This window comes from Ranitomeya imitator, chromosome 3, assembly GCF_032444005.1.
Source record: "Ranitomeya imitator isolate aRanImi1 chromosome 3, aRanImi1.pri, whole genome shotgun sequence".
NCBI lineage: Eukaryota > Metazoa > Chordata > Amphibia > Anura > Dendrobatidae > Ranitomeya > Ranitomeya imitator.
The window spans coordinates 798635468-798707556 of record NC_091284.1 but is presented as its reverse complement, the minus strand read 5'-3'; the positions used below and the strand labels follow the sequence as shown (position 1 = coordinate 798707556).

General features: G+C 44.5%; 1 protein-coding gene across 1 annotated transcript; it reads right to left on the bottom strand.

Moving 5' to 3' along the window:
- Positions 1 to 35780: 35780 nt before the first annotated feature.
- On the bottom strand, positions 35781 to 36119 carry LOC138671772 (NADH dehydrogenase [ubiquinone] 1 alpha subcomplex subunit 7-like). The gene has a single exon (XM_069759920.1). It carries the CDS (start codon positions 36117 to 36119, stop codon positions 35781 to 35783), a length of 339 nt encoding a protein of 112 aa, XP_069616021.1.
- Between the last annotated feature and the right edge of the window lie 35970 nt (positions 36120 to 72089).

Here is a 72089-nt window from a genome sequence, read left to right as displayed (position 1 = left end):
GGATGAAGCGCTAGGCATGCTGGGACATGTAGTACAGAAGATAACCTACCGGTAGAGTGTAATAGTAGATGGCTAATATAACATGTAATATGTGTAATAATAACTGGAAATAAAGCAGTAAGTGGGAGTGTGGATAAATATACAAAACGAGGAAAAGACAGGTAACTGAATGTAACAAAATGTCAAAATTGCAGCCGGGTAGGGAGCAAGGAAGGGAAAATCCGAGGGGGAGGGAGCAGGCAGTGACATTATTTTTGTTCATGTTTTTTTCGACATTGTAATTGTCATATTCTGTCATATATTTATGCAGTTTACTGAAGAAGGTCTTAATGTTTGACCGAAACGTCTATTTTGCTGGACTGCTACTCTAAGTAATAAATTTTGATTTTCTTGACTACCACTATCCACCAAGTTGAGTGCCAAGTTATTTATTTGCTATATTTACTGGTGTGGGAAACCTCACTTGAGCACCGACACAGCTATACTTTACTCTTACTATATATAGGCACATTTTGGAAACTTATTGTTCCTTTATGGTATAACTCTCTCTACCCCACTATTGAGGCATTTAAAAAGATTTGGACATGATTTACTGAATATGATGGATGGATGGATGTCACTAAAGTCTTCTTTTGGCACCTTTTTTTAACATGTTTTAGAATTGTTTGTTAAATTAAATAAATATAGATTTTTCAACCTGTTTGAAACATATACACTCAGTTTTCTCCTTTTTTGCAATGAGACCCATAAGCCAGACCCAGAGCCATAAGCATAAAAGGGAATCTGTCAGAAACTTTTTGCTATGTAAACTAAGGACAACACGAGGCAGGGGTTAAAACTCTCAACTCAAGTATGTGTCACATATCTATGAAGCTTTAATCGCCTTGTGATTACCATTCCTGTGACTAGCTGGCCCTGTGAGCCCTGGCGTGACTCCGCCCCTTCTGTGATAAGCACCTGTATATAGCTACACACATGTAAGCCTGGTGTGAGGGCGGGGTTAGATGTGGTGTGGGCGGGGTCAGCTTTCTCAGCTCTGCTGCATTGCTAAATCTAAAATCTTTGTGTCAGCTGCACCCAGTAAACTAAGTGATACATCGTTGGATTCAAGGTCTCATTTCCTATATTATGCTGCTCTCAGATGAAATAGCAAAAAACTTCTGACAGATTCCCTTTAAGTAAAAATTATTTTAACTCCACGGCTGTTCTGAAACTAAAAGTAATGGATCAAGTCAATAAATAAGAGAGAGTGATCCAGCTCACCCATGTTGAACTAGCCAGCGAATCCTCAGCTTGGACCAAAAAACCTCACTCCTGATTGTTGTTAGCAATAGGAAAAGATAGGGATATTTTTTTTAAAAATCTCGAAACATTTTTTTTAATAGAATTCAATAAAAACAAAACATTCGCAGTGCTATAGAAAAAATGTGAGACCTTTTCCAAAATGCTCTGTTTTTATTCTATTCTACTAATAATTTTTTTTTAGGAAGGTCGGAAGGGGTATTTATCCTATTAGGGGTCATCCATAATGAACAATCCTTTTAACCAACTACTTGAGACTTGGACCTGGATCTGTAAGGGAGAAATGATCCTGTATATCCACCTGGGAATTAGATCAACCAAGTTCTAGCGGTCAATGTGGTGCCAGGTATCGCAGCCAGATCTCTCCACATCTGGTTTATTACTTTTATAGTCTATATTTGTTATGTTGTTCTCTGTAAATCTGGTAAAATGTAGAAATGGTATGTTAGGGTTCAAGTTCCCGCCTCTGCACAGGGGGAACCTCGGGCCATCTCCGCTGTAGTCTCCCATTCTTCTTCTGCCGCAGTGGAGTCTGCTCAGCAGAGACATTAGTCCCAGCATCTTGCTCAGTCTCATTCTGTGCAAAGGGTTACTGCTGCTTTTCCATCTTCTGCCATTGAAGCCAGTGCTGGGCAGCGGCGAGCAGACACTTTTGGGACTAAGTCCTGCTTTTTCCCTTCTGAGCATGCCCAGGGCAAGATCTCTGATTGGAGATCGAGGGTCACATGCTCAGATACTGCAGCAGATCTCATTGGTCCTCCAAGAAGGTCCTGTAGGTGCTCAACTTCTGTGGCAGCCTCCCATTGGTCCTTCTGGGAAGGTCCTGTACATGATGCAGCTATAAAAGGTTCGCATGACATTGGACGTGGTATATCTCGATTTTTCCAAAGCGTTTGATACCGTGCCGCACAAGAGGTTGGTACACAAAATGAGAATGCTTGGTCTGGGGGAAAATGTGTGTAAATGGGTTAGTAACTGGCTTAGTGATAGAAAGCAGAAGGTGGTTATAAATGGTATAGTCTCTAACTGGGTCGCTGTGACCAGTGGGGTACCGCAGGGGTCAGTATTGGGACCTGTTCTCTTCAACATATTCATTAATGATCTGGTAGAAGGTTTACACAGTAAAATATCGATATTTGCAGATGATACAAAACTATGTAAAGCAGTTAATACAAGAGAAGATAGTATTCTGCTACAGATGGATCTGGATAAGTTGGAAACTTGGGCTGAAAGGTGGCAGATGAGGTTTAACAATGATAAATGTAAGGTTATACACATGGGAAGAAGGAATCAATATCACCATTACACACTGAACGGGAAACCACTGGGTAAATCTGACAGGGAGAAGGACTTGGGGATCCTAGTTAATGATAAACTTACCTGGAGCAGCCAGTGCCAGGCAGCAGCTGCCAAGGCAAACAGGATCATGGGGTGCATTAAAAGAGGTCTGGATACACATGATGAGAGCATTATACTGCCTCTGTACAAATCCCTAGTTAGACCGCACATGGAGTCCTGTGTCCAGTTTTGGGCACCGGTGCTCAGGAAGGATATAATGGAACTAGAGAGAGTACAAAGGAGGGCAACAAAATTAATAAAGGGGATGGGAGAACTACAATACCCAGATAGATTAGCGAAATTAGGATTATTTAGTCTAGAAAAAAGACGACTGAGGGGCGATCTAATAACCATGTATAAGGATATAAGGGGACAATACAAATATCTCGCTGAGGATCTGTTTATACCAAGGAAGGTGACGGGCACAAGGGGGCATTCTTTGCGTCTGGAGGAGAGAAGGTTTTTCCACCAACATAGAAGAGGATTCTTTACTGTTAGGGAAGTGAGAATCTGGAATTGCTTGCCTGAGGAGGTGGTGATGGCGAACTCAGTCGAGGGGTTCAAGAGAGGCCTGGATGTCTTCCTGGAGCAGAACAATATTGTATCATACAATTATTAGGTTCTGTAGAAGGACGTAGATCTGGGGATTTATTATGATGGAATATAGGGGGAACTGGATGGACAAATGTCTTTTTTCGGCCTTACTAACTATGTTACTATGTTACTATGTTTGACACCTAATTACAATGCTCCATGTGTTTATATTTTGTGCTTCTGTTTGATTCATTTTATTTTGGAGTCGGGGACCATCACACATCACCCTCATGTCCTTCGTCTGGACATGTGCCGGATGCAGCACCTGTGAGTGTGCACATATCCTCGGAGTAAGGACTTACAGTATAGTACAGGATTACATGCAGCTTCCTTGCCTCATTCACACTGTGAGTATTCGGAGCCGTAATTTACATCAGTAAGCTAAAAACCAGAGAGGAGCAAACAGTAAAATAAAATAACTGAATCACTTTCACGTCTTCTGTGTTTTGGATCCTCTAACTGGCATCTGTTAATAAATATTGTGCCAAAATATAAAAGAGCCCTAAATCCTTAGGGTATTTGCACACGATCAGTAATTGATATAAATTGCTATAACCCCGGTCCCCCATTTGCCTTTTTAAAAACAAACAAACCTAGCCATCCTCACCCTCCCCAGGAAAGACTGTGCAGCATATATTCAATTCTATGATAACCACCTCGCTATCCTCACCCCTCACAAGCAGCTGCTGCATCTGAGTGTGACTAAGTTGTGCTGGAAATTTTCATGCAAAAAAAATATTACAGCATAGTCCAGCAAATTGGATGACATTTATATGATCAAAAAGGCAATAAAAAGTCAGTTCACTCACAAGAAGATCCATGCACAGGGACTTGTAATGGGGCGAGAGTTCGTCAGAAGCAAAAAAACAGCGAACCAGCATCAAAATCTTCTATTAAAAGCCAAACTTTATTGTGCAAAAATAGAGAAAGGAAGTTGCAACTTTATCTATAAAACCATTAAAAAAATATGCAAACGGGTTTCAGACGTCTTTCTTAATCATTCTATATTTTTGCTTCTGACGTATGTAAATCTCACAACCCTGGGACTTTTTTCTAACAATAAAGAATTTGACATGCATTGAATTTTTGAAATCTGCAGCCGTCGCTTTCTCTTGTGGTTACTATGTGTTTTATTTGCAGGTTTTCCCCATAGACTTTAATGAGAGGCAGAAAATCAACATATAAGAAATGCACATATGTTTTAACGCGTTTCTATAGTGAAGATGAATATAGTCCATCCAAAATTATCAATAAAGCTTTATCAAGGCTCATCAGACAGGAAGGTTACAAAGCAAAGTAGTTTTATTTAAAACACGATATACACTAAAAAAAGCGAGACAAACACATAAAATAAACACTCAAAAATGCAACAAAAAAATCCCACAAGTAACCTCACGTAGCTAATTGAAACAGGAAATACAGCAATTCTGCAGCGTCAGAAACTCTCCAAATAATCACTGTGGAGACACGGCCTTAGAGGATTATTCTGCTGATCGTGAGATTACAGACAAGTCTGTTGCCAGTGGAAGAGAATTTATGATATAGTCTCTTGAAGAATACTCGGGTATATAGGGGTGTTCTTTGTCTGTGATCCTCGGGGTCAGTGTGGTTACAAAGAACATGTCTTGCCCTTAACCTCCGGCGAGCTGTATATGGATACTAATAAGTGCTGTTTAATAAATAAATCCATTCTGTGGCACTAAAGGACAACTGAAGAGTATGGCTCAGTTCCTGATCGTCTTCTGGCAGCAAATTATGTTTTTCCACCTAATTCGAGAGGAGCATTTTATGTAGACAGAGACCCTGATTCCAGTGATGTGTCACTGGGCTGCTTGCTGTAGTTCTTATAAAATTACTGTTTTATCCTGTATCACTACAGGACTAGTAAATCTGCTGACATGAAGTCCTCTATAGTCAAGAGCTCTGTATAACTCCACCCCCACCATTGATTGGCTGCTTTCTGCTTGTACACAGAAAGCTGCCAATTAGTGGTGTGGGCGGAGTTATTGTGAGCTCAGCATTCAGAGAACTGCTACATCTACAGAATGTAAAACAGGGATTTTATCGAAACGGCAGCAAGCAGTCTAGTGACAAATGGCAGGAATTAGGGTCTCTGACCCTATATTATGCTGCTCTCAGATGGAGTAGGTAAAACCTGGTGCTAGATTTCCTTAAATGCTCTACCATAACTAATCATCACTTGTGATATTTTGCATTCTTTATATTCCTCTGCCTCTTTTAGTCTATGTAAAAAATTATGTAATCATGACCAGTGAATGTTTCCCCAGCTACCTCAAATAACTGAAATTAAAATACATTTTATTTTTTTTACAAATCAAATGGAGGAAAAACATTTCTTTGAAATGTTCATTTTTTAAATAATTACTGTCCCTTGTCTAGCAATGCAAATCAGCCTGCAGTTAAAGGGCTCAGGGAGATGTAGTAGCCACCACTGGAAGCCTAAACCTGACTCCTGGATGAAGAGGAGGTATCTCTTTATATACTCTGTGTAGGGGAGTGTCATTCAGATTTCATGTAAACGGGATTATGTAGTGATTAGTAATGAGTGAGCGTGCTCGTCACTGCTCATTACTTGCTCAAGCATCAGTATGATTGGCATGCTCATTACTCGGCGAGTATCTTTCTGATACTCGAGCAGGAGTTCGACTCCCCACTCCGTATGTTTGATGCATTTTAGACAGCCAATAAATATGCAGGGATTGCCTGAAAGTAACTGTAATGCCATTGTCACGACTCTGTTGTGGGGTGTCCTGGAACCAGGGGCTCCTTTCCTGTCCCTAACGCTAGGAGCGCCCTAGTTCGCCCTGCTCCCCAGATCACTTCTGATGGTGAAGACGCCGGGGCCACATACCTTGCCTTATCTCCTGAATCCACCCTCAGTCTGTACTCTTCCCCCATCCTAGGAAGAGGGGAGTAGTAGTGTACCATAGTACACCAACCAGACTAGCAAGGTAATACAAATAGGGGTAAAGAAAAATACCAAAGATACAAATATACTCACACATATAACACAGGAATGGAGGATGGGGTTAAACAAAAGTAGGAGAAGAAAGGGAATTATCACACACTCAAACCTAGCAACAGTCACAGGTGAATCCATCAAATGCCTTCTCCAATGATACCCAACAACAACCTCCAGTCATGCAGCATAAACTGTCTCTGACAATGAGTGCTAGCCAGGACCCAGATTATAAACTGGGGGCAGAAGTGGGGGCTGAACTGCTAGGCGTGCTGTCCCAGGACCCGTCTCCAGTGCATCACTCTGTCCTCTCTGATCTTGCTATATAAATCCTCCTTCTCTGGACTAGTCCCAATTCATAATTCTATTCCAACTAGACTCATCCCCTAAAAAGATTGGGGTTACAGCAGGGCCGTATTTAGAGTTTCTGCTGCCCTAGGCACTTTTAGTGCCGCCTCCCCCATTGGTGAGTATGACACTACTGGCAGTGACTTCGCCATAAATCGCTGATGTGAAAGTCGCCTTTTGCAGCAGATTTGGCAGTTTTTTTGCATCTGCCGCGTAACGGATCACTTACGGCAACACTGCGTTCGGCCTCATTCATTCCTTATGGGACGTACGGACATGTGCGGCACTTGCGGTTTTGCCGCCATCCAGCAAATGCGGTACTTGCAGAAATAGAGAAAAAAACGCTGCTAGCAGTGTGTTTTTTTTGTCTCACCGCAAGTGCAAAACTGCAAGTAGCCATCACTACCTGTCCCTGCACCTTGCTAGCTCATCCCTCACCATCCCTCTGACCCAAAACTACACTATAAAGCTTTAGAAAAACAATTTATTACCTGACATATTCCTACGATAATGAGGGCTCCATGCTATGGGGTAGACAGGGACGGGCAGTCTCCGGGTCTCCATTCTCTCTCTGTGCACACCCTTAGTCCCTGCCTCACTGCCTGTGCACAGACCTCCCTCTACCAGACCCGGTAATCACTGCTCGCAGTAGCATACCGGCATAGGTGTATCTAGGGTTTCTGGCACCAGGGGCAAGAATTCATTTTGGCACTCCCCTCCGCCAAGGACATATGCGATTTGCACACTTAGTCATGTGCCTACGAGCTCCTCTCCCTAATGCTCTCAATGTTCAGTGAAAAACTGAGAAGCAGAAGAGAAGCTCGATGTCACAGGACCAGAAGTATGAAAATCACATATGAGTGAAGTGTCCATGTGACGACTACTGGAACCTGCAGAGCTGAATCCTGACATCGCAGCTTCTGAATTCTCACAACTAATGCACTGCACACTTTTAGGATTCTCCCTGGCCGGTGGACGGTCATGTCAGCACAAGCATGTGATTTGTATACTTCTGACCACATTCCGACTAGACGTGCCCGGCCTCGCTCAGTTCATTTTCATAGAGTGAGGCCACATGTCTAGTCAGCACGTGACCGCATGTATGTAAATCACCAGCACGAGAGAATCCTGACAGCGTGCAGTGCGCACTGTGAGAACTTAGAAGTCTGTAGTCACGAAGAATGACTGCAGACACATCACAAACCTGGACATCCCCTTTAATGCTCCTAACATAAATAAAAACATGAGTTAGTATCACAAATAACATTTACATCTAGGTACCTTATAGATGATGTCATCTCTGGAGTCGTTCTCCTTCTTTTCTTCATCTTGTCCAGACCCCATGATGAGTTTTCTCATCCACAGCCGTCTCTGCAGACTTCCATCTTCTCCGCTGTTTCGCAGAAAATCTCCACATGCTCTCTCCTTATGCTCTTAAAGATACAAGTGTCATTATAATGCTCCTGAATAAAAATTGCCCCTCACTATATTGTCTGCACAAAATATGACCCCCACAGTGTCCCTCTTATGGTTCATGCTCTTTACACCGACCTCTCCTTGCCATACTGGCCCCCTCGTCACACTGTCCCCTCACACTGTGTCCCCCCATAGGGCCCAGTATTTATACTGTACTCTGTCATCACACTACCCCTTCTAGGTATACTGTCCGCTCCTGGCTGTGCCCTTACACTGTCCCTCCATGCTACACCCCCACTACTCAGTTTCTATTCTGTGCCCACTCATTTTTCTCTCCCCATACTGTCTCCTCACACTATTCTCCTCCCTCCTTATACTGTCTCCTCTCAAATCCCTTCTGTTCACCATACTGTCTCCTCATATATTTACCCACTCACTTTCTACACTGCCTGCTCACCTGACTTCCCATTCTGTGTCTGCACACATCCCATCACCCACTCTCCCCGTACTCTATCTACATACATTTTTCACATCTCTACTCATACTGTGTCCACATACATTCCCTCGTTTGCTCCTCATACTGTCTGCACCCATCCCCCATACTGTTTCCTCATACATGCCCCCCATTCCCCAGTACTGTTTTCTCATACATGCCTCCATTCCCCAGTACTGTATTCTCATACATGGCCCCATTCCCCCATACTGTTTCCTCATACATGCCCCTCATTTCCCCATACTGTTTCCTCATACATGCCCCCCATTCCCCAGTACTGTTTTCTCATACATGCCCCCCATTCCCCAGTACTGTTTCCTCATACATGCCCCTCATTCCCCCATAATGTTTCCTCATACATGGCCTCATTCCCCTGTATTGTTTCCCCATCTCCCCCTTTGCTCTTCATTTTGTGTCCTCAAATCTCCCGCACATATTAAATCCCCCCATACCCACTACAAATCTCCCCACACACATTAAATCCCCCCATCCCCAGTCCAATTCTCTGCACACATAATAAATCCCCCTATCCTCACTCGAATTGTCCCCACACTCAATAAATCCCTCCATCCCCACTCCAATTGTACCCCCCCGTGCACTTAATCTTAGGTGTTTTCTGCTCCACTGGAGCACTTACCACCAGTGTTCGCCTCTGCAATGCAAGTGAGCGACGTCGGTAGAGTGATCACATGATCTGATCACGCTGCTCACATCGCTCTGACCCGGCAGTCAGAGCCTCAATTGTACTCACTTCTGTAAGATGCGAGTACAATTGATCACTGGGCAGGGGCGGACACTGACTCTGCTTCCCCCCCTCCCATCTTGTATGAATGCCTCTGCTCCCCCTCTCCCATCTTGTATGCGTGGCTCTGCAGCCCCCCTCTTCCATCTTGTATGCATGCCTCTGGAGCTCCCCTCTCCCATCTTGTATGCGTGGCTCTGCAGCCCCCCCTCTTCCATCTTGTATGCATGCCTCTGGAGCTCCCCTCTCCCATCTTGTATGCGTGGCTCTGCAGCCTCCCCTCTCCCATTTGTATGCATGGCTCTGCAGCCCCCCTCTTCCATCTTGTATGCATGCCTCTGGAGCTCTCCTCTCCCATCTTGTATGCGTGGCTCTGCAGCCCCCCCTCTCCCTTCTTGTATGCGTGGCTCTGCAGCCTCCCCCTCTTGTATGCATGGCTCTGCAGCCCCCCTCTCCCATCTTGTATGCGTGGCTCTTGCAGCCCCCTTTCCCATCTTGTATGCGTGCCTCTGCAGCCCCCCCTCTCCCATCTTGTATGCGTGGCTCTGCAGCCCCCCTCCCATCTTGTATGCATGGCTCTGCAGCCCCCCTCTCCCATCTTGTATGTGTGGCTCTGCAGCCCCCCTCTCCCATCTTGTATGCATGGCTCTGCAGCCCCCCTCTCCCATCTTGTATGTGTGGCTCTGCAGCCCCCCTCTCCCATCTTGTATGCGTGGCTTTGCAGCCCCCCTCTCCCATCTTGTATGCATGACTCTGCAGCCCCCCTCTCCCATCTTGTATGCATGGCTCTGCAGCCCCCCTCTCCCATCTTGTATGTGTGGCTCTGCAGCCCCCCTCTCCCATCTTGTATGCATGGCTCTGCAGCCCCCCTCTCCCATCTTGTATGTGTGGCTCTGCAGCCCCCCTCTCCCATCTTGTATGCGTGCCTCTGCAGCCCCCCCTCCCATTTTGCATGCATGGCTCTGCCGCCCCCCCTCTCCCATCTTGTATGCGTGCCTCTGCAGTCCCCCTCTCCCATCTTGTATGCGTAGCTCTGCAGCCCACCCCTCTCCCATCTTGTATGCGTGCCTCTGCAGTCCCCCTCTCCCATCTTGTATGCGTAGCTCTGCAGCCCACCCCTCTCCCATCTTGTATGCGTGCCTCTGCAGTCCCCCTCTCCCATCTTGTATGCGTGCCTCTGCAGCCCCCCTCTCCCATCTTGTATGCATGGCTCTGCAGCCCCCCTCTCCCATCTTGTATGCGTGCCTCTGCAGCCCCCATCTTCCCCGTCCTCCCTCATCCTCCTCCCCTGTCATACTCACCTTTCTCACACCTGTGCACCACGCCGAATGTCCCTGCATCTTGGTCCCGGAGCTGCATTGGACCATTGGAGTTGCAGGCACCGCTGGAGCCGAGGAGGGTGAGTATGATGAGTTCAAGGAGGCAGGGAGGTAGGTGGTCGGCTGGCGGTGACCCCGGTCCTTATAATTAAACAAAAAAAAAACTTACTCAGGTCCCCCCCCCCCGCATCCTGCCGCCCCAGGCACCTGCCCTCAAGTGCCTAGTGACAAATACAGCCCTGGGTCACAGGGTAAAAAAATAGTCAACTGCTCTCCCTGTACACTCTAAATTTGATTTTCTCCCCCATGAAAACTTATTTCTTATCTTATATTGTATTTGTTCCAAAATGGAGCCATCATTTCTATTAATGAGCAGTGTTCCCTCTTAGTTGTGCACTCTATACATGCTAGAATTTAAATATATCGAGTGAGTCGTCTGCCAGGGCCATGGGGTAGTCGTTACCGGGTCCTGCGGTTCACAGGGGGATGTCACGGTGGCTGCGACCCGGTCCGTGGCCCTGGGCGCCCATGTTAAAGGGAAAGGTCTTTAAAGGGAATAAAGTTTGTGTTTGTGATGCCACCTGTGGTATTCGGTCAGTGGGGACCGACGTTGCTTTAAGGGGTCCTCTGGGGTGATGTTATGGCAGCTAGATGGTATAAATTCTCCTAGGTGGAGTACGTCCCCAGGGCTCCCGATGTGTAGATGGAAGATGGTGAGGAGTTCAGTAAAGAATGAGGACACAGGTTTGCAGTCTCTTTACCTTGGTTTACTGAAGACTTCAGCATCCGCAGTCCAGAGCACCAGATGACAGGGCAGGCAGGGTCAGACCGGCTTGAAGGCAAATTAGGAGTGCCCTTACCCAGGTGGAAATCAAAAGCCTTCCTCTAGAGCCATGGTGGTGTAGTCCCTTACGGCTTTAAGCTCCACATAAAGTCCTCACAGATGTTATCTCTCTCTCTCTGTCCCCCGGGTAGGATAGGACATAACCCGTATGACTGGTGGCTTGAGGCTGTTTATAGGGACTCTAGCATGCCCTGACCTCTGAGGGGTGCCACCGTGCCTCCTGGGTGTAAGGTCAGACAGGTAACATAGAGTTCAGCTGTCCTGCTGGTCTCTGATGTAAGTGATAGAGGTCCTTACAACCTCGGTGTTCCGGCTACCGATTTCTGTGCCTCAGAAGGAGGCAGCCTGCTCAGGGCTGGTCTTCCCCTGGTATCTTCTACTGTGCTTTGCTCTCCTGCACATTCACTGCAATCAGTTCGGCTTTCTCAATGTCTCTTTCCAGGAGCTGTTGCACTGGGGCTACAAAGCTCCATAAAACCTTCTGCTGCCTCAGACTGATCCAGTCCGTCTCCTGACTGGACCTGCCTGGAACTCACTGAGTTTCCCTACAGACTACCAGTTATATATATATATACTGGCTATTGAACCCGTTCTATGCCCGGGTGGCGAGCATTTATATTGGTATATGGTCTCCATCCTGGTATGTGTTGCTTCCATCCTGCGCCCTAATCTTGTGATGTGCTGCTCCCATCCTGCGCCCCCATCCTGTCATGTGCTGCTCCCATCCTGCGCCACTGTTCTGTAATTTGCTGCTCCCATCCATATGCCCCATACGCTGCTCCATAAAGATTGATGGCCCCCATAAGATGCTCCATAGTATATGTCTCATATGCTGCTCCATAAAGGTTGATGGCCCCATAAGATGATCCATAGTATATGCCTCATATGCTGCTGCATTATGGTTGATGGCCCCCATAAGATGCTCCATAGTATATGCCTTATATGCTGCACCATTATGGTTGATGGCCCCCATAAGATGCTCCATAGTATATGCCTCATATGCTGCTGCATTATGGTTGATGGCCCCCATAAGATGCTCCATAGTATATGCCTCATATGCTGCACCATTATGGTTGATGGCCCCCATAAGATGCTCCATAGTATATGCCCCATATGCTGCACCATTATGGTTGATGGCCCCCACAAGATGCTCCATAGTATATGCCCCATATGCTGCACCATTATGGTTGATGGCCCCCATAAGATGCTCCATAGGACATGCCTCATATGCTGCTCCATTATGGTTGATGGCCCCCACAAGATGCTCCATAGTATATGCCCCATATGCTGCACCATTATGGTTGATGGCCCCCATAAGATGCTCCATAGTATATGCCCCGTATGCTGCTCCATTATGGTTGATGGCCACCATAAGATGCTCCATAGTATATGCCCCGTATGCTGCTCCATTATGGTTGATGGCCCCCATAAGATGCTCCATAGTACAGTCATGGCCAAAAGTATTGACACCCCTGCAATTCTGTCAGTTAATACTAATTTTCTTCCTGAAAATGATTGCAAACACAAATTATTTGGTATTATTATCTTCATTTAATTTGTCTTGAATGAAAAAACACAAAAAGAATTGTCCTAAAACCAAATTGGATATAATTCCACACCAAACATAAAAAAGGGGGTAGACAAAAGTATTGGCACTGTTCGAAAAATCATGTGATGCTTCTCTATTTGTGTAATTAACAGCACATGTAACTTACCTGTGGCACCTAACAGGTGTTGGCAATAACTAAATCACACTTGCAGCCAGTTGACATGGATTAACGTTGACTCAACCTCTGTCCTGTGTCCTTGTGTGTACCACATTGAGCATGGAGAAAAGAAAGAAGACCAAAGAACTGTCTGAGGACTTGAGAAACCAAATTGTGAGGAAGCATGAGCAATCTCAAGGCTACAAGTCCATCTCCAAAGACCTGTATGTTCCTGTGTCTACCGTGTGCAGTGTCATCAAGAAGTTTAAAGCCCATGGCACTGTGGCTAACCTCCCTAGATGTGGACGGAAAAGAAAAATTGACAAGAGATTTCAACGCAAGATTGTGCGGATGTTGGATAAAGAACCTCGACTAACATCTAAACAAGTTCAAGCTGCCCTGCAGTCCGAGGGTGCAACAGTGTCAACCCGTACTATCCGTCGGCATCTGAATGAAAAGGGACTGTATGGTAGGAGACCCAGGAAGACCCCACTTCTTACCCCGAGACATTAAAAAGCCAGGCTGGAGTTTGCCAAAACTTACCTGAAAAAGCCTAAAACGTTTTGGAAGAATGTTCTCTGGTCAGATGAGACAAAAGTAGAGCTTTTTGGGCAAAGGCATCAACATAGAGTTTACAGGAGAAAAAAGAGGCATTCAAAGAAAAGAACACGGTCCCTACAGTCAAACATGGCGGAGGTTCCCTGATGTTTTGGGGTTGCTTTGCTGCCTCTGGCACTGGACTGCTTGACTGTGTGCATGGCATTATGAAGTCTGAAGACTACCAACAAATTTTGCAGCATAATGTAGGGCCCAGTGTGAGAAAGCTGGGTCTCCCTCAGAGGTCATGGGTCTTCCAGCAGGACAATGACCCAAAACACACTTCAAAAAGCACTAGAAAATGGTTTGAGAGAAAGCAATGGAGACTTCTAAGGTGGCCAGCAATGAGTCCAGACCTGAATCCCATAGAACACCTGTGGAGAGATCTAAAAATGGCAGTTTGGAGAAGGCACCCTTCAAATATCAGGGACCTGGAGCAGTTTGCCAAAGAAGAATGGTCTAAAATTCCAGCAGAGCATTGTAAGAAACTCATTGATGGTTACCGGAAGCGGTTGGTCGCAGTTATTTTGGCTAAAGGTTGTGCAACCAAGTATTAGGCTGAGGGTGCCAATACTTTTGTTTGGCCCATTTTTGGAGTTTTGTGTGAAATGATCAATGTTTTGCTTTTTGCTTCATTCTCTTTTGTGTTTTTTTTATTTAAGACAAATTAAATGAAGATAATAATACCAAAGAATTTGTGTTTGCCATCATTTTCAGGAAGAAAATGAGTATTATCTGACAGAATTGCAGGGGTGTCAATACTTTTGGCCATGACTGTATATGCCCTGTATGCTGCTCCATTATGGCTGATGGCCCCCATAAGATGCTCCATTGTATTGTATGCCCCGCATACTGCTCCATAAATGTTGATGGCGCCCATAAGATGCTCCATGGTATTATATGCCCCCGTACACTGCTCCATTATGGTTGATGGCCCTCATAAGATGCTCCATTGTATATGCCCCGTATGCTGCTGCGATATATAAAAAAAAAAAACATACTCACTTATCGTCGCTGGGCGCCGAGTGCTGGGGGGCCTGAGAAGGCGGGGACACCGATGCGCTGTGGGGGTCAGGTGCCAGAGTCGCTGCTAGCTCAGGCCCCCGACACTTGCTATAGTCCCCTGTCCTGTTCCAGCGCTGTGTGCCGCTTCTTCCGGGTCCTCTGACTGTGACTGTTCAGTCAGAGGGCGGCGCGCATTAAGCGCGTCATCGCGCCCTCTGAACTGAACGTCACAGGCAGAGGACCCGGAAGAAGCGGCACGCAGCTCTGGAACGGGACAGGTGAATATACTTAACCTCCTGGCGCGTCCCTGCTTCTCCGTTGCAGATCGCGGTGTGCGTTCAGTGTTTACACATACTGCGATCTCCTGGGCTGCGTCACTCTGTGGGGTCCAGACTGCGCCGGCTTCAGACAGAGTGACGCTCCCAGCGTTATATTATAGATATATGTGGGGAGTCACCTAGCAAGTAGGATCAAAAGCTCCCCCTGGTGGCCTGGAGTGTGAATGTGTTGCATGTTTGTGGTACCTGGTTGCAGTTATCCCTTCTAGCCTTCAAGCGTAACATCACTTTCCCTGTGAGGAAAGCAATGCTACTGTGACGACCAGGAGCCTGGGGCGCCACACAAACCTTGCAGATAAGTATAGTTGTTATTGGGCTTCTTGTATGATTCTTCTAATCCTTTTTGTTCCCAAATTACTCACTTCTATGTAGCACTGCACAGGTACTGCATCCCTGTTTGTATTAAAGGGAATCTGTCGCCAGGTTTTTGCCTCCTATTCTTGCCAGCATAATGTAGAGGCACAAAGCCAGTGATGTGACACTGACTGGGCTCCTTGCTGTAGTTTTGATAAAACCTCTGTTTTATCATTAGTAGATTATCACTATACGACTAATAAACCTGCTGCCATGTCGTTTTCCATATTCATGAACTCTGTGTAACCCCGCCCCATCACTGATTGGAAGCTTTCTGCCTATGCACAGCGTATACAAAAAGCTGTCAATCAGTGGTGTGAGCAGGGATATACAGAGCTCAGCATTTAGAGATCTTGGAGATCTTCAAGAGATAAAACAGGGATTTTTATAAACAATTCAACACTTAAACCAGTAAGTGACAGATCACTGTAATCAGGGTCTCTGACTCTACATTATTCAGCTTTCAGTTTTTTGTTTTTTTACTTTTTCAGCTGATTCTGAGAAAATGTTCCCCTTTCATATCTCTCTTCTATTCTATTTTTATCTACAAAAAGCATCCTTCATTCACAAGAAAGTTGTATGTAGATGTATTACATGAATAACCCATTTCGGAGGAATTGTGTAATACCTCATTTTCCCTGTGGGGGCACTGCAGGGAAAATTAACACGTATCGTCAGTTTTCTCAAAAAGATTCATCTGATCGCTGGTTGCAAAAGATCGTATGATCACAATACAATGAGGCAAGCCTTATAATGAAAGGATTTGGAGAGAGAAGCCCAACGGTCTCTTTTAATTCCCACCTTCAGACTCGATGCGCACTGTCTTCAGCCTCGCTATGTAGACAGTACTTCAGTATAATAAATTGGATCTTATGATGTTCTTCCTGTAACCAGATAAGTAATACATCCTATTACAGGCTATAATTATATTTGTTTGACTGGTTCCAGTAGTGGAGACATCTGGGAAATCACTTAGACTCTTGCTTATGTATGTAGAAATGAATTATACCTCCTTCTGCCTTTTTTTTGCCAGTCAAAGTTTCCTCCAGAGTATTCGCATAGAGATGATGAAGCAGCAACTATATTAATTGATTAAATGTTGTTAGGTCAACAAATTGTATATCAGCTCCCGAGATAATCACCCTGCGGGTGTCATTAGGCTGAGCTGAGGTTTCTATATCATATCAATATTTGTAAAACGATGCATTTCATTCAAGTGGAAGACAGTTAGTATATAATATCACGGAGACAAAAACAAAATTATCAATAATAGAGGTGATAGAATTGATTAGATGCAAATAAAATTCAATTTGAATTTTTAGGAACCTTGCCAAAATAGCTGATCCCATTTTATTGTTTGTAGAAGATTGCATCAACCACAGGAGGCAGATATGATCTCTGGTGAGGCTGGGCGAGCTTACCCTGATTTGCAGCTTTCACATCACATGCTACATATGTAAATATATATATATAATTACGTTTTTTTCTTATTCTAAATAGCACCACTGTCTTTTTGAACCTTCTTTCCCCTTGTTTGGTGGGTTTGCGCCTGCTCTTCTCTATTCCTGAGATATGGCTCCATTTTCCATTTTTGCACTGTATGAAATCTGACAGCTTGCTCTGGCCTCTCAAACCTCCACCATGTGTTTATTGCTATGTGACTATCCTTTCTAACTATCCCTTTTTATTGTCTAATGGATTACTGCATATTAAAAAAATATGTTTTATTACTTTGGTGGTAATATACTACTTAAGGTACCGTCACACTAGACGATATCGCTAGCGATCCGTGACGTTGCAGCGTCCTCGCTAGCGATATCGTCCAGTGTGACAGGCAGCAGCGATCAGGCCCCTGCTGTGCTGTTGCTGGTCGGGGAAGAAAGTCTAGAACTTTATTTGGTCGCTGGACTCCCCGCAGACATCGCTGAATCGGCGTGTGTGACACCGATTCAGCGATGTCTTCACTGGTAACCAGGGTAAACATCGGGTAATTAAGCGCAGGGCCGCACTTAGTAACCCGATGTTTACCCTGGTTACCATCCTAAAAGTAAAAAAAAACAAACACTACATACTTACCTACAGCTGTCTGTCCTCCAGCGCTGTGCTCTGCACTCCTCCTGTACTGGCTGTGAGCATCGGTCAGCCGGAAAGCAGAGCGGTGACGTCACCGCTCTGCTTTCCGGCCGCTGTGCTCACACAGACAGTACAGGAGGAGTGCAGAGCACAGCGCTGGAGGACAGACGGCTGTAGGTAAGTATGTAGTGTTTTTTTTTTTTTACTTTTAGGATGGTAACCAGGGTAAACATCGGGTTACTAAGCGCGGCCCTGCGCTTAGTTACCCGATGTTTACCCTGGTTACCGGCATCGTTGGTCGCTGGAGAGCGGTCTGTGTGACAGCTCTCCAGCGACCAAACAGCGACGCTGCAGCGATCCGGATCGTTGTCGGTATCGCTGCAGCGTCGCTAAGTGTGACGGTACCTTTAGTGGGAGACTAATCATGAGGGTATTGTTTTTCCCTAGACTAGTCATCCCACTAATTGTGTTATTACACCTCCCATAATGGCTGGCTGAATTCTGCAGTCCGTCTTCGCTGTTTCTCTGGGCATGTGCACTGCGCTGTGCACTATCCCTAACTCTATCCCTAACCCTGACTCTATCCCTAACTATAACACTATCCCTAACCATAACACAATCTCCAACCCTAATACTATCCCTAACACTATCCCTAACCCTAACACTATCCCTAACCCTAACACTATCCCTAACCCTTACACTATCCCTAACCCTATCCCTAACCCTAACACTATCCATAACCCTAAGACTATACATAACCCTAACTCTATCTCTAACCCTAACACTATGCCTAACCCTAATTCTATTCCTAACTCTCTCCCTAACCCTAACACTATCCCTAACACTATCGCCAACCCTAATGCTATCCCTAATCCTAACACTATCCCTAACTCTATCCCTAACCCTAACTCTATCCCTAACCCTAACTCTATCTCTAACCCTAACACTATGCCTAACCCTAACTCAATCCCTAACCCTAACTCTCTCCCTAACCCTAACACAATCTGTAACCCTAACACTATCCATCCATAACCCTAACACTATCCCTAACTCTATCTCTAACCCTAACTCTATCCCATCCTTAACACTATCCCTATCCCTAACACTATCCCTAACCTTAGTCTTAACACTAGTTTTAGTCCTAATTCCAATATTTTTTGCTTTATTGATTTTGTCGCCAGGGCACATGGCCATCCTTTAGACCAGTGTTCCCCAACCCATCTTACCTTGAGAATCACATTCAGCTCTGAAAGAGGGTTGCGAGCCACAATCAGAGAACCCCTCCCGAACAGTAATGACACCTAGAACCTCCATATCGGTATAATGGCAGTCAAAAGTTTTCCCACAGAAATCACACCAGAGTAGAATACTTACATCCAGGGTTTCTCACCTTATCCTCATTCAATATTCTTACTTAAAGCTCTCCCACCACGCTAACACATCCAGCTTCAAACACCCCCTGTATCTAGCAGTATCATCCTATGTCCAGTTTAGTGCTTAATTTATCTCTCCAATCGCACAGCCAGTATGTACACATCCAGATCTGCTCTTCTGTCTGAGGCTACTCATAAAAGTCACCATCTGAAGACCTGCCCTTACTAGCTGTTTGCTAGACCTGGTGCTAATGCACCAAGGTGGCAGATAGCCGCGAGCCATATGTCATGGTCCTATGAGCCACATGTGGCTCCCGAGCTACAAGTTGGGGATCCCTGCTTTAGACAATAAAGAGGGAGTCATAGCAAAAGTATTCACATAGAAATAAATATATGGTACTAACTTATACGACCTGGTCAAGTTTTCAGATTCGTATTACCGTAAATCTAATTTTGTTAGTTAAAGGAGTGTGATCCTTAAGAAGACATGCACAAGGTAGAGTTAATGGTTACGCCCCCTTGGCTAACAAAACTAAATTTACATACAAATAAGAGATGACCATATGTCTGGAATGTAGAGGAGCAGGAACAAAAGAAAAACAATGGCGGATTCAGGAGAACAGTGGCATTTACACCATCAGAGATTGGTTGGAGCGGACACTTTCTGGATGGTGGAAGTTCAGCTACGGGAGGAGAGCAGAGACCAGCATGGGAAGCATTGGAACCAAATAGGATTTTGACTTTTTTTGTATGTTAGAACATTCTATGCTGTTTTCAGAAATTCTTTCCTGGCTTCACAAGTCCTTGACTTCCACTCAGTCACATTTTCAGTGAAAACAGCAATATTACTTGTAGAAAGAATGTGGAGTGAATGATGCTCTCTTTATCCGAGCAGACTAGTAATCTTCATGCCTTTGAATCGGGTAATCTGATATACAGAAACATAAAATTAGACTGCAAAAACGTCTTTCTGTAAATATTCTTGATAGCTAACATTTTGTGAAAAGCTGAAATGTTGTGACTCCAGAAGCAATTTTTTTTTTGTCATTTCACATGTACATATAGTAAAAAAAAAACTGAAAAATTACATAGATGAATGCCAAGAGATACTGTACATAGTTTACAAACCAGAGTAATTATTCAGGCGTTTAAGAGGTAACATAGTAACATAGTTAGTAAGGCCGAAAAAAGACATTTGTCCATCCAGTTCAGCCTATATTCCATCATAATAAATCCCCAGATCTACGTCCTTCTACAGAACCTAATAATTGTATGATACAATATTGTTCTGCTCCAGGAAGACATCCAGGCCTCTCTTGAACCCCTCGACTGAGTTCGCCATCACCACCTCCTCAGGCAAGCAATTCCAGATTCTCACCGCCCTAACAGTAAAGAATCCTCTTCTATGTTGGTGGAAAAACCTTCTCTCCTCCAGACGCAAAGAATGCCCCCTTGTGCACGTCTCCTTCCTTGGGATAAACAGATCCTCAGCAAGATATTTGTATTGTCCCCTTATATACTTATACATGGTTATTAGATCGCCCCTCAGTCGTCTTTTTTCATATTTGGACAATGTGAAGAAGAAGCCTTTTTGCATGACACTCAAAGGAAGAATTAAACAAAAGGATCCCCAATGATAATATGATTTTAAGATCTCCCAATGTTATTGACTTCCAGTCCAACATCGATAATATTTAGTTTAGATTTCTTACAGTGCTGCCACAGGTGGAACGAGTCATTACATGGTGGCCACTAAAGTCAATGAGTTGTAATTTTGAAACCTGTCGGGTCCTTGAAAGTAAGAAATGCCCATTAGTAGCCATTTTGTGGTTGAAGATAATAAATACACGTCCTAAACACAGGACCCCTTTATTAATTTATCATTTAAGGTTTGCTAAGAGGAGACACCCAATTTGTGGTCTAATATTTCCAGTTATTAAACCAAAAAGCCACTAAGAACAAGGTATTCATGGCAAAATGGTCATATATGGACAACCAACTGACCCAGAAAGCAACTACATATAGAAACATGAAGACACAAAAGAGAATAGTAAAACCAAAAACACTCAGTTTGAAAAAAATTGCAGTAATCCGCAAGTGCTAGTAAAAGATGTAAAAAACAGGGTATTTGGTTGATACGTTTTTTGCAAAAAATGTATACTAAGCTGCTCTACCAATCTTCACGGTATACCCATATCAGAGCAGTCCTAACTAATGTATGCAATCCCTATCTGATGTATTTAAAAACCTGATCATCTGTATATTACCTGTGTGAACAGAGTTCAGAGAGGAAAAATCCATGTGTGCATACAGGGTAGAACAGCTTTTGTGCAGATAGCCCAAGAGGAGTGGTGGAACTCCCCAGTCTTGTAGACACAAGAGAACAATTATGGAAACATATTCATATGGAAGAGAATGGATGGAATCTAAAGTGCTTCACAAATGAAAACTTTTTATTAGTATGGCGCTCCCCGGGAGGGCAGCGGGGTACTCGGTACCGGGTTCGGTCGCTCTTAGGCTGCCGTCACTCTAGCAGTATTTGGTCAGTATTTTACATCAGTATTTGTAGCCAAAACCAGGAGTGGGTGATAAATGCAGAAGTGGTGCATATGTTTCTATTATACTTTTCCTCTATTTGTTCCACTTCTGGTTTTGGCTTACAAATACTGATGTAAAATACCGACCAAATACCGCTAGTGTGACGGCAGCCTTAAAAGATGTCACTGTGGCTGCGACCCAGTCCGTGGCCCTGGGCGTCCAATTAAACGGAAAGGTCTTTAAGGGGATTTGTAATGTCTATGTTTGTGACACCACCTGCGGTGTTCGGTCAGTAGGGACCGATGCTGCTTAACGGGTTCCTCTGGGGAGATGTTGTTGCAGCAAGAAGGTAAAGCTTCCCACAGGTGAAGCTTCCCAGGTGTACGGCAAGATGGTGTAAGCCGTTAAATGCACAAAGAATGAGGACACAGGTTTGCAAGTCTTTACCTGGTTTACTGATGGTAGTAGTCCTCAGTCCAGGGTACTAAGTACAGGGTAGCTGTGGTCCGGCCGGCTTGGAGGCAATAAGAAATCCGTTTACCAGGTGAGGTCCGTAAGCCTTTCCTGCTAGCGCCATTTAGTTAGTTAGGTCCCTGCTGCTTGAAGCTCGGTGCAAGTCTCCTCTCTCCTATCCTAAGACAGATGTCTGTACGATAGGCAGTTTGAGCCTGTTTATAGGATGTCTTAGATGACCCGGCTCTTAGAATTACTGCTTAACTGCTTTTTACAGGCAATTGACATATAGTTCTATGCCCCTCTGATTCTGTTGCGTGTCCTGGAGAACAACACGATCTCAAGCTCCCGGTACCCGGCTTCTGCACTCTGGCTCTGAGGGTGCCCTTCCGCTGTTCCCCTCCTGAGCCCCTTTCCTCCTCTATGCTTCTTTCCTTTAAGTTCCTCCATAATTGAACTCTCCTTTTGCTTCTCTTTCCAGGGGTAGCAGCTCCCTCGTGGCTGCTCGGCCCCCACGTCTGCTCCAGACGTCCTTCAGCTACTGGAGACCAACTGTCTCCCTCCACTCTCTCTCTCAGACTCCCTGAGACTGACTGGCTCCTCCTCCAGACCAGGATACCAGGATACATAAAGTGTTAGGGAGCTCCCCCGAATCTGGGTCCAGAGCTTCCACCTCCTGGCCCAAATTCAGATGTGTCTTACCTGACAGATAGGATCCCATTTGCCTCCAAGCCTGACATCACCCTCCCCCAAAGGGAAGGCAACATCACTGCAGCAGCCGGTTACCTGAGGGTGCTGCAAGTACATATAGTTACAAGTAGAAAAATGATGTAAGAATAAGCACATAGAAGCCATAGGCAGTGCACAGGTCCTTATGAAGAGGTATGTAGTATGTACAGTACCTGCTGACAATCTCACACTCTTGAAGATATCTTAAACATCATAGTCCCCAACATGTGGTGGAAAAATCTCCATAAATATGTATGGTTAAAATGGTCAGTTAGAACATACCAATAAACACTAAACAGCACCAAAAAAGATGTCAGACCAGGAAAGGAACTCCCTGTGTCCCTTACGTGTGTTTCACTTGTCCATGTATACCGCTTCATCATGGAGCGATGGTTTTCCATTTCTCTAGCAGGACCTTATACCTTATTTAGTCACGGCAACCAGACATGTGACCGGAGTGATGTCCAATGGATGCACACCCTGCCGCCCGCGTCACAATGCCATTACCACTGGCATCAGGCACCGAGCGCATGTGCAGTAGTGTGAACGCTTCGCCATGGCATCCGGACATGCGCACCAACCGCAGAGACATCGTGGAATGGAAGGACGACAGGCGGGGACGGGCACATGTGCACATCATAAACATCGGTAATAGTACAGTGATAATGGCCCCATAATCTAGTTGGCTATGTGTAAGTGTGGGAGAAACAGGGATTACAATACTTATAGAATATACAAAAGATTGTACAACATAGTGAAGCTCTCTCATAATCCATATTAACATTCCACAAATAATGATTCATAAGGTCTTCCTGGAATGATGAGACATTCAATATTCAGCAAGCTCACCGAAGGCAGTTATCACCAGATGATATACTGTAGCAATCGATGGCATTTACACCAATATCCCACATTGTCCCCAATTTCAAATAGATACTAGTGATGGGCGAGCACTAAAATGCTCGGGTGCTCGTTGCTCGGTTCGAGCAAATTGGAATACTCGGGTACTCGGCCAGAACAATGAGCCCAATGTAAGTCTATGGGAGACCCGAGTATTTTCACTATGGCGTACCCCTGGCGTTCTTTAGAGCAGGGGTCCTCAACTCCAGTCCTCAAGGCCCACCAACATGTCATGTTTTCAGGATTTCCTTAGTCTTGCCCAGGTAATAATTGCATCACCTGTGCAATGCAAAGGAAATCCTGAAAACATGACCTGTTGGTGGGCCTTGAGGACTGGAGTTGGGGACCCGTGCTTTAGAGGGACTAGAAACTGTGGAAATTGATGGGAACAGCATGTGGAAGATTCTTGGAAGCATTGCTGACTCCCAGGTCACTGCTGTGAATAATGTTGTCAGAGTCTTACGCCACTTTTATAAAACATACAAAACATACAAAAACGAAACCAAAATGGATTTTCTTGGGAAATATGTTAAGGTAAATCATTACCAGGGTAATGACTTGTATATAAGGCAAAATAAATAGCCAAAAACAAAAATGCTCCTCCACCACTTGGGCTATGTTCACGCGTAGCGTTTTTGATGCGTTTTTCAACTTTAGCATTGCTTTCAACCAGGGCCGTATTTAGAGTTTATGCTGCTCTAGGCACTTTTAGTGCTGCCTCACCCATTGGTGAGTATGACACTATCGGCAGTGACTTTGCCATACATTGCTGATGTGAAAGTAGCCTTTTGCAGCAGATCCGGCAGTTTTTCTGCATCTGCCGTGTAACGGATCACTTATGGCAACACTGCATTTGGCCTCATTCATTCCCTATGGGATTTGCAGACATGTGCGACACTTGCGGTTTTGCTGCAATCTGGCAAATGTAGCACTTGCGGCAATGGAAAAAAACACTGCTAGCAGTATTTTTTTGTCTCACCGCAAGTGCCGCACATGTCCACAAGTAGCCATCACTACCTGTCCCTGCACTTTCCTAGCTCATCCCTAACCATCCCTCCCTGACCTAAAACTGCACTATAAAGCTTTAGAAAAACAATTTAACTGACATATTCCTATGATAATGAGGCTGCAGGCTACGGCGTAGACTGGGACGGGCAGTCTACAGGTCTCCATTCTCTCTGTGCACACCCTCAGTCCCTGATTCACTGCTTGTGCACTCTACCAGACCCGGTAATCGCTGCTCGCAGTAGTATACAGGCAGAGGTGTATCTAGGTTTTGTGGCACCCGGGGCAAGAATTCATTTTTGCGCTCCCCCTTTCCCCCCACCAAGGACATATGCGATTTGCACACTTAGTCATGTGCCCACGAGCTCCTCTCCCTAATGCTCTCAATGTTCAGTGAAAAACTGAGAGAAGCAGAAGAGAAGCTCGTTGTCACAGGACCATAAGTATGAAAGTCACATATGAGTGAAGTGTCCATGTGACGACTACTGGAACTTGCAGAGCTGAATCCTGACATCGCAGCTTCTGAATTCTCACAACTCATGCACTGCACACTTTTAGGATTCTCCCTGACCGGTGGACAGTCATGTCAGCACATGTAAAGTAAGCTGCGGAGACACCATCACGTGTTTCTCAACGCAAGCAATGAATAGCCAGGCCTTTCCCCGGGAAGGAACAACCACGGGAAGGGCAGCATCAAATAAAGGAAAACATCCAATAAAGGAAAACCACCTATGCCAAGCATGGTATCCATCCACAGACAGCTGGCTCCTAATAGCCAGTTTCCTACTCCATACTGATGAGGGGCAAAAACCCCGAAACAGCTGTCTGTGGATGGATACCATGCTTGGCATAGGTGGTTTTCCTTTATTGGATGTTTTCCTTTATTTGATGCTGCCCTTCCCGTGGTTGTTCCTTCCCGGGGAAAGGCCTGGCTATTCATTGCTTGCATTGAGAAACACGTGATGGTGTCTCCGCAGCTTACTTTACATGCATTTGCATATTTCCCATAAGGGAATGGGACAGTGTTCTGGATCACTGCGTTGAGAAACACGTGATGGTGTCTCCGCGGTGTTGGATGTTTTGGTCTCCCTGAGGTCATTCATCTGTACCTTCCCAGCCTTTTACTAGGCACTGCTCCTAATAGCCAGTTTCCTACTCCACACTGATGAGGAGCAAAAACCCCGAAACAGCTGTCTGTGGATGGATACCATGCTTGGCATAGGTGGTTTTCCTTTATTGGATGTTTTCCTTTATTGGATGCTGCCCTTCCTGTGGTTGTTCCTTCTCGGGGAAAGGCCTGGCTATTCATTGCTTGCGTTGAGAAACCCGTGATGGTGTCTCCGCAGCTTACTTTACATGCATTTGCATATTTCCAAAAGGGATGGGGGCAGTGTTCTGGATCACTGCGTTGAGAAACACATGATGGTGTCTCCGCGGTGTTGGATGTTTTGGTCTCCCCGAGGTCATTCATCTGTACCTTCACAGTCATGTCAGCACAAGCATGTGATTTGTATACTTCTGACTAGGGTTGAACGACTTTTGTTTTTATAGGATCGGGTCGGATTTCACGAAACCCGACTTTTTCAAAAGTCGGGTCGAGTGAAATCGGCCGATCCTATAGAAAAGTCGGGGGCCGGCCGAAACACGAAACCCAATGCAGTGCATTGGGATTCTAATGGTTCCCAGGGTCTGAAGGAGAGGAAACTCTCCTTCGGGCCCTGGGATCCATATTAATGTGTAAAATAAAGAATCAAAATAAAAAATATTGAAATACTTACCCTCGGACGCGCCCTTGTTGTAACCGGGAGCCTTCCTTCCTAAGAATGAGCGCCTGAAGGGCCTTCGATGACATTGCGGCTTGTGATTGGTCGCGTGAGCAGTCACATGGGCGTCACGCGACCAATCACAAGCCGCGACGTCCTCTAAGGTCCTTCAAGCGCTGATTCTTAGGAAGGAAGGCTGCGGGTTAGAACCAGGGCGCATCCGAGGGTGAGTATGCGCTTGAAGGACCTTAAAGGACGTCGCGGCTTGTGATTGGTCGCGTGACGCCCATGTGACTGCTCACGCGACCAATCACAAGCCGCGACGTCATCGAAGGCCCTTCAGGCGCTCATTCTTAGGAAGGAAGGCTCCCGGTTACAACAAGGGCGTGTCCGAGAGTAAGTATTTCAATATTTTTTATTTTGATTCTTTATTTTACACATAAATATGAATTCCGATACCGATTCCCGATATCTTAAACATATCGGGAATCAGTATCGGAATTCCGATTCCAGTTCAGAAGATCGCCGACATCATGGCGACTTCTGAATCTGGCCGACCCGTTTTGCTCAACCCTACTTCTGACCACATTCCGACTACACTTGCCTGGCCTCGCTCAGTTCATTTTCATTGAGGCCACACATGTCTAATCTGCACGCGACCGCATGTATGTAAATCGCCAGCATGACAGAGTGCAGTGCACACCGTGAGAATTCAAAAGTCTGCAGTCACATAGAATGACTGCAGACTCATGACAAACCCGGACATTCCCTTTAATGCTCCTAACATAAATAAAAACATGAGAGTTAGTCAGTATCGCAAATAACATTTACATCCAGGTACCTTATAAATGACGTCATCTCTGGAGTCGTTCTCCTTCTTTTATTCATCTTGTCCAGACCCCATGATGAGTTTTCTCATCCACAGCTGTCTCTGCAGACTTCCATCTTCTCCGCTCTTTTGCAGAAAATCTCCACATGCTCTCTTCTTATGCTCTTAAAGATACAAGTGTCATTATAATGCTCCTGAATAAATAATTGCCCCTCACTATATTGTCTGCACAAAATAAGACCCCCACATTGTCCCTCGTATGGTACATGCTCTTCACACTGACCTCTCATTTCCATACAGACCCCCTCTTCACACTGTCCTCTCACACTGTGTCCCTCCTATAGGGCCAAGTATTTATACTGTACTCTCTCATCACACTCCCCCTCCTTGGTATACTGTCCCCTCCTGGCTGTGCCCTTACACTGTCCCCCCAAGCTACAAACCAATACTCAGTTTCTATTCTGCACCCACTCACTTTTCTCCCCCCATACTGTCTCCTCACACTATTCCCCTCCCTCCTCATACTGTTTCTTTTCACATCGATCCTGTTCACCATACTGTCTCCTCATATATTTACCCTCTTACTTCCTTTACTGCCCACTCAACAGAGTCCCCATAATGTGTCTGCACACATCCCATCACCCTCTCCCCCCGTACTCTGACCACATACATTTTTCACATCGCTACTCATACTGTGTCCACTTACATTTCCCCGATCGCGCTCCATAATGTCTGCACCCATCCCCCCATACTGTTTCCTCATATATGCCCCCATTCCCCCATACTGTTTCCTCATAAATGCCCCCCATCCCCAGTACTGTTTCCTCATACATGCCCCCCATTCTCCAGTACAGTTTCCTCATACTTGCCCCCATTCCCCCATAATGTTTCCCCATATATGCCCCCCTTTCCCCATACTGTTTCCTCGTGCATGCCCCCCATTCCCCAGTAATGTTTCCTCATACATGCCCCCCATTCCCCCATACTGTTTCCTCATACATGCCCCCATTCCCCAGTACTGTTTCCTCATACATGCCCCCATTCCCCAGTACTGTTTCCTCATACAAGCCCCAATTCCCCCATACTGTTTCCTCATACATGCCCCATACACAGCAGAGCCCATACAGTAGTATACAGCAGAGACCACTCAGTAGTATATAGCACTGCCCACAACGTAGTATACAGCAGAGCCCACACAATAGTATACAGCACCGCCCACAAAGTAGTATACAGCAGAGTCCACACAGTAGTATATAGCACAGCCCACACAGTAGCATATAGCACTGCCCACATCCCCCTTCCCTCCCATCCTCTCCCCTCCCGAGAATGGCCCCACAGTCCAGTAAATAAAATGAAAAAAAACACAAGCTCCTCACCTCCCCTTGTGCCCGTGGTGCTCCCTGGTCCTGTCTCAGCGGCTGCTGCTGCAGTGCCTGGGACACAGTGAGTGCGCGCACACCCACAGTGTCAGAGGCAGAGCAGGGAATGATGGGAGAGGGAGCCTCTCCTCCATCATTGCATTGAACTGTACCGCAGACGCCGGTATATTTCAATGTGGCCGGGGAGTCAGCGCTGGTGGCAGGCGGGCCTCCCTGCCTCACAGGGGCCCCATAGTGGCTGCGTGACTTACCGCTAGCTGGGGGCCCCTGGGGGAGCGGGGGCCCCAGGCAGCTGCCTGGTCTGCCTGCCCCTAACGCCGGCCCTGCCACTAGTACAACGGGTCCCTGGTCATTTGAAAGATTCCAGAGATGTACTTAAAATGCTGGATAATGTGATATGGAATCCCTCTTGGTGTTGGCTTACATGCGATGTGGTTGCGCTTTATACCTCCATCCCACATAAGATTGCTTTATTTGCAGTTAATCATCATTTAAAAAAGGATAGTCCTTATTCACATGATTTGCAATCATTTATCATTTCAGTTTTATCATTTTTGTTGTCACATAATTATTTCACATTTGAAAATAAATTTTTTTTTACGGAATAATGGAGTTTCTATGGGAGCCAAATTCTCACCATCGGTAGCCAATCTGGCGAAGTCATGGTGGGAGGAACAATACATGTTTTGCAGTGATAATCCTTTTTTTGAGCATATGAAATGGTTTTCTAGGTATATCGATGATCCGCTTAATCTTAAATTCACTCATTTTTTAATTATTCCATACATTTTTTGGATTTAGTTCTCAGAGGATTACCTTATAAAACCATTCAAAGCCATACCTATCGTAAACGAACCGCAGGTAATACTAGTAAAGGAATAATACTGATAAACACTTTTCACCTGCGCTAGGGATTTGAATACCTAAAGAGGAGTGAATAGATAGATACCTGCACTGAGGGAAAAGAAGATATACGTTCGGGGAACTGGGCTTAGTGTTTACACATTGGCTTGGAAGCCGTTTAAATACTGATGGCCAGGTTTGATTAGCAGAATTAAAGGAAAGGAATTAAAACTATGTTCTTATTAGAAAATTAATGTTAAAATAAGTGTAACATATACCCTAAAATGTCCCATTCAATGTGTCTGGTCAAAATTAAAACCATAAATAAAAAAGTGCCTTTAAATACGCATAATAAGATTTTAATAAGATTTTAATATTCCTAGACATCATGAATTGAGCCAATGATGTGCAACTCTGCATTAAAACATCTTAAAACCCTACAGCTCTAATTATTGGTTGAGCCCAAGGTTCATAAAGTAATAAAATAACAAAATGTACATTTTAATGTCTATTATATCATAGATTGAGCCAGTGATTTATGGCCCTATGTTGGTCCTCCTCATAGATGACCACTACAGGTCCGCAATGCGTAGGTGTATTCACTAGAGATAGATGGATCTTAGAGTGCGGAGGGCTCAGTCACTGGGGCTTCTAAATTAAAAAGCATACAGCTCTATTTCTTGGTTGAGCCCTTTTGGGGCCAGACTGTCTAGTGTGAAAATCCATTTGGATTCAATCCTAGACATTGGTTTTAAAAAATCCCCGCCTCTAGGATTTTGCTGGACTATTTGGATTCCGCAGAAAACAATGTTTTTGCATGAGCAATTGTGTTTGTCAGAGAAATGGCGGGATAGGGGGTACCCTTTAAAGCCTTTCTGGATGTTATCGAGATGTTCTTTTATTCTGACTTTTAAAGGCCTCTTAGTTCGCCCACATAGATTTTATTACAAGGACACTTACAGTGCCTACAAGTAGTATTCAACCCCCTGCAGATTTAGCAGGTTTACACATTTGGAATTAACTTGGCATTGTGACATTTGGACTGTAGATCAGCATGGAAGTGTGAAATGCACTGCAGCAAAAAAGAATGTTATTTCTTTGTTTATTTTTTTTTTTTAATTGTGAAAAGTCTTTTCAGAGGGTCATTTATTATTCAACCCCTCAACCCACCAGAATTCTGTTTGGTTCCCCTAAAGTATTAAGAAGTAGTTCAGGCACAAAGAACAGTGAGCTTCACATGTTTGGATTAATTATCTCTTTTTCCAGCCTTTTCTGACTATTTAAGACCCTCCCCAAACTTGTGAACAGCACTCATACATGGTCAACATGGGAAAGACAAAGGAGCATTCCAAGGCCATCAGAGACAAGATCGTGGAGGGTCACAAGGCTGGCAAGGGGTACAAAACCCTTTCCAAGGAGTTGGGCCTACCTGTCTCCACTGTTGGGAGCATCATCCGGAAGTGGAAGGCTTATGGAACTACTGTTAGCCTTCCACGGCCTGGACAGCCTTTGAAAGTTTCCTCCCGTGCCGAGGCCAGGCTTGTCTGAAGAGTCAAGGCTAACCGAAGGACAACAAGGAAGGAGCTCCGGGAAGATCTCATGGCAGTGGGGACATTGGTTTCAGTCAATACCATAAGTAACGTACTCCACCACAATGGTCTCCGTTCCAGACGAGCCCGTAAGGTACCTTTACTTTCAAAGCGTCATGTCAAGGCTCGTCTACAGTTTGCTCATGATCACTTGGAGGACTCTGAGACTGACTGGTTCAAGGTTCTCTGGTCTGATGAGACCAAGATCGAGATCTTTGGTGCCAATCACACACGTGACGTTTGGAGACTGGATGGCACTGCATACGACCCCAAGAATACCATCCCTACAGTCAAGCATGGTGGTGGCAGCATCATGCTGTGGGGCTGTTGCTCAGCCAAGGGGCCTGGCCATCTGGTCCGCATCCATGGGAAGATGGATAGCACGGCCTACCTGGAGATTTTGGCCAAGAAGCTCCGCTCCTCCATCAAGGATCTTAGGATGGGTCGTCATTTCATCTTCCAACAAGACAACGACCCAAATCACACAGCGAAGAAAACCAAGGCCTGGTTCAAGAGGCAAAAAATCCAGGTGTTGCAGTGGCCTAGTCAGTCTCCTGACCTTAACCCAATTGAAAACTTGTGGAAGGAGCTCAAGATTAAAGTCCACATGAGACACCCAAAGAACCTAGATAACTTGGAGAAGATCTGCATGGAGGAGTGGGCCAAGATAACTCCAGAGCCCTATGCCGGCCTGATCAGGTCTTATAAAAGACGATTATTAGCTGTAATTGCAAACAAAGGTTATTCCACAAAATATTAAAACTAGGGGTTGAATAATAATTGACCCACACTTTTATGTTTAAAATTTATAAAAATTTAACTGAGCAACAAAACTTTTTGGTTTGTAAGATTTATGCATCTGTTAATAAATCCTGCTCTTGTTTGAAGTTTGAAGGCTCTAACTTATTTGCATCTTATTAAACCTGCTAAATCTGCAGGGGGTTGAATACTACTTGTAAGCACTGTAAGTGTATAGATTACCCCTATTGTATTGCAAGATATGCTGTTCTTGATGTTGAACTTTTTGATGCCTGTTCTGTCTCCGCCATCAAATTTGTTACCTCCGATTATCTGTTTGCATAATTTGCAGGTTTCTCAGTTTTCTAGTATACAGTTATTGATATATTCATACCTTTATTTTTCTGTACTGCTTTGGCTCCCTCTAGCGGTCAGAGTCATGTTGACAGTTCTATTTTCTGTTTTTGTATTTTCCATGTCTGATTCTCCTCCCTTTTCGCAATGCATTATGGTAGCTCAGCCTCCATCTCCCTCCATTTTCTCTTCACTTCCTTCAGTCTGCTTTCAAGGAAACACGCTTGTACAGTCATGGCCAAAAGTTTTGAGAATGAGACAAATATTAATTTTTCCAAAGTCTACTGCTTCATTTTTTCTAATGGCAATTTGCATATACTCCTGAATGTCAGAGTGATCAGCTTAACAGCAATTACTGTACTTGCAAAGTCAATATTTGCCCAGAAAATTAACTTTATCCCCCAAAACACATTTCAACATCATTGCAGTCCTGCCTTAAAAGGAGCAGCTAACATCGTTTTAGTGATTGATCCATTAAGACAGGTGTGGGTGTTGATGAGGACAGGGCTGGCGATCAATCAGTCATGATTAAGTAAGAATGACATCACTGGACACTTTAAAAGGAGGCTGGTGCTTGGTATCATTGTTTCTCTTCAGTTAACCATGGTTATCTGTAAAGAAACACGTGCAGCCATCATTGCACTGCACAAAAATGGCCTAACAGGGAAGAGTATCACAGCTACAAAGATTGCACCTCAGTCAACAATCTATCGCATCATCAGGAACTTCAAGGAGAGAGCTTCCATTGTTGTCAAAAAGGCTCCAGGGTGCCCAAGAAAGACCAGCAAGTGCCAGGACCGTATCTTAAAACTGTTTCAGCTGCGGGATCGGACTACCAGCAGTGCCGAGCTTGCTCAGGAATGGCAGCAGGCTGGTGTGAGTGCTTCTGCACGCACTGTGAGGTGGAGACTCTTTGAGCAAGGCCTGGTTTCAAGGAGGGCAGCAAAGAGGCCACTTCTCTCCAGAAAAAACATCAGGGACCGACTGATATTCTGCAAAAGGTACAGGGAGTGGACTGCTGAGGACTGGGGCAAAGTCATTTTCTCTGATGAATCCCCTTTTCGATTGTTTGGGACATCTGGAAAACAGCTTATTCGGAGAAGAAGAGGTGAGCACTACCACCAGTCTTGTCTCATGCCAACTGTAAAGCATCCTGAAACCATTCATGTGTGGGGTTGCTTCTCAGCCAAGGGGATCGGCTCACTCACAGTCTTGCCTAAAAACACAGCCATGAATAAAGAATGGTACCAGAATGTCCTCCAAGAGCAACTTCTCCCAACCGTCCAAGAGCAGTTTGGTGCCCAACAATGCCTTTTCCAGCATGATGGAGCACCTTGCCATAAAGCAAAGGTGATAACTAAATGGCTCATGGAACAAAACATAGAGATTTTGGGTCCATGGCCTGGAAACTCCCCAGATCTTAATCTCATTGAGAACTTGTGGTCAATCATCAAGAGACGGGTGGACAAACAAAAACCAACAAATTCTGGCAAAATGCAAGCATTGATTATGCAAGAATGGACTGCTATCAGTCAGGATTTGGTCCAGAAGTTGATTGAGAACATGCCAGGGAGAATTGCAGAGGTCTTGAAGAAGAAGGGTCAACACTGCAAATATTGACTTGCTGCATTAACTCATTCTAACTGTCAATATAACCTATTGGTACTCATAATATGATTGCAATTATATTTCTGTATGTGATATAAACATCAGACAAACACTAATAAAAACCAGAAGGCAGCAGATCATGTGAAAATATAATTTTGGTGTCATTCTCAAAAATTTTGGTCATGGCTGTACTTCATCCCCCTTGCGATTGCATTGCCGGTATGTCTTTATGTTTTCTCTAGATAATTCCTGCTCTATATTAGCCTAGCCTAGCCAGTTGTACTCCTAGTTCAGTTACTAGCTTTCTAAATGTTATGCGTAATGTACATCATGTGTAGTATGTATTTGTTCTATACCCTGCACTGATTCTATGTATATCATTGTTCACAGTTTCACCGCATCAATATACCACTACGTTTAATAAAGCACAGACTCAACCATAGTCTCCTTATTGGACTCCGGTATAGCGGTTTAGCTGCCTGTATAGCTACGTGAGCCTGCCTTATTTAATGATGACAGAACAATGCCACTTGAGTCTGTAAATGTGGTTTGGAGTGTTTTTTTGAGTAATGTATGGCTGCAACACGAACATTTTCCACATGGCGTGAATCCCAGTATTTGGGGAACAAAATACTATTCTTCATGCTCAAAGTTTTCACCCCTCCAATACCATTCATTCCATACCTGTTGGGGAAGCGCTCAGAGCTAGGAGAAATTGTAGCAATGATTTGGTATTCAAACAGGAAAAATCTGTCATCAAAAAATGCCTCACAAATAGAAATTACCCAAACTGGTCTGTGGAACGTGCTTTTAAAATAGCAGATGACAGATCTAGATCAGATCTTATTCAGTCTGTTCATTCACGAAGAATTGAAAATAGCTCGAATAAAACTTCTACTGATAGACCAGTGTTAGTGCTTACTTATAGCGCACATTTCAAATCTATTTCTGATATTATAACATGCAATTTAAATATTTTGAGAGATGATCAAACGATGGATGCAATTCTTCAAAACGGGATTCGCATAGTTTCTAGACGTTCTCCCACACTTGGTAATATTCTTTCACCTAATTTTCTGCATTCTAGTACTTCCACAAATTCCTCTAATTGGCTGTCTGTAAAAGTTTTTTTTTAAATGCGGTACGCATCCTTGTAAAACTTGCACATATACAAAAAAAAACTGCAATATATTCTGGCTCTGATCAACAAAGAAATTTTTCTATCAAAAGCTTCATAAACTGTAATTCAGACCATGTGGTTTATATTATTGAATGTACTGATTGTCATCTGTTATATGTAGGCTCTACTATAAGAAAATTAAAAGATAGATTTCGTGAGCATTTAAATGACATAGTGCAACCCACCCTACATCACACTTCGAATGCATCACATCACTTAATTAATATACATGACAGACAAACTACTTATTTAAAAATATATGCAATTGAATAAATCCATAAGGACATACGAGGAGGCGATAAGGAAAAAAATTTGCGAGACAGAGAAGCTTTCTGGATTTATTTATTAAACGCATGCACACTTATGGGCTTAAACCTTAGAAAAGAAATTATGCTGCATTAGTAATTATTATTATTTTCTGTCCAGGTTATATTTTTATTTGTTTGTTTCATTCAATCATTATTTATCAAATTTCTTTTATATATATATTTTTTCATTATGTATTTTGCGATATCTACGTGCATGAATGTTCCTTTGTAATTTAAACTTCTGCTTCATAGATTGAAAGACTTTGTATCATGTGTGGAACCTTTCTAATTATGTTATAAGCATTTTCTTGATCACCTGCTATACTTACTTCACCTGGCAAGGAATGTTGTTATACACTTTTAATCTGGATCACTTGCTGTGGACTAAGAACACCGAGAGTGTTCGAAACGCCTTCACCTATTCCATGGAAGTCCCTCTGTAAATTTGCTTTTTGCTGATTTTGGCATGCAGTGTTTCCATTTTTTTTTTTTTTTCCCCAAATCAAATGACATTTATTGAAGTATTCTACATAAAGTGACAATGATAAGATATAAAAAATTTGGCCTGGTCATTAAGGGGTTAATAACATGATTAGAATAGCCTCCAAAGCACTTACCAACATGACAAATATTGAGGGGGCAGAAGCAGTTAATCAACTTACAAGATTTAAAGATATGCGTGCATTTCTTTTATTTCCATTACTATGATACAATAGTTGAAATTACTTTATCCAAGCTCCATTCACAGGTACGGCTCATCACGTGTCAACATCAGCTTAGGAGGACAAGTTCCTGGTGTTACTGGCTTCTTTAATACTTTTGCAACAGAGCTGGATGAAGATTCTCCAGACACCAGAGCCTTTTGTGATGGCATAATGATAGTAGGTGGTAAACTTTCTCTCCACCCATCTCGGGTGCAGTAGTAATTGTTTGCAAACTTGTGACTTGGACCCACTGGAAGATGTGGTAGAGGCTGAGTCCTGCTTGCAATTTCTGTATAACGAAGCTGTAACTTCTCTTGAAGATTTTGCCCAGAAGCCCAGTTCCTCAGCCGCTGGATGAATCTGGTGGCAGTAGCCATGTTACCCGTCAAGGGCAGAAAGCGGAACCTCGGTGTACGGGGAAAGACTAGACCGAGAGACAATTGACCTTCACAAGAGTGCGCGTTGTACTGTCTACCGTTAGTCTTCCACTACAAAGGAATATGGTCTCCTTAAAGATGGTGGCATTTTACAACTACAATCTGCGTGTGCGCCAGGAGCAGCCGTCAGCTGTCGCCATCGTGGGTAGTGTTTCCATTTTTAACAATTTTGGAATAAAGAATTTTTTTATCTTTCTGAGCTGGATTTTCTCTTCAATTCTACTACTGTTTCCTCATACATGCCCCCCATTGCCCATGCTGTTCCTCATACATGCCCCCCATTCCCCAGCACTGTTTCCTCATACATGCCCCCATTCCCCCTTACTGTTTCCTCGTACATGCCCCCCATTTCCCAGTACCATTTCCTCTTACATGCCCCCATTTCCCAGTAATGTTTCCTCGAACATGCCCCCCATTCCCCAGTACTGTTTCCTCATACATGCCCCCCATTCCCCTGTACTGTTTCCCCATCTCCCCCTTTGCTCTTCATTTTGTGTCCTCATATCTCCCCACACACATTAAATCCCCCATCCCCACTACAAATCTCCCCACACACAATAAATAACCCCATCTCCACTCCAAATCTCACCTCACACATTAAACACCCCCAATCTCACTCCAATTCTCCCCACACACATTAAAAAACCCCATCCCCACTCTAATTCTCCCCACACACATTAAAAAACCCCATCCCCACTCTAATTCTCCCCACACACAAAATAAATCCCCCTTTCCTCACTCAAATTGTCCCCACACACAATAAATCCCTCCATCTCCACTCCAATTCTCACCACACATAATAAATCCCCCATCCCCACTCAAATTGCCCCCCCCCCCCGTGCACTTAATCTTTGGTGTCTTCTGCTCACTTTTGTGAGAAGAGTAGAGAGGAAAAAAGGGGAAGAAATATAGGAGGGGAGTCTACATTACAAGCAGAGTGCAAAGTAGAATGTCTGTTTCATTGGTGGTGCACTGAAATAGGGTCATGTGCGCCTAAAAGACTGTGCCTAACCGTGATTTATTAAGAGGCTGTACGCTGTGAATTGCCACTCAAACTGCCACCATTATAGCGCCACGATGAACGCTTGAAACGAAAAGTGCGCCATCGTGGGCGGGGACTAGTTGCACGGCGCAAAAATAATTGCCACCCACTCCAAATACTTCTGCACCATGCGAACATGCCCATCAGCAATTGAGATCCGCCTCCTGATCCTGAATGGCGGGAGAAAGAGGAAAAAGAAGCTCCGCCCCGCAGGAGAGAGTGGGAACCAGACGAGGACGCAGCAAGGAACGTGGAGGACAACATGGTGAGCAGCCCAGACCAGGAGCGTGGGGTGGAAGCCGAGGACTCCCCCAGCCACTAGGATGGAAGCTGCGGCGAGCTGTCACCAGCAGTCCCAGAGTTCCTGCAAGAAGTGGAGGAGCTGAGCGACAAACTCCTGTGGATGCAGCGGAGTGCTGAGACCAAGTGGAATGCAGTGCTGGGAGTGAAACTGCAGGAGCAGCGTCCCATCCGGTGGTCCCTGATTCCAGCAGAGGAGAATGACACCAGAGACATTGCAGCGGCAGGTAAGGAAACTGCCCCTGCCCCGGTAGCCGAGGAACTTCTAGTAGGCCAGCTAGCTGCACCACCATGCTATGGATACAAATGGATTCAAATCCTGGGAGAATGAGACCAGACCATGGGGATGGAGAGCCACATGAGAGCCCCAATCCAGCCTACCAGTATGCCCAGTGAAACATACGCTGAAAAGACTGTATAGCACTGGGTGAACCCTGGGACAGATCTTATGGGGTTCCCTGGGATGGAAAGGAAAGAAGGAGAGGTCATGGAAGCCCTTAGCTGGGAGGAGTACCAACAGCAGCTCGCCTATAAGTGGGAGGAAAAGGACAAGGAGTACCAGGCTGGGCGCAAAGCCTTTGATGAAAGGGATCTATGCGCTAAGGCTCAAGCCCACAAGGACAAACAAATATACCAGGCCCCACTGAGGCAGGGCACTGTAGTGGCCTTCTAGCTAAAAAGAGGCTGGGGGTTTCATAAGGAGCCTGGCCTGTACGCTGAGGTATTTGTCAATAGGAGAGACATAGAATCCCATCTCAGAGAAGGACAGGGATCTGTATCCTGGCGACGCAGTGACTTACACCAGGCATTTTGGTAACAAAGTGTGGTACGCCTTAAACGTCAGGAAACTCAGAGACACTGTTCCAAAAATAAAGGAAATCAGACCAAAAACATCAACAGCACCACCTAGTGCCAAATTAGCCACCACCACTACTACTTCTACTGTGACACCAGCCTCTAAAGCCATCACTAAAACAACAGTGTGGACAGTAACCACCACTGAAACAGCCGTGGCAACCTCACCAATTATTACGCACACCCAGGCTATGCAAACCCTTATTGCAGGACATGATTTGACTGTACATGAGGATCAAACAGATGATGTTTACTTGGCAGCAGGCGTAACCTTAACACAGGATCTTCCCAGACCAGGAAGTAGCCAGCGCCAGGTGCTACCTTGGAAAAAGAATTGAAACTGCACTAATTTGAATATAACTGTTGAAAGTTAAATTAACCCTGTTGGATTATATCTTTGTTATTTAAGTTGGAACATTCCCCTTAACCTGGCCAGATTACCCTTAACTGTAGGATCATGGATAGTGAATGATTCAAAAAACTTTCTTGTAAATAGTTTGCACCTCTTTAGGTGCTTCCTACTGGTCTTGCAAAGAAGCTTTAAAGAGACTGTTTCTAACATTGCTGTGAATATTGCTGTGAAAGTTGCCTTGTTTTACAGAGACCTGAAGAAAAACCCGTTTGGCGTGGCAGAATTCCGGGTCTGGATACACGCCTTGTAGCCCGTCTAAGATCTATGTTGGGGGTTCATGACGGGTCCCTCGCATCGTTGCTGCTTTATAAAGTTATTAATTGACTTGAGTATTAATTGCACAGTAACTATGTTACTATGTTATGTTACTGTGTATCCAAGTACCTCTTCCATCCAATTGTTGGAAGTTATTGCTTGCTTAACAAATTATATTGAAATTTCCAATTTTTTTAAATAAAAATTTCAAGTCATTAAACAGGAAATAATGTTTCTTAACATTTTTTCCTATAAATTCCAATTTCTCTTCACTTTTGAATGTTTTATTGTCAGCCCTAAAAGTGTGAAACAATTGTTATCAGCAGCGATATGGGAGTCAGAGATGCTTACAGGTGTCTTCTCCATGCTGTTCTTTTTCCAGTCAGAACTTTTTCCATCCATCTCAACATTTTCACTGCCACCCAGACCTCCTTGTAGGGTCTGCCAGAAAAATGCTCTAAATTCCCACTGACTCCCATTATACTCATTACTAGCAATGAGTATCTGAGAATAAGGAATTGTTCGGTTCGAGTAACAAGCATCATAGTGCTGCTGATCACGGTTAGAAGACTTCCACTAACTGGATTTTGATACTCTATGCTAAGTATAGGTCATCAATATTCTGACCCTGGGAAACTCCTTTGAGCTATGATCACACCATATTGCGCTCGGTAATTTTTCAATGAAATGACTTGGCTCATGCCTTTTTCAAATCAATCCATATTCTCATTCAACATTCATTTCAGCCTAATTAGGCCAATGAATTTTTGAATCATACAAATGAGATTTCCACACAGGAGTGCAATCATTATAAAAATGTGATGGCAGCTAAAATAAAGGATATTTTATATTTCACAGACCAATCTTCAGATTTTCACCCTTCAAATAAGCAATCCCGTCTGCAGAGCCCTGATAATACCATGATAAATCCTAAGGGACGTCCAAGAACAATGTGATAGCACATCTCTGTCCATCTTATATTTCAAGTAAAAAGTTTTAGCTTGCAATGGTAAAAGACCAGAATCAAACCATGTATGTAATGTAATTCATCTGTAATCATCATTTTCCTTCGTAAATCTGTGATATATAAAATTACTCCACATAAACAGTTGAGTACCTAACTATGAAAATACATTATATTAACTGTTTTGTGTTGATCCTAAACCAGGATTTGGATTATACTACATAACAGCATTCATAATTCTGCTGGCTGTCACAGAAATCTCCCAATATTTCTTACTAAAGTCTATGTCTATACAAAGCTTGTCCTGAGGGTTTGTCAGCAAACTTATTGAGTGTTTCCAGATGCACCTGGCCCAACATGTGAATATGGTTCAAAACAAAGGTTTTGACTCCTTATGCTGCTTTTTTAGGTCTTTTATTATAGGCTGTGAGTTCAGGCAGGAAACCTGCGGTCAGTTTGGGCATTGCGGTCCTTACACAGACTGTAAATATACTATTCTGACAATCTCTATTTACTTTGGGAATGGGATTAGATGAGTATTCAGTAGAACAACAGTAGAATATGTCACGCCCGCAGGTGGCACACGTTGTTTGTGGACCTACTATGCCACAGGGCTGGACTTATGAAGGAGGGTGGTGGGCTAAAGAAGATGCCTAGTCAACAAGATCATAAAAGTGTTAATTGTGTTTTTTGTGGGTTAATTGTGTTTTACTAAGTGTGTTGTTAGTGTGTTTATTAGTTTATGGGCTAAAAGTGTGTTGTGTTTTATTCTTATGGCCGGTGTTGTACTTTGGTTTTCCTGCAGGCTTCGCCTGTAAGGCCATCCCTGGGAATGCAGGAGGTCTGTCCACTAGGGGAATCCTACAGCAGATAGAGATACTGTTTGCATTGCACTCCATAGGACACTAGATAGTTAACATTGGAATTAGCCCACCACTTGGGAGGAGTAAGAGCAGTTTTATAGAAAATGTTTCCAGGTTACAGTCAGTGAAGTAAGTGCTGTCACACAGTCTAGTCAGAGTCTAGGACTCATCAAGTGCAAGTTTGGATAGATTGAAAAGTAAGGCTACACATAGGAGAGTTAGAAGGTTCTAGTGCAGCTAAACTGTAGCAGAAGAGAACAAGTACGGTCAAAATTAGTTTCCTAGAAGAATGAGGACACAGGTTCAGTCATGTCTGGACGCTAGGACAGTGTTGAACCTAAGGTTCTGAAGAGGTGTAGAAATTCATGCCTCTGTCTCCCTGATGAGGAAGATATCAGTTGGGTCGCATAATGAGGTGAAGATGGTGGGTCTCAGGACAGGATGGGGACAAGGACTGATGGATCACAAAACCAACACTAAAAAGAGACTTTGTGTTAATCTGTATGCTGCAGACATGTGTAAAGGAATTGCACAGTAGTCGAACCTGTTAATCTGGACCAAGGTCTTCTGTCTTGTACCTGACACTCGTCCCATGGATGGGGAGATAACAAGGGCTCCTGAAGTAAAAGTGAGTAAAGAACATACTCCACCATACCACACACTCCACTCAGACATCTATTTAGAAGATGGGTAGCGGGGCAATCAGAACTCGGTTCCGGCCCATAGCAGATACAAACACGCATGCCCCGGCCTCGCTTACAGTGGCGCTGCGAAAAGGGTCAGGCCTTGGAAGATGAAGAAAATAAAGAACATGGGTGAACCAAAGAAAACAAGGAAAAGGAAGACACAAGAAAGTAAAGTGTTAATTACCTTAAAGGCGAATAAGATGGTGGACAGAGACTTGAACTCCAAAATGGTGGATGGTGACCTGATTTACAAGATGGCAGACAGCAACATGAATACAAAGATGGCAACTATGGGGGGTCTGAAGAATGTAGATCTGGCCCATCATGGGAGTGGTCAGTGTCCCAATGTGCGAAAACAGTGTGCCCGGCCAACGAAGAATCAGCCTTCATGAGGTGTTCTGGATCCAGGATCCATACCAGAATAGGTGGAGCAGCACAGAAGAAGGCGTGAATCAGGAAGAGAGACACCTCACCTGGTAAGAGATGATGTGATCAGAGAGCATGTCTAGAGGCAGAGTCAAGAGGAGTGACAGCAGAGGTATCGGTCGCATCATTAGTGCAACCGATGGAAGGGAGAAGCCTATCGGGTGAGAAACACACCAAAAGTGACTTGCTGGCGCCATTTTCCTTCCAGCATTTCTTCTGGCCGGACATGTGGCAAGTGGTGCTGACAAAAGTGAGCTATACCATACATGTATTCCAAGTGGCCGGAGGAATGGACAGTTCTTCCGATAAAGTGATGATACAGATCACCACCTCGGGGGCACTGTGGGAAAGATCCTCCGTGAGCTGGAGGAGATACCCATGGTGGATGCAGCTCACAAGAAGGCCACTCCGTGTCCAGAGCTGGGCCTCATCCAGCACGAAATACACCTGATGTACTGGAGCCAGATGGACGGAAAACTGTAAATGTCGGCTTTGGAGAACATCATCCCAGAAGGTCGGTACACTCCCCTTGGGCCATGCATCTTCCCTCAAGAGAGCGAGAAAGTGGAGATGGAGGAAGAACAAGAGGCCATATTCCTGCCTGCGCCCCTTCCCCAGCCTACTCCTATCCCTCAGTCTGCTCCCATTCCCTGGCCACTGGCTTAGCCCAACATGTTCAACTGGGACCAAGGGAGATGGGCCCCCCAATCCCCAAGAGGCCATCCTCTGCTGGCTCCTGCTGGCCACGGGAGCTTCCAAATGTTGTGGAGGAAAAAATGCAGGCCAACATGTTGGCCATTGAATGGCTTTCAGATCCTAAACGGGCCCAGTTCAAGGAGCAGTGCACAGAGGGGATGGTCGTAGATTTCAATCAAGTAAATGGATATGGCTTCATAGAGGAGCAGTGTATGGGAGATGAAGTCTATGTCAACAAAGCAATGGTGAAGTGTGAGACTCTTCTGTACCATCTGTATAGTCTTTACAAGAGGGAAAGAATAAAGTTCTGTAATGTCTGGTGTCACAAAGGTTGGTATGCAGTCGGTGTCACACGGCATGCTACCGCTGAAGAGGTCATTTTGTGGGAGGAGGTCAACTTCGAATGGGAGCATCAAGAACAGCGATGACACCCATTGCCACCGCCACAACCCATGTTACGGGCAACAGAATTGCCCAAGACACCTGTTCAAGTCAGCACAGGTACCCAGACCCCTGCGTCAGAAACTCCCCATCGTGCCAGATCAGCTGAAAATCCTACAACTGCAGAACCCCATGCAGCCATACCAGGCTGGTATATTAATAATTCGACAAGTGTGGTCATTTCTTGGCCTGAGGTCCAGGACATAGATTGAGGACGGGAGAAATAACCCAAATATCCTCAGAGGTGGGACCTCCCTCCTTCTCTCACGTCCTGGTGTCATTTGGTGTATGAAGAACATCTAAGGAAGCTAAATAAGAAGTGAGGATGTTTTTATCTTCTGATATAAAATCGGATAAAAATAATCCCTTGAGCGCAGGCACATCACCAGCTGACCAAATTCTCAGAGTAACAATTTGCAATTTCTTTCTGGCAACAGGTACTGCATAGTAATGATGAGAGATCATACAGGTCCCTGTGTATCGCTAGGCCTTGATACCCTGTGTCCTTGCTTATATCACTCCTAGGGGCCGTTCTTAGAAACCTACTGATTGTTTCAGTATCCACAGCAGGGCGATACCTAGTCCCAACGTCGCTTTCTCACTGGACAGTACCTTCAGTACCCACAGCAGTGCACTACCTTGTTCGAAGATCCCCTTCTCGCTGGACAGAATGCTTCCTGGACTTCCAAGCCTCTCTCTTGCAGGGTTCCTCACTTGTCTGTGTCATCCTGCCCCCTCTGTAACTAGGTCCTTTTGTCCTTTTCCTCATGAGCCTTCTAGTTCCACACTAGGAAAAACCTATCTTGCCTCTTTCTTTTCCTTTTCTTGACTGCCTAACATAGATCCCCTTTTCCCAGATTCCACAGAACCCCCTCTCACTATGGGCTGTATTTCAAGTTCACCTTCACACTGTCTTTTTGCCTGCTGTTTATGTTACTGGGCAGATTTAACTTTTCACCTACATTCTATACAACAGTGAAAACGAAGACAGTCCAGTAAGACATCCTGTGACTGTTGGTTAGCACTGCAGCACACAGATAAATTAACAGTTGTTACCTTAAGAAAACATATCAGGAGCGAAACAATATTTACATTCTACATAATCTATACCATAGAAGCATTGATGTCTTCAGGGGGGAACATGGTAGCTGGTCCACCTGCTCACACTTACCTAGGAAGGAGCATAGCTAAGCGAATACCTGATGTTTACTAAAACTCCCAATGGTGGTGTAGGCTTCAGCTGCAGGTAGCTGCCAGGTACCACCCCTAGGTAGGCCTCAGTACTGCAGCTGCTCACCCCAAGGGTCAGGTACGTTGTCAGGGAGTGACTTGGCAGGACTAGATATGGACTCAGTTCAGACTGCACAGGTTCTAGATACTCAGGCAGAACTGATACTGACACGGAGTAGCAGACAGGGTTGAATTCGGATCCCGGATCGGGTTTTGACAGGTTCTAGTTCTGATGGAACGCTTACAGCATAGCTCCCATCTGTCAGTGGGACTGGCCCGATTTGAGGTCTCAGACCTGCGTCCCGTCATCTCAGGACACATCAGAGCTTTTGACCCGACTTCTGATACTCACCTCTCTCTGACAGCTTCATCTCTCTTTAGCTCCTCCTCCTCAAGGGAGGGGCTGATTCTCTCTACTCACTGCATAAATTAAATTTTATATTCACTGTTTCTTCTCCTGTGTTCATGTCTACCCAGGACTCGAATTTGTGTCTCCAGCTCTACCAATGGGACACAGCTTATAATTATGTAGATAGGAGAATTTGGTTATCTTGACTGGTGCTGAGCGAATTTGTTCCGAAAACGATTGTAAAATATAAATTTGGCACGAATATGGCACATTTGGATTCGTGATCGGAAACACAAGCAAAATTTTATAAGATTGGTAACAATCAGTAACATTCGGTAAAATGTGTTGGAAAATATTTGCGCTGCCACAAAAGCATTTTCAGCACTTTTGCAATAATAATGGTGGTATAACCTGAGCGTTTTGCATGTGTTTGAAGAGGGGAGGAGATTTGTAGAGCTCAGAGGTGCGGCATTCTTGTAAACTTTTTTTCCTAACTTTATGTGTGTACATTGCAGCGCAGGGCGAGGGAAACTTCCACAATATCCTGACACCTCTACTTGTGTCATTGGCTGCTAAAATCACATGTCCCTTGTCATATAAAGAGAGGACATCTTGTTTTAGTGCCATTTTGACACTGTGACAGCACAGAGAGGCTGTTAGCAGCAAGATTTTAGCTAGTTATCTAGGCAGTTGTATATCAGTCATATAGTGTAGGTAGCTAGTGTCCAGTGTGAAATTGACCTTCCAGCATTTTTTTTGACCATTACTGAGATCCACAGATAAAGCCAGCAGGGCACGTGTCCTACAAGTGTGTTGTGCACAGCTTCTATCGTGATCCATGTATGAGCATTCTAACTAATATTTTTTTCACTAGCTAAATGTGATACAGCCTGCTGTATCCCACCTTGTCATTTAGTACTGTGGTGATATGAAGCTATGTGCAGACCTAACGCACATTAAAAAATAGTTATGATTTTTCAGTTGAAAAAAGATAGGCAGCCCGCCGTATCACACTTTGTCATTTTGTTGCGTTGAAATTAAGCTGTCTGCAGATCTCATGCACATGACCAAAATTTTTTTCTGTTGCTAAACTAGTGTCATACTGTAGGGGACCTGACTTTAAATTAGTTTGCAGCATCTAGTGTGTTATAGTGGCCTGATCCAAAGGCCACCAAAAATTCTTTTGTTTCTAGTGTCATACAGTACGGGACCAACTTTAATGCCTTTCTGTTAGGAGTCGAGTTTCCTCTGCTGCACTGGGGGAATCTCGATCCGTCTCCGCTGCGGTCTCCCATTCTTCTCCAGCCGCGGTGGAGTCTGCTCAGCAGGGACGTCGATCCCAGCGTCTCGCTCAGTCTGACTCTGTGCGAAGAGTTACTGCTGCTTTTCCTGCTTCTGCCATTGAAGCCAGTGCTGGGCAGCGGCGAGTGGACGTTTCTGGATCTAAGTCCTGCTTTTCTCTGTCTGAGCATGCCCAGGGCAGGATCTCCCGTTGGAGATCGAGGGTCACATGCTCAGGTATTGCAGCACATCCCATTGGTCCTTTTGGCAGGTCCTGAAAGGGCAAAACTTCTGGAGCTGCTTCCTGTGCTGCTACTATATAAACTGCGCATGATCGCACGGCCATGCGCTAGTATTGTCTTGTAAATATGTGTGTGTGTTGTGAGTGAAAGTCGCTCTTTAAATAACCCTCCCTATTGAATGTCTGTTCGCGGAAGGTGTATGTTTGCTATCTAGCGCCCGACTTATCCAACAGCACGAAACACACATTACAGCTACCAGTTGCTGTGTCCGCCTGTACGGCGCCGTGCACTTCCTCTGCGCTTTCCTGACCCAAGCCTGGGTGGTTAGTGGCGTCCGTCAGTGCGGCACCGCATGCACTCTAGTGCTTTTATATTATTATTTATGTTCCTCTGACACACCCAGTTGCGGTGTTGTGCCAGCAAGTGTCTAATCAGACATCAATCCTGTGTAGGGGTTGAGTCCGCTGACTTCTTGCTCGCGCTTTATGTGCGGTACTGCGGTCCTGTGACGCAACAGGATCGCTTCCTTCACGCAGGATGAAGTTAACCCATGTGTGTATACTTAGTAACATAGTAACATAGTAACATAGTTAGTAAGGCCGAAAAAAGACATTTGTCCATCCAGTTCAGCCTATATTCCATCATAACAAATCCCCAGATCTACGTCCTTCCACAGAACCTAATTGTATGATACAATATTATTCTGCTCCAGGAAGACATCCAGGCCTCTCTTGAACCCCTCGACTGAGTTCGCCATCACCACCTCCTCAGGCAAGCAATTCCAGATTCTCACTGCCCTAACAGTAAAGAATCCTCTTCTATGTTGGTGGAAAAACCTTCTCTCCTCCAGACGCAAAGAATGCCCCCTTGTGCCCGTCACCTTCCTTGGTATAAACAGATCCTCAGCGAGATATTTGTATTGTCCCCTTATATACTTATACATGGTTATTAGATCGCCCCTCAGTCGTCTTTTTTCTAGACTAAATAATCCTAATTTCGCTAATCTATCTGGGTATTGTAGTTCTCCCATCCCCTTTATTAATTTTGTTGCCCTCCTTTGTACTCTCTCTAGTTCCATTATATCCTTCCTGAGCACCGGTGACCAAAACTGGACACAGTACTCCATGTGCGGTCTAACTAGGGATTTGTACAGAGGCAGTATAATGCTCTCATCATGTGTATCCAAACCTCTTTTAATGCACCCCATGATCCTGTTTGCCTTGGCAGCTGCTGCCTGGCACTGGCTGCTCCAGGTAAGTTTATCATTAACTAGGATCCCCAAGTCCTTCTCCCTGTCAGATTTACCCAGTGGTTTCCCATTCAGTGTGTAATGGTGATATTGATTCCTTCTTCCCATGTGTATACCGCCATATAGTCCGTCTTACTAGCAGCAGGGTCTTTTACCTGCACGGTGGACCTCGGACTAGTTTCTTATTATCTATACTTGGTGCGTTCCGCCGGTCCTTAACACTTTCTGCCATTAGGCGTACTATCCCGTTGAGGTGACCTGGGACTTAATTCCCAGGGATGGGATAGTACATCATAGGCGATCGGCTGCGCTCACGGGGAAGCGCAGCCGATCGCAGTTGGGTGTCAGCTGATTATTACATTTAACATCCGGCACTGTGTGCCAGGAGCGGTCACGGACCACTCTCCGCACATTATTCCCCAGAACACTACAGTCAACATGATCGCAGTGTTCCGGCAGCATAGGGAAGCATTGTGCAGGAAGGGGGCTCCCTGCATGCTTTCCTGAGACCATTGGAACAACGCGATGTGATCGCGTTGTTCCGAGCGTCTCCTCCGTCCTCCTCCCTGCAGGCCCCAGATCCAAGATGGCCGCAGGGGGCCTTCTGGGTCCTGCAGTAAGGTGGCTTACAAGTGCCTGCTGAGAGCAGGTGCCGGCAAGCCTCCAGCACTGCCTGTCAGATCACTGATCTGACACAGTGCTCTGCAAAGTGTTAGATCAGCGATCTGACACTATACCATGATGTCCCACCCTGGGACAAAGTTAAAAAGTAAAAAAAAACTAAAAAAAAAAACAAAATCCTAAATAAATAAAAAAATATATATTGTTCCAATACATTTCTTTATGTAAATAAAAAAAAAAATTAAAAGTACACATATTTAGTATTGCTGCATCTGTAACGACCTGACTTATAAAACTGTCCCACTGGTTAACCCCTACAGTGAACACCGTAAAAAAAAAATAATCGAGGCAAAAAACAATGCTTTATCATCATACCGCCGAACAAAAAGTGGAATAACACGCGATCAAAAAGATGGATATGAATAAACAAGGAACTGCCGAAAACATCATCTTGTCCCGCAAAAAATGAGCTGCCATGCAGCATCATCAGCAAAAAAATAAAAAAGTTATAGCCCTCAGAATAAAGCAATGCAAAAATAATTATTATTTCTATAAAATAGTTTTTATTGTATAAAAGCGCCAAAACATAAAAAAATGATATAAATGAGGTGTCGCTGTAATCGTACTGACCCGAAGAATAAAACTGCTTTATCAATTTTACCAAATGCGGAACGGTATAAACGCCCCCCCAAAAAAAGAAATTCACGAATTGCTGGTTTTGTTCATTCTGCCTAACAAAAATCTGAATAGAAAGCATTCAAAAAATGTCATGTGCCCAAAAATGATAGCAATAAAAACGTCAACTCGTCCCGCAAAAAACAAGACCTCACATGACTCTGTGGACCAAAATATGGAAAAATTATAGCTTTCAGAATGTGGTAACGCAAAAAATATTTTTTCGTAATAAAAAGCGTCTTTTAGTGTGTCACAGCTGCCAAACATAAAATCCCGCTATAAAACCCTGCTATAAATAGTAAATCGAACCCCACTTTATCACCGCCTTAGTTTGGGAAAAATAATAAAATTAAAAAAATGTATTTATTTCCATTTTCCCATTAGGGTTAGGTTTAGGGTTGGGGCTAAAGTTAGGGTTAGGTTTGGGGCTAAATTTAGGGCTGGAGCAAAAGTTAGGGTTGGGGTTAGGGTTTAGATTACGTTTACAGTTAGGTTAGGGGTGTGTCGGGGTTAGGGGTATGGTTAGGGTTGGGATTAGGGTTAGCGGTGTGCTGGGGTTAGGGGTGTGTTGGGATTAGGGTTAGGGGTCTTTTCAGGTTAGAGGTGTGGTTAGGGTTGGGATTAGGCATAGGGGTGTGTTGGGGTTAGGGTTGGAGTTAGAATTGGGAGGTTTCCACTGTTTAGGCACACCAGGGGCTCTGAAAACACAACATGACGTCCAATCTCAATTCCATCCAATTCTGCGTTGAAAAAGTAAAATGGTTCTCCTTCCCTTCTGAGCTCTGCCGTGCACCCAAATAGTGGTTTACCCCCACATATGGGGCATCAGCTTTCTCAGAACAAATTGCATAACAACTTTTGTGGTCCAATTTCTCCTGTTACTCTTGGTAAAATAAAACAAATTGGATCTGAATTAAATTTTTTGGTGAAAAAACGTTAAATGTTAATTTTTTTTTAAACATTCCAAAAAATTCCTGTGAAACACCTGAAGGGTTAATAAACTCCTTGAATGTGGTTTTAAGCACCGTGAGGGGTGCAGTTTTTAGAATGGTTTCACACTTGGGTATTTTCTATCATATAGACCCCTCAAAGTGTCTTCAAATGTGAGGTGGTCTCTAAAAAAAATGGTGTTGTAGAAATGAGAAATTGCTGGCCAAATTTTAACCCTAACAAACTTATTAAGTATTTTGTGCGACATATCCCTGTAATTTAAGGGCATGAAAATTCAAATTTGGAAAATTGCGAAATTTTCAAAAATTTTGCCAGATTTTCATTTTTTTCACAAATAAACGCAAGTATTGTCAAGGAAATGTTACCACTACCATGGAGTACTATATGTGAGGATAAAACAATGTCAGATTCAATGGGATCCATGCAAGCGTTCCAGTGTTATAACCTCATAAAGGGACAGTGGTCAGAATTGTAAAAATTGGCCCGGTCATTAACATGCAAACCACCCTTGGGGGTTAAAATAGTTTGTAGCATCTAGTGTGTTATAGAGGCTTGATACAAAGGCCACCAAAAATTCTTCTGTTTCTAGTGTCATACAGTAGAGGACCTGACTTTAAAACAGTTTGTAGCATCTAATGTGTTATAGAGGCCTGATTCAGAGGCCACCAAAAAATTCTTCTGTTCCTAGTGTCATACAGTAGGGGACTTCTGACTTTCAAATTATTTGTAGCATATCTTCTTTGTCATACAGGCCTCATCCACACTCAAACAACTATTTCTTCCGTGACAAACGTGATACAGTACGCCATATTTCACCTTGGAATTTACTGTTGCTGAAATTCAGTTGTTTGCAGAGGTGGTGCAGAGTTTAAAATCTGTTGGAAATACTGTGCTGGAAAGGGACCTGCAAATGGTGGAGTATCGAAACACACTTTTACACAACCTTAAGAGAGCTTTTACCCAAGACAGCAGTGAAGCACACAGTTCGCATCGCAGCTCTAGACTTACAGACTCCACAACATCAATTCGTCAATGCCAAAACATTAGCAGCAGCGGTATAAGTGGATTCACATCTGCACCAAAAACGCATCAAATAAGGGGGAAAAGACTGTTTTTAAGTCATTTGTACTGAACAAGCAGAAAACAAAAAAACCCAGTATTTATGCAATCTGTGAACATGACCTGCAGACACAAAAAACCAGGTGTCGTATAGTGAAGCTACATACCTACCCAGGCTAATCAAAAGCTGTGTCGGGGATGCCAGAAAGTTAGAGATTCACAGCCTTCAATCCAGCTACCAGGTGACACTGATCTGGATGCTGGGCCAGAATCCCCTGGATACAGCGGACAGTCCAGGGTTTGGGTCTATGACCTGCAGTCTCAGGCGTCTGCTGAATGTCCCTCACTGCCACCACCCCTCTAACATCTCCTCCTGTCAGGTGAGAAGGAAATGGTAAATGGGCATGTATTGATGAGTGACCGGGGGCGTGACCAAAATTTGCCACAGTGCACTAGGCGCATCGCAGGATTTGCCCCTCTTTCTGTTCTTCAAATGTTGGGATATATGGTTACAGGTTTAGATACCGAAGGTGCGGTCTCGGATTCACAGGTTACTGAGATAGGTACACAGTAAAGCACATGAGTCTTGGGAACTGGTTCAGGTCATGCCAGAGTGGCTTCAGGATTCAGGTACCGCAAATGAAGCTTCTGGTTCAGTGTATGACTGTACAATGACCAGTGATTCAGGGCTTAGATGCACAATGACCAGAGGTTCAGGTTCGGGACCTGGCCGTACAAGGACCAGGGGTCTGCTTTCATGACCTGGCCGCACAAGAACCAGGGGTTCAAGTTCACACTTTACTACATGGACGGAAGGACCCTTTTAAGAACGGGAGAGTCCGCCGCCGGAAAGTCTATGCAGTGTGCCCAGGAGCAGGGGATTAGGAAACAGGGAAACATGATGGGAAACATGCTATGCGGCCGGGGAGGTGGGTATGTCGGCATCCCTGCATGGAGTTGGAAGGGGACCATGCAGGGACGTCAGCATTGGTATTACAGAATTCAATGTCATTCGTCGGATTCAACTGCACTGTATTCACTTTTAGGGAAGAGTCAGATGGACATATAACTCGAATGACTGGCTGTCAGCTGTCCCTACCCAAGCGTCACAGCTGCATAGAAATAAATGCTCAAGTTGAGAGAGCCACCAGCCAGTTGGAGAATCCAATCATCTTCAAAGTTATACTGCCATCTGCCTCTTCCATTATAGTCTACAGACTGCAAGTGTTTCAAATTATATCTACTACTATATGGTCACCATGTGTTGGGCGTAGTGTAGTGATGATATCTACTGTTACATGGCTACTCCATTGTGGTAATGTTGGGTGTAGGATAGTAGTGGTATATACTGCTATCTGGTTACTCTAAAGTGGTAATGTAGGGCGTAGTGTAGTGGTGGTAGTTACTGCTATATGTTCACTCCATGGTGGCAATGATAGGCATTGTATAATGGTGGAATATACTGCTATATGGTCACTCCATAGTTGTAATGTTAGGCATTGTATAATGGTGGTATATACTGCTATATGAACACCACTTGGTGGTAATTTTAGGTAGAGTGCAGAGAGGATATCTATTCTTATACTGTATAGTCACTCTATGGTGCAATGTTGAGCATTGTATAGTGGTGGCTTCTACTGCTATATGGTCACTCCTTGTTGGTAATGTTGGGCATAGTATAGCGGTAGTGTCTACATATTTATCATCACTTAGAAACAAAAATTCACAAAGCATAGAAAAATAGTAATGCTGGCTAGAGACATATCTGTACTTGTTTCTCCATTAATAGATGTAAATTAATTGGACCAGACAAACCCTTTAATAAAAGGTACATCGATTTATTCTGGTCTAATTTAAGCCAGAATGACAAATGTAATGTGTCTGGCTATCGAAATACAGTTGTGCTCAAAACTTTACATACCCCTGCAGAATTTTTGCTTTCTTGGCCTTTTTTCAGAGAATATGAATGATAACACCAAAACTTTGTCCCCACTCATGGTTAATGGTTGGGTGAAGCCATTTCTTGTCAAACTACTGTGTTTTCTCTTTTTAAATCATAATGACAACCCAAAACATCTAAATTACCTTGATAAAAAGATCACATACCCTGGTGATTTTGGCCTGATACCATGCACAGAAATGGACACAAATGGGTTTGAATGGCTAATAAAGGTAACATCCTCACCTGTGACCTGTCAGCTTGTAATCAGTGTGTGTGCATAAAAGCTGAGTGAGTTTCTGGGATCCAGACAGACTCTTGCATCTTTCATCCAGCCACTGACATTTCTGGATTGTGAGTCATGGGGAAAGCCACATTCTGAGAGCCGTACTGCTTTCAATTTTCGGGATATAGACCTGTATAAGGGCTTATTTTTTGAGCACTGAGCCAATGTCTTTATTTATATAATTTTGTGGTAGACATGATGTTTTGATATCCTGTTATTACATTTTTTTCTGTTGATGCAGTGGCTTGAAAAACTGTAATTCTGGCGTTTTTATTCTTTTTCTCGCTATGCCATTTACCGATCGGATTAATTTATTTAAAATTTTAATAAATCATACTTTTATGAACGCAGTGGTACCAGATATGTGCATTTTCTATTCCTTAATTTTTATTGGGGGAAATCGGGGGTGATTTGAACTTTATGTGTTTTTAAATTTTGTCACGTTTTAATTTATTTTTCTTACTTTTCACAGTGTTTGTTAGTCTCCTACGGGAACATGAAGCTGTGATTATATGATTGCTTGTGCTATATACAGCAACGTCAAGCATTACTGTGAAGTATATAGCAGAAATCATGGTCTATTATGCATGTCGGCCACGGGCTGGTTTTCACAGGAGTACTAGAATGACAGACACGGCGGTCTTCAGCAGACCCCTGGTTATCTTGGCAACACATCGGCATCCCGCGGGAGCGTTGATGATGGGTAGAACACTGCCGCTTTGTGAAATGCTCATCGCTAGCATGTCATGAGCACAGGTACCGTACCGTACCGTATCCTTACCGTATGAGCACAGGTAAGTTATGCATTTAGGATCTTCGCTCCCTAACCATTATCAGTTAATTTTTTAGTATGCAGTTTGGAAAGTAAAATATGTAACTCTAGCTTTAGAAGATTATATGGCATATTCCGCTGCTCAAAACTAAACGCATTATATCCAAGTCTACAAACTTATAAAATTAATGTTGCAAAATCCTATTACCCTAACAGCGTGAAAAAGGAGACACAGCACCACCACAGTACCTGCATCTAACCTCGATTTCATGGGTGAGATCAGTGGTGGACAACAGCGATATAAGCTGTGCTGTATATTAAACATGTGCTGCTAGAATTAATGTGGTCACATAGGATCTTTGATGAGACTGCTGTGTATTAGTCTCTTCTAATTAACATTTTAAGCTTCAGTAAACTTCTAACACAACGGCTTTTGTGAAGTAAAGCAGAAGTTGTATTAAAAGTTTCTTCATCTTCAGACTCTGAAATAACTAGTACGCATTGCACTCTTTTCGCTCAGTGTGGGTCGCTAGCTGAGAAAATGGAATACATATCCAGGCCAAAGTCACATAGAAGTTATTACAATGCCCTGTGGGTTTGTTCTTTTTTTTTTTTGCTAATTGGGAAATAATAACCATTGTTTCTAATGGGTGAGTTGTGCCGAGACTATCTCAACGGGCAAGGTGAGGATACAACATTTCCTCGTTCGATATACACCTGCTCCGTTAACGGGGTTATATTGGTCCAGGAACCAGTTCCAGTAGCATGTGAGGCTGAGAAACGGACATGTGGATTCAGGGATCGAGATAAGAGAGTAGCCCAAGGTTAAATTATATATTTAATCGCCTTAAGGGCACACTAGACAAAACACTATATATACACAAAGGTTATACATATATAATGGTCAGATATGCAAATACAATAGCAGTAGGACAAAGGGTATGAGCAGAACATATAGTCATTTACCAGTTAGATGAACGGCCTGGCTTGTGGGGGAGGGGCAGCCACATGGGAGGCTTGTGGTCCCCTTTGTGTGTGACTTCATCTTACAGGATGTGTCCTCGCGACCTCCCAGAGAAAAAAAGCAATAAGATATGCTGCACGCAAGCATTTAACCCTTGAGGTCATTCCCCCTCCTGGCCTCTGGGCCGAACCTAAGTTTCCTCCCCTGGAAGTTGGGAGATAAATCTCCTAAAACCTGTGGAAGATCATAACTGCTTTCTGCTTGGTCCTAGGACAGCGGTTCTTGTGCCATCTGATCTGACTGTGTCCCTGCTACGCATAGAAACTAAACACAATTTTGCTATCTAGCTGCTAATGGCTGTTCTATGCATCTCCCTTCCCATGCATGTTAGAATGACTTCAGACCCTGGCAGGTGCTTGCCCTGTTCTGGGGATCTTGGAAATATATACGATGTACAGCTAGGACATATAGTATTTCCATAACTCCTTTATGAATTCCTAGCTGGCTAAGCAAAGGACTCAGACCGCATGGCTTGGATCCACAAGGGGTCTTTCTGTAGAAGGTTGAGTCACCCATCAAGGCCTGGGGTACTCGGTACCGGATCCGGTCGCAATTAAAGGGGTGGTCACAGTGGCAACGACTCGGTCCGTGGTCCTGGGCACCCAAGTAAAAGGGAAAGGTTTTTTAAGCGAGTTGTAATAAATTTTGTGTTTGTGACGCCACCTGTGGTTCTCAGTCAGAGGGGACCGATGCTGCTTAAAGGGGTCCTCTAGGGCGATGTTACTGCAGCAAAGATGGTGACACTTCCCACAAGCAGGGTCCCCAGGGTTCCCGGTGTTTTTGGCAGGGTTGGTGAATGCTGGCAAATAAATGGAGGACACAGGGGTGCAGTATTTACCTGGTTTACTGATGTTGTAGTCAGCCTCAGTCCAGGGTACCGGCAACAGGTGTCGATGGAGTCCAGGCAGCCTGAAGACAAGAGAAAATCCATTTGCCAGGTCAGTTTGGGAGCCTTCCACTTTGCGCTGATTACTAGTTCCTTGCTGCCTGTAATGTCCTGACAAGGTACTGGGACAGTCTCTGCATGGTGGGCAACTTGAGCCATTCTCTTGGAGTCTCTGTACACGGTGACTCTGGGCTTTAATTGTTGCGGCACCTCAGGTATTATGTGGGCAAGTCCCTTTTAGCTTCCTGCCCTACGGTTCTGCTGTGAGACTTGCAGTTCCATAAAAGCCTCGGGCTCCCGGTGCCCGGTTTCTGTGCTCAGGTTAGAGAGGCCCAATTGCATCCCTCCTCTAGCTCTTAGGTCCTTCTGTGCTCCTCCACTGTCTGTTACAAACTGTCTAACTCCTCCTCCAGACCACGATGTACATAGTGAAGTTCCCCTTAAACCAGGTTTAGCGCTCCCCCTTCAGGCCTGGAGTCAGAAAGTGCTGCATGTAAGATTACCTGCCAAAGGGATCATTCCTGTCTCCAGACATGGCATTACCCTCCCCGAGAGGAAGGCAGCACCACTGTGGTACCCGAACACCTGGGGTGCCACAGTTGCATAGCAGCTAGCTGGGGGGGGGAAGCATTGTTTGAAGCTGGCCAGGTGTCATGTTGCCGAAGCATGTGCTGCAGCATTGTTTTATAATTCCATGCCCAATAATATAAAGATGATTGACATGGAATTATGTCTCCAATATTCTTCACATGGACCTTAGTACTGAGTACTGAAACAGGGAGCTTTGTCCAAACGAGCGGCTCCTGGGACTGATATAGGTAAAAACAAATGGGTATTAGAGTCAGAGGTATACCAGTATGGACCCATATGAACCTTCCCCTAAGAAAGCACAGGCAATTCCAACTTCTCCCCATGCTCCCTGCGATACCTGTTGTCGGGGAAAAAATGCAACCTATAACTCTGGGAATAAAGTTGGTGCATTGTGTGGAAGATGGAGGAGAATGCAGGGCCGCGCTTAGTAACCCGATGTTTACCCTGGTTACCATTGTAAAAGTTAAAAAAAACAAACAGTACATACTTACATTCCGGTGTCTGTCCCCCGGCCTCAGCTTCCCTGCACTGTCAGCGCCGGCCGGCCGTAAAGCAGAGCACAGCGGTGACATCACCGCTGTGCTCTGCTTTACGGCCGGCCGGTGCTGACACAGACAGTGCAGGAAGCTGACACCGGGGGACAGACACCGGAATGTAAGTATGTACTGTTTGTTTTTTTTAACTTTTACAATGGTAACCAGGGTAAACATCGGGTTACTAAGCGCGGCCCTGTGCTTAGTAACCCGATGTTTACGCTGGTTACCCGGGGACTTCGGCATCGTTGGTCGCTGGAGAGCTGTCTGTGTGACAGCTCTCCAGCGACCACACAACGACCTAAACAGCGACGCTGCAGTGATCGGCATCGTTGTCTATATCGCTGCAGCGTTGCTTAATGTGACGGTACCTTAAGGCAAGGTACGTGGCCCTGGCATCTTAACCATCCAAAATAATCTGGGGAACAGGGCGAGCTAGGGTGCCCATAGCATTAGGGACAGGGAAGCAGCCCCTGGTCCTGGGACACTCGACAACAGAGTCATGACAAAAAAGAATAGGAAATCAAAAAGGGGGCAAATACTTTTTCACACAACTGTAAGTGATTGATTGGCTTGGGGCCACCTTTATGATAACCATATGCCCCATTTGTACATAATGAAAGTTATTGCCTTGATGAGACTACTTTAAAGCATAGGACTATCCATTAGACCACACATTAGACTACACACTTGCTAAGTCCTAAAATCCAACCTATAGTGTACATTTAATCTAAATGCTATTTTATATTTGGCCTCTCAATGTTAATGTGATGACTCTATCACTACTAAATTTTGTCAGATATGAAGTTGAAAAGGGGACTGTCATGGGAAAACCAGGCCATATGGGAACCTTAGCATTTTCATGAAAGTTAAAAGTTTCTGTTTTCCCAATTAGCTAAGACCAGGTGGAAATCCCATAGCCAATTTTCACCACATTGGAAAGTTCAAATCTTGTTGTGTCAGCAGAGAGCAACATGACATGAAAGGCAATGTTTCCGATGCTATGACCGACTCTGAGCATTACATTCAGCTCTTTAGTGACCCGATTTTATTAGTGTGATCTCCTCAGAGAAGATGAATGAAATCCTATAGGAAAAACCCCCAATTATCCATCAGAGGGTTCATTTATGCTATTTCTATTGAAAAAGTGTATTTTTCAAAGATTGTAAAGTAAGAATTTCCATTTATATCCTCCACTTTCAAAAAGTTAACAACGAGAACCTGCCGGATGCTATTTTCCAACTCACTGCTCTGAGCATTGCAAATCCCATCTCATAAATGATTTCTAAATAATTAATACGAAATCTGTTCATCTCTCTGAAGCCGACACACACAAAACCTACAGTAAATATATTTTATTTTATGTTTAACAAAAGGCCGAGTTTTTGAAAAGCTTTTTACAATACACTGAGGAATTTGTTAGGGATGAACCCAACAATTTACCAGTCATCTTGACATTTTAGACTTTAATTTCAATATTGTAATAAGTTTCATTATTAAAATATGCTACAGTAAGTGGTGTACATATAGTGGTCTTAAATTTTGATGGACTTTTAACAAGACCTTGGGAGGTAGATTTTGCACACCTATTTCATCTGCGAGGCCAGGCTTTGCTCTCTAAGGCTAAGGTTCTTTGCTGTCTCCATGTCCACTCATATAAGTGTCTTGGAGTTCTTCAGAGATGTCATCTCCTAAGGTGTTTTAAACCCATCACAACCTTGGGTTTTTCAGTTTTTGCATTTTCATTTTTTTGCTCCTCTTCTTCCCAAAGCCATAGATTTTTTATTTTTCCATCCATATTGTGGTATCACAGTGATCAAAATAAAAAATAGTAAATAACACCCCCCCCCCTTTATCACCCCCTTAGTTAGGTAAAAATAATAAAATAAAGTATTTATTTCCATTTTTCCATTAGGGTTAGAGATGGTCTAAAGTTAGGGTTGGGATAAAGTTAGGGTTGGGGCTAGGGTTAGGGTTGAGCTAAAGATAGGGTTGGGCTAGGGTTAGGCTTGTGGTTATGGTTGGGTTTATGGTTAGGGTTGGGATTAGTGTTAGGTGTGTGTTAGGTAGGGTTGAGCGAAACGGGTCGGCCATTTTCAGAAGTCGCCGACTTTTGGCAAAGTCGGGTTTCATGAAACCCGACCCGACCCCTGTGTGGGGTCGGCCATGAGGTCGGCGATCTTCTGAATCTGGTATCGGAATTCCGATACCGAGTTCCGATATGTTTGCAATATCGGAAATCGGTATCAGAATCCATATTTAGGTGTAAAGTAAAGAATTAAAATAAAAAATATTGCTATACTTACCCTCTGACGCGCCCTGGTACTAACCGGCAGCCTTCCTTCCTTAGAATCAGCGCGTGAAGGATCTTAGATGACGTTGCAGCTTGTAATTGGTCGCGCGACCGCCCATGTGACCACTCACGCGACCAATCACAAGCCGCGATGTCACCGAAGGTCTTTCGAGCGCTGATTCTTAGGAAGGAAGGCTGCCGGAAAGAAGCAGGGCGCGTCCGAGGGTGAGTATATACCTAATAGGAATATACTCTCCCTCGGACGCGCCCTGCTTCGTTCCGGCAGCCTTCCTTCCTAAGAATCAGCACTTGAAAGACCTTTGGTGACGTCGCGGCTTGTGATTGGTCGCGTGAGCGGTCGATGGGCGGTCGCGCGACCAATCACAAGCAGCGACGTCATCTAAGGTCCTTCACGCGCTGATTCTAAGGAAGGAAGGCTGCCGGTTAGTACCAGGGCGCGTCAGAGGGTAAGTATAGCAATATTTTTTATTTTAATTCTTTATTTTACACTTAAATATGGATCCCAGGGCCTGAAGGAGAGTTTCATCTCCTTCAGACCCAGGGAACCATAGTATCCCATTGCACTGCATTGGGTTTCATGTTTCGGCCGACCCCGACCCCGACTTTTCTATAGGATCGGCCGATTTCACTCGACCCGACTCTTGAGAAAGTCGGGTTTCGTGAAACCCGACCCGATCCTATAAAAGTAAAAGTCGCTCAACCCTAGTGTTAGGGTTAGGTTTGTGGTTAGGGTTATGGTAAGGGTTGAGATTAGGGTTAGGGGTGTGTTGGAGTTAGGGTTGTGGTTGAGGTTGGGATTAGGGTTATGGGTGTGTTGGGGTTAGGGTTGGAGATAGAATTGTAGGGGTTCCACTGTTTAGATACATAAGGGCGTCTCCAAACGTGGCATGGCGCCACCAGTCAATTTTACATTCAAAAAGTCAAACGGTGCTCCCTCCTTCCTGAGCCCTGCCATGTGCCCAAAAAGTGGCCTTCCCCCAACATACGGGGTATTGGCATACTCAGGAGAAATTGCAAAACAAATTTTGTTGTCTATTTTCTCCTGATACCCTTTTGAAAATTAAAAAAAATGGTTCCAAAGTAATTTTTTGGTGAAAAAGTGAAACGTTCATTTTTTCCTTTCACATTGCTTTAGTTCTCGTGAAGCACCTGAAAGGTTAATAAACTTCTTAAATGTGGTTTTGTGCACCATGAGGGGTGCAGTTTTTAGAATGGTGTCACTTTTGGGTATTTTCTGTTATATTGACCCCCCAAACTAACTTCAAATGTGAGGTGGTCCCTAACAAAATGGTTTTGTAAATTTTGTTGGAAAAATGAGAAATCGCTGGTCAACTTTTAAACATCGTAACATCCTAACAAAAAAAAATTATGTTTCCAAAATTGTGCTGATGTAAAGTAGATATGTGGGAAATGTTATTTATTAACTATTTCATGTGACACCACTCTGTCGTTTAAGGGTGAAAATTGCAAAATTTTCTGCATTTTTGCCAAATTTCGTTTTTTTCATAAATAAATGCAAGATATATCGAAGAAATGTTACCACTAACATGAAGTACAATATGTCACAAAAAATATTCTCATAATCAGTGGGATAAGTGGAAGTGTTCTAGAGCTATAACTTCATAAAATGACAGTGGTCAGAATTGTAAAAATTGGCTTGGTCATTAAGTACCAAATTGGTTCTGTCTCTAAGGGGTTAATTCATTTTCAATTAAGTGCTCTGGGCATGACAGAGCACTTTTCATGCTTCTGCCTTCGAGTTTGTTTCCCCACCCAGCACAAGCCTCTTTAGCTTGATTGGTAGCTCATTGCTTGATGTTCAATGTCATTTAGGCCTCCTTCACATGTCCTGATGATTCCTGTACAGGGAAAACCAGTACTGGTGAGATCCGTGATCCATGTTCATGTGCCATCTGCATGTACATATGTGACATCCATGTCACATTTATGTGTCCGTTTGTTCTCCGTGTGTTCGTGTGTCACATCTGTGTGCAGCGTCGGACTGGAGCACCTTGGGCACACCAGAGAAAATCATTCTTGGGGCCCACTATGTAGCTACATAGAAATAAATACAAGACCACCAATTGTGTGGTAAAAGATGCTAATATCAGGGTATAATATAGGGTAGTACACGTCTTAATTATGTAGCAGGGGTTGGGGTAACCCCCTCATAAAATATAATGTAGCCCCCCTCATAGAATATAATGTAGCCTCCCACCGAATATAATGAAGCTCCCTCATAGAATATAATGTAGCCTCTCTCATGGAATATAATGCAGCCCCCCTCATAGGGTATAATACAGCACCCCACAAAATATAATGCAACCCCCTCATAAGGTATAATACAGCCCCCCATACAATATAATGTAGCTCCCTCATGTGGCATAATGCAGCCCCTCCACAGAATATAATGTTGCCCCTCGGAGTATAATGCAACCCCCTCATAAGGCAGCCCCTCATAGAATATACTGTAGCCCCCTCATAGGGCATAATGCAGCTCTCCTCATACAGTATGATGTAGCCACCTGAGAAAATAATGCAGCCCCCACATATAATATAATGCAGCCCCTCCACAGAATATAATGTAGCCCCTCAGAGTATAATGCAACCCCCTCATAAGGCAGCCCCCCCATAGAATATACTGTAGCCCCCTCATAGGGCATAAAGCAGCTCCCCTCATATAGTATGATGTAGCCACCTGAGATAATAATGCAGCCCCCACATATAATATAATGTAGCCCCTCAGAGTATAATGCAACCCCCTCATAAGGCAGCCCCGTAGAATATACTGTAGCCCCCTCATAGGGCATAATGCAGCTCCCCTCATATAGTATGATGTAGCCCCCTCAGAGAATAATGCAGCCCCACAGAATTATAATGTAGCCCCCTCATAGGGTATAATGCAGCCCATCTGAAAGGGTATAATGCAGCCCTCTCCACCATCACCATTATTCTCCCCCTCCACCATTGTACTCATTACCACCTCCATCATTGCCTCATCCCCCACCACCATTGTCCTTTCCACCACTACCATCTTTGTCCTTTACACCACAACCATCATTGCTTTCTTCCCCACCACCATCATTGCTTCCCCCACCACATCATTGCCTCCCCCACCATCATCATCATCATTGCCCCCACCACCATCATCATCATTGCCCCCACCCATATCATCATTGCCCCCCACTATCATCATTGCCTCCAGCTCCATCATCATCATTGCCCCACCGCCATCATTGCCTCCAGCACCATCATCATCATTGCTTCTCCTACCACCATCATCATCATTGCCCCCACCACCATCATCATTGCCTCCAGCACCATCATCATCATTGCTTCCTCCACCACCATCATTATCATTGCCCCCACCATCATCATCATTGCCTCCCCCACCACCATCATCATTGCTTCCCCCACCACCATCATTGCCTCCCCCACCATCATCATCATCATTGCCCCCACCACCATCATCATCAGTGCCACCACCCATACCATCATTGCCCCCCACCATCATCATTGCCTCCAGCACCATCATCATCATTGCCCCACCACCATCATCGCCTCCAGCACCATCATCATCATTGCTTCCCCTACCACCATCATCATCATTGCCCCCACCACCATCATCATTGCCTCCAGCACCATCATCATTGCTTCTTCTACCACCATCATCATCATTGCCCCCACCACCATCATCATTGCCTCCAGCACCATCACCATCATTGCTTCTTCTACCACCATCATCATCATTGCCCCACCACCATCATCATTGCCTCCAGCACCATCATCATCATTGCCCCCTCCACTACCATCATTATCATTGCCCCCACCATCATCATCATTGCCTCCCCTACCACCATCATCATTGCTTCCCCCACCACCATCATTGCCTCCACACCATCATCATCATCATTGCCCCCACCACATCATCATCAGTGCCCCCACCCATATCATCATTGCCCCCCACCATCATCATTGCCTCCAGCACCATCATCATCATTGCCCCACCACCATCATCGCCTCCAGCACCATCATCATCATTGCTTCCCCTACCACCATCATCATCATTGCCCCCACCACCATCATCATTGCCTCCAGCACCATCATCATCATTGCTTCTTCTACCACCATCATCATCATTGCCCCCACCACCACCATCATTGCCTCCAGCACCATCATCATCATTGCTTTCCCTACCACCATCATCATCATTGCCCCACCACCATTATCATTGCGTCCAGCACCATCATCATCATTGCTTCCCCCACCACCATCATCATCATTGCCCCACCACCATCATCGCCTCTAGCACCATCATCATTGCTTCCCCCACCACCATCATCATTGCCTCCCCCCACACACAGCTGCACACACAGAGGCAGGGACACACACGCAGGCAGAGACGTACACAGACACACAACACAGCCGCACACACGCAGGCACACGCACAGCACACACACACACAGCTGCACACACGCAGGCAGAGATGCACGCACAGAACAGACACACACACAGCCGCACATATGCAGGCACACACACGCACACACACACACTCACAGCACCCACTCACCACTTCGCACGTTCCCAGCAGCTGCAGCACATCCCGGCAACTTTCTCTCTGGCACAGCCGCGCTGAATGATGATGTCATCCAGCCACGCTGAGTCAGACAGGAAGTGCTGGGCAGGAAGGAGGACGGCATGGATCCCTGCAGCTCTGCTCTGGTCCCAAGCTGCAGGGATCGCAATCAAGGATCACCGCCCTTTAGGGGCCCACCTCTAGGGCCCCACATTCAGCAGTGGCGGGCAGTGTTAGCCTCAGCCTGTGGCTAACACTGCCCGCCATTAAAGTGAAACAGTATTCATGTCTCTCCATGCCCATGGGGGCGTTGGGAAGCGTGAATATTCATTTCTCTTTAGCAGCGGGGACAGGCTCCTGTCCAGCTGCTGCTCTCTGGCACCAGAAGGGCCCCCCTTGATTCAGGGGCCCCATAACAGCGGGGTGTGCTGCTATTAGCGACACTCCACTGGCTGGGCAGGGGCCCTGGAGCAGTGGGGGCCCTAGGCAGCTGCTGGCCAATATGCCAGCAGGTGTCAGTGCCTGGGCCCACCGGAGAATCCTCCGATTCTCCGGTGGGCCAGTCCGACCCTGTCAGTGTGGCATTCGTGTGTAGTCTGTGTGACACATACCGATGCCTGGGAAAAGCCAAGATCACCACAATAAGGAAACAATGATGGGAGTCGCATTCAGTCAGGTATCGTTCTGAAGTCAGAGTACCGGGAGGATAACGGATCAGAGCTGAAGGGGTTAAACAGGTGGATGTCAGAACGAAGTCCAAGGTCAGGCAACAGATCAAGCAAACAAAACTCAAGGCACAGGAAGGCTCAGCACAAACCTCAAAAGCTGAATGCACATCTGGCAGAGTTCTGAGAGACACAGCTCAATTAAGAAGCATGGCAATTAATTGGAATAATGAACACATGGAGACAGCTGACACCTCACAGTCTCAGATTGGATAGTTGAGCTGTCAATCAACACACTGACAGCGTAGCCCTTCACTGTACCAGATTGGATAGCCAAGCTGTCAATCAAAGTACTGACAGCTTCAGCACACCCCTAAAACCAAATTGAACAGCCGTACTGTCAGTAGCTGCATCCCAGACACACTAAGGGCTGGAACTGTGACATTAATAATCTGGGAAAAGGGGTAATGTTTCAAAAGGTTCTCAGGCTATTAATAACAAAATTTAAGGGGGACCCCAGGAAAAAAATGATGTAGGTTCAACCTATAAATTCAAACCAGCAAAGACTAAACAGACAGCTTTGGGTTGATATTAATAGCCTGGGACGGGGCCAGAGATATTGCCCCCCCCCCCCCCACCCCAAGGCTACCAACATCAGCCCTCAGACACCCCAGAAATTGCGCATCCAAAAGATTAGCCAAATCTGGCGCTTAACCTCAATCTTCCCACTTTCCTTGTGGTCGTGGCAAGTAGGGTAAAAGGGTTGCGGTTAATGTCACCTTTGTATTGTGAGGTGAAATCAAGCCCAGGGCTTAGCAATCGAGAAGAGTCTGTAAGATGCCCCATTACTAACCCCATAGTAAGTATTGAAATAAATACACAGCAAGAATAAAATCCTTTATTTGAAATAAAACAAAACACTCTGCTTTACACATTTTTAAAAAAATAAAGAACAGTTATACACACCTTTACACCTAATCCATTGAAGCATATGTTCCCTGTAAAAAACAAAAATAATAAGCAACCATATCCCTCATCTAAAAAACACCAAATAATATCCCTACCAGGGTCATGAAGGAACCAAAATACAACTACCAAAAACGAACCTTCACAAAGAAAACCCAAAAAATGAAACAAGAATATAAAAATATATATTTTATTGAATGGATACAAATATGGAATAAAAACAGCGCCGTAGCCACCAGTGCAGCAGCAATGGTGGGACTCACTCAGGGACAACCTCATAAACGTGCATAGCAACAGTAATGTGAAAATAGCAGATATAATGGTATCCAACTGTACATAAAATGTAGATAGATACACGTGGAATATGCAATGTAATAAAAAGTCAATAAAGATAAATAGTGCAATATAGATGCTAGTATACAATTACGATCCACAGTGTAAATATCAGAATAAATACACTAAAATAAACGGCTGACACACCACATATGTAAACACAGCACTAGTGAAAGGTATAGTTACCATGAGGAAGACCCCGGGGACCCACCACACCCGACGCGCGTTTCACAATGAAATGCTTCGTCCAGGGGTCGAAACGCGCGTCGGGTGTGGTGGGTCCCCGGGGTCTTCCTCATGGTAACTATACCTTTCACTAGTGCTATGTTTACATATGTGGTGTGTCAGCCGTTTATTTTAGTGTATTTATTCTGATATTTACACTGTGGATCGTAATTGTATACTAGCATCTATATTGCACTATTTATCTTTATTGACTTTTTATTACATTGCATATTCCACGTGTATCTATCTACATTTTATGTACAGCTGGATACCATTATATCTGCTATTTTCACATTACTGTTGCTATGCACGTTTATGAGGTTGTCCCTGAGTGAGTCCCACCATTGCTGCTGCACTGGTGGCTACTGCCCTGTTTTTACTCCATATTTGTATCCATTCAATAAAATATATATTTTTATATTCTTGTTTCATTTCTTGGGTTTTCTTTCTGAAGGTTCGTTTTTGGTAGTCATATCCCTCATCTGTCAGACGTGAAGATAATCCTCTGATGCTCATGTCCTTAATAAAAAATACAAATTATAAACAGCCATATCCCTCATTTTGTGATGTTAAAATAATCCAAACTGTCCCACACCGTAATCCATCCCTCCGACATCTGATTTTCAACATGAACAAGCCATGATGTGACCGTTCAAGCTGAAAAGCAGGATACAATGAGCTTCTGCGAGTGCAGCTTCAGTGACAAGCGGTGACGTCATACAGGTTACCGCCGGTCACTGAAGATGCATTCTCAGGCTCACTTCACTGTGATCTGGGGCGATGAACTGGGGTGACCTCAATGAGATCACTGCAAACACTGTAAAATTCTCACGGTGCTTGCTGTGATCTCCTTGAGGTCAAAAGAGTTCATGGGGCCACTCGCAGTGAACAGCGCTCACAGTAGCTGACTGTGTCCTGCCTTTCGGCATGAATGGTCGTATCATGGCATCGTTCATATTGAAAATCATATGTAAAATTAGCAGATTTGGCCAACTCCAATTTAATGTGTATGTTGACTATAAAATGGGAAGAAGGAGGAAAAGAAGAATTATAAACTATGCTGTATCCTGAAAATACCCTTAGATATTGTATGGGTTGTGCACAAGGAGTCTCAAGGTCTTGGCTTAGCATATTCTCTTATACAGTAGCAAATGCCAATGTGCCGATGATGTTTTTGAAGTGCGGCAGGAGAATTGAAACAAAAGAATGTTTGTACCAATCTAGGGTTGGCTGAATTTTCACAACATGATAGACAGATAGTGGTAAGAGTGGGCACAGGAGTAGTCGTAAAACAGCCTGAGTCAAATTTAAATGAAATCCCACAAAATGAGAGTAACCAAGGAACCTGGGTTGCCCCAACATTAAATATCATATTTTTTATACAAATCACAAAGTACTAACAACATTTGCCATTCACTTGCTATTTAAAAAATCAGATCCAGTAAAAATTTCTGACACTTTCTTACATAATATCACCTTACCAGGTGTGCAAAGTATACAGCAATGTGCGCGTCCACCTAATGAGCAGACTGTTGGTGATGACACATGCTCACTAGTGAGTTGTTTATCTGCATAGTAATCCCCTGTTTACTGCAGACCAGCCAATAAAAATAGCCTTTTGTCCTTGTGAGATATGGGAAAATGATATCTAATTGATATCATTTTGATTTCTGATGGAATTCCCTAAATGCTTGCTTCAAACTCGACCTCCACCTTTGGCATTTATTCCCCCAGACCAATGTTTTTTTAATTAGCTCTAGCAAACAGGCCTTTAAAGCTCTCTCCAGGGGGGCCAAAGGGCATAGACCCTGTGTCCCCAGCAATTATCACAGGGGTGTGAACACTTGTGCAAAACTGGCTTTCTATGCTTGACACCGGCTGCCATTCTGGCACCACAGATCCCAGGCTAAACCAGCACAAGGCTCTGAGATATTGAATCTAGAAAATGACCTATAATAAGAATGCAATATCTCCGAGCCTAGCCGAGCACATAATCAGAATCTGCATTCCTTTCCCCATAGGCCCATTGCAGGCAGCCACCACCAGAACGCAGTGTTATTGAGCTATAAAGGATAGCTACCAGGAATTAAATAAGGTAGCCATATTTGGTCTCCCAGCGCAGATAAAATTCAGCAGAACCCAATGGTGCTGCCGCCGTTCCATTTAGAGCTTCGGGAGGAAAGTTATTGGCCTCCACAGTTCCAGCCAGAAAACCATGCTCTCAGATATGGGAGGAGGGAAACTGCCCAGCCCAGGGGTTGTCGCAGTGTATGGGAGGGAGCAGCCTAAGGGATAATAGGCAGCTCCTCATTTTGGACTCAGTTTTTCTACTGGCAGGAGGCCCGTTACCTCATGTGGCCAGGGAATCACGTAACAAAGATTTGGACTTGTGATCCATCAGTGCCTCCTTGTGGTCACATGCTACATAACATGGTGATCGCAACCTATCTATACCCTACCCTTGTACTACACTCCTGACTGTATACTTGTATATTTGTTATTATATATATACATGTATCTTTGTAGTGCACCTTTCGGCGATTAAATACAACATTAATCTTGGGCTGCTCTTTTATCTCGATTCACGAATCCCCACATCCAGTTGGTTATTATACATTACCCGGGGTGGGTTTCTGACATGATATAAGCCTGTTGTTGGATGAGGCTTATATCAAATGAGGAACTGGTGGCAGCATACCATACTGTGTTAGTGAGGAACTCTGACAGTGATAGCAGGGAGGTTTACATATATATCCCCAGCCTGGACTGGTGATATATATCCCCCCTCACTGGGAGCTCCGGCAACTATTTTCTCTCAGGCAGTTCTCTGACTGACCTGGGGTGAGTGGTGGCACCAGAGAGCCGATCCCTGCTGGGTCATTCTCTCCCCTCCCCAGAGGTGAGTGAAGTCGACACACCCCTTCCCCTGTGTGATCCGTCACAGTCCTGCTTGCCAGGAAAGGAGCAGAACCTGCAGAACTATGGTAGCTGAGTCGACTCCTTCTGCATGGGAAGTAAAGCAGATAATGACTACAGTGTCAGCTTCCAGAGGGTGAAGGAGGCTGATTCTGAGATCAATCCTAGCAGCTCAGAGTAGCGGCAGCATTAAAAAAAAGAAAAATGAAGGAACCAAAAAAATAAGAAGGGATTTGTTTATGTTAGAAAACCTGTAAATTACAAAGGGGTTGTCCACCATCCTAAAAAGTTATTGAAAACTTTATGCTTGAGGTATAGAACTATACAAAACACTTTAGTTATCTATCACCATCTGGAATACAAAGACTAGAAACTATTGCTTCTATATATTTTCTATAATCTATACTTTACAGTTTACTGTAACTGTCATCCGACTCAGGTGCGTTGTCAGTGACTAATTATGTTTTATCTGTTCAGGAAAAGATCATTGTCCTTACTGTTCTTGAAAAATGCAATATCACAAATATGAGGTAGACCGCACTCCCATTAGTGGCTGTACACAATGATGTCTATTCATGCATAGCATTGGGCTTATTGTATGGACAAGCGTTGGAGGAAAAAGCTTATGTACCTAGTTTTGTATCATTGTAATTACTATTCATATTATACTCCTGCGGCTGAAGTGACAGATTCCGACACAATTGTACAGTTTCTGTATTTCTATCTTCTACAAAACAGTTCAGTAGCCCGGTTAATACATTGTGTTATTTATCTCATCCGACACTATGTTCAATATGATCTATCAGAGAATCGGATGTTTAAGTCCTAGGCTGGTTAAAAAGCTTAAAAAAAAGAAAAAAAGTTAAAAAAAAGCAAACATATATGCTGGCTGGAGAACTACGAATTCCAGGGACTCTAAGTGTGGGCAGCTGAGCAAGTGGGGGCTGCATTATACATGTGGGGTTGCAGATAAGTGCATAGTTAAACACAATATCATAGTTTGGTGTTTTCCTTACTTGTTTTCCATCGTTTCTCTAATTTTATCTCCATTGAACATGTGCTCCATGGACAATGTTAACAGGTGTGCATCTTGTGAGATGTACGATGTATTTATGCCTTAAACAGCCATTTGAGGGTGAATATATCTGCACTCGATGTCAGCAAGTTACATGTTTGGAAGCCCAGGTAATGGATCTGAATGTGCAGCCTGCAACACTCAGGAGCATTGCAAAACTGGGGAGGATTTTAGAGCTCACTGAGCTTGTGATGGCTGGGACCAGTGATATGGAGGAGGGTGGAGGTGGGGAAGATCAGGACACAGAAGTATGTAGCTGGGTAACAGTTAGAAGAAGGTGTAGGGAGAAAAGTGACTGGAATTGTAAACCTTATTTGGCACAAGCTAGGCCCAGGACAAAGATCACTACAGCAGGCCCAGGACTGGGATCACCACAGCAGGCCCAGAATTAGGATAACTACAGCTGGCCCAGGGCTAGGATCACTACAGCAGGCCCAGGGCTGGGATCACTGCAGCAGGCTCTGGACTAGGATCACTACAGCAGGCCCAGGACTAAGATCACGCAGAATGCCCAGGACTAGGATCACTACAGCAGGCCCAGGACTATTATCACTACAGCTGGTCCAGGACTAAGATCACTGCAGCAGGCCCAGGACTAGGATCACTACAGCAGGCCCAGGACTAAGATCACTGCAGCAGGCCCAGGACTAGGATCACTACAGCAGGCCCAGGACTAAGATCACTGCAGCAGGCCCAGGACTAGGATCACTACAGCAGGCCCAAGACTGAGATCACCATAGCAGGCCCAGAACTAGGATAACTACAGTTGGCCCAGGACTAGGATCACTACAGCAGGCCCACGACTAGGATCACTACAGCAGGCCCAGGATTGGATCACTACAGCAGGCCAAGGACTGGGATCATTATAGCAGGCCAAGGATTAGGATCACTACAGTAGGCCAAGGACTAGGATCACTACCGCAGGCCCAGGACTAGGATTACTACAGCAGGCCCAGGACTAGGATCACTACAGCAGGCCCACGACTAGGATCACTACAGCAGGCCCAGGATTGGATCACTACAGCAGGCCAAGGACTGGGATCATTATAGCAGGCCAAGGATTAGGATCACTACAGTAGGCCAAGGACTAGGATCACTACCGCAGGCCCAGGACTAGGATCACTACAGCAGGCCCAGGACTAGGATCACTACAGCAAGCCCAGGACTGGGATCACTACAGCAGGCACAAGAATAAGATCACTACAGCAGGCCCAGGACTAGAATCACTACAGCAAGCCCAGGACTGGGATCACTAAAGCTCCTAGAAACCAGGAAAATGGCTGTTTTAGGAAGGAGGGAGACAGGAGTACAACAAAGGCCCGGCAGATGTTGGTGGTAGGGGACTCTATAAGTAAAAGGACAGACAGAGTCATCTCCTTGCAAGAACACAAATTCCAAACAGTGTTTTGCTTGCCGTGTGTTTGGGTTCAGCATATTGCTAACAGGATAGACAGATTGCTGGAAGGGGCTGGGAAAAACCCAGCGATCATGGTACACATCAGTATCAATGTCAAAGTTAGGTGGCAAGTGGAAGTTCCTTAAAAATGATTACTGGGAACTAGGAGAGAAGCTGAAGGCCAGGACCCTCAATGTGGTGTTTTCAGAAATACTGCCAGTGCCACAAGCGTCACTAGAAGGAAAGCAGGAACTTAGGGATATAAATAAGTGGCTTAGAAATTGGTGCGTTAAGGAAGGGTTGGGGTTCATGGAAAACTGGGCCAACTTCTCTGTCAGCTACAGTCTCTATGGTAGGGACGGGCTGATGGTAGTTGTGATTGAAGTCAATTGTGATTTGTCAAAAATCACAGCTGGCATCAAGCCCTTGGGTTAGTAATGCAAAAATGTCTATCAGACACCCCCATTACTGACCCAGTAATCAACACTAAAAACTCTTGCAAAAAAAAAATACTTTATTTGAATAAAGACTTCCCCACACAATCCCTCGTTCAACAATTTTATAAAAAAAAAAATCCCATGAAGGTCCGCTGTAGACCTGGGAATCTGATGTAGTCCAGAAATGGATACCTCTCACTAAAGAGGCCTTCACCCCTTAACGACCGCCGATACACTTATTAGCGGCGGCAGTTAAGAGCACTTATTCCTCAGCGCTGCCTATTAACGGTGCTGAGAAAAAAGGGTATAGAGTCCTCAGCGTCAGAAAATCTCCAGGGTCTCAGCTTCCGGGGGTAGCTGAGACACCGGAGAACATGAT

Excerpts from the sequence above, each read along its gene's own strand:
- LOC138671772 (XM_069759920.1), bottom strand. The coding sequence starts at position 36,119 with ATGGCTACTGCCACCAGATTCATCCAGCGGCTGAGGAACTGGGCTTCT.